Source organism: Furipterus horrens, unplaced genomic scaffold, assembly GCF_987537825.1.
Source record: "Furipterus horrens unplaced genomic scaffold, mFurHor1.1.pri manual_scaffold_10, whole genome shotgun sequence".
NCBI lineage: Eukaryota > Metazoa > Chordata > Mammalia > Chiroptera > Furipteridae > Furipterus > Furipterus horrens.
In genome coordinates, this window is record NW_028327180.1 from 26,803,457 (window position 1) to 26,875,545 (window position 72,089).

General features: G+C 37.5%; 3 protein-coding genes across 3 annotated transcripts in view; 2 read left to right on the forward strand and 1 right to left on the reverse strand.

The window, feature by feature from the left end:
* Nucleotides 1–9,190: 9,190 nt before the first annotated feature.
* Nucleotides 9,191–25,180, forward strand: CTSO (cathepsin O). The gene is made up of 8 exons (XM_090288962.1): nucleotides 9,191–9,529; nucleotides 14,205–14,313; nucleotides 14,908–15,047; nucleotides 17,245–17,412; nucleotides 18,591–18,712; nucleotides 21,944–22,107; nucleotides 22,691–22,783; nucleotides 23,186–25,180. The coding sequence occupies exons 1-8, from the start codon at nucleotides 9,392–9,394 to the stop codon at nucleotides 23,218–23,220; spliced, it is 969 nt and encodes a 322-aa protein (XP_090145088.1). The 5' UTR covers nucleotides 9,191–9,391; the 3' UTR covers nucleotides 23,221–25,180.
* Nucleotides 25,181–28,139: 2,959 nt separating this feature from the next.
* TDO2 (tryptophan 2,3-dioxygenase) lies at nucleotides 28,140–42,461 on the reverse strand. The gene is made up of 12 exons (XM_090288812.1): nucleotides 42,223–42,461; nucleotides 41,894–41,999; nucleotides 40,558–40,648; nucleotides 38,082–38,152; nucleotides 36,289–36,416; nucleotides 34,956–35,142; nucleotides 34,536–34,643; nucleotides 33,814–33,925; nucleotides 32,544–32,601; nucleotides 31,310–31,389; nucleotides 30,573–30,663; nucleotides 28,140–28,727 (listed from the first exon to the last, which is right to left on the reverse strand). Exons 1-12 carry the CDS (start codon nucleotides 42,315–42,317, stop codon nucleotides 28,574–28,576), a joined length of 1,281 nt encoding a protein of 426 aa, XP_090144938.1. The 5' UTR covers nucleotides 42,318–42,461; the 3' UTR covers nucleotides 28,140–28,573.
* Nucleotides 42,462–62,791: 20,330 nt separating this feature from the next.
* Nucleotides 62,792–72,089, forward strand: part of ASIC5 (acid sensing ion channel subunit family member 5) — a 23,352-nt gene continuing 14,054 nt past the window's right edge. Inside the window, exons 1-3 of the mRNA XM_090288841.1 lie at nucleotides 62,792–62,846; nucleotides 65,596–65,902; nucleotides 70,649–70,886. Of these exons, the coding sequence (XP_090144967.1) occupies nucleotides 62,807–62,846; nucleotides 65,596–65,902; nucleotides 70,649–70,886 (585 nt within the window). The 5' untranslated portion in view covers nucleotides 62,792–62,806. The remainder of the gene's footprint in view (nucleotides 62,847–65,595; nucleotides 65,903–70,648; nucleotides 70,887–72,089) is intronic.

Sequence of the window (72,089 nt, forward strand, 5' to 3'; positions counted from 1 at the left end):
TCACTTTGGGGAGGTCAGAGGAGATCCAGCCTGAACTGAGTCTTGAAGATAATGTTTCCCAAGGGGTGAACAAGAGGAAAGGACAAAGAAGAACTAAAGTAACACAGATCATGACAAGAAATTCAGATTGCTAGGATATGGGACATTAAGGGACACTGGCTGAAGGCTAATCTAGATGCAGAGATGGGCCAGTTCATATTTGAAACTTAGATTTTATCCTGAAAGCACTATGAATCCATTTGAGGATTTTTAGCAGACATATTGAAATATAAATTGCTTAAAAAGAAAATCTGAGGAGGCTTGGAGGATGGATTGGCAGGAACACAGAGAGATGATCCTTTGGGAAGGGAAGGTGGAGGTGAGGGTCTGAATTCAGAGCTGTCTAATGGAAAGGTGGACAGTGCCAGTGACTAAGCTAGATGACAGGGGAAAGGCTGATGGATGAATCTCGGAAAACATCCATATTTGTGATGTGCATAGCTGAGTCAGTGGGGGTACCAGTAAACAAGCTAGGATATAGGCAGAAGAGCAACTACAGCTCCTGAGTTCTCTTTGAAACATATTGGGTTCAAGTTTCCTGAGGGTCAAAGCAATTAATATATTTAGTAGATTATATATAAGGGTCTGAACTCAGGTAAATGCGTAAAAGAAGTAATGTTTCAGAGCAAAGATGACATTCAAAATATTAACAACTGATATGGACAGTCAGGCACAGACACTGACTAATCAGAACAGGTGCCTGATGGACCAGAAAGGATCCGGCAATAAACAACTAGCATGAACATATCTGCACACACCAGCCGAACACCACCTTGGTACCGACAATTACCAGAGTGGATGAGAGCCCTCAGAGAGATGAGAAGGGAAGAGGCCACAGGACAGAACACCTACAATGGCAGGTGGTGAAAAGGAAAAGAACCTGTAGAAGATGAGAAGGAACTGTCAGAGAGGTTTTGATTTCTAATTTCTAATTTTCACATATTTTAATCACACTGCAACACAGGGGACCAGAAAGCTTCAGATGGGGAGGAGTGGTAGTATGGGTAATTGCAGATGTCAATATCCTTAACCAGACTAGACTATTTGTGATGTAGATGTCTACTAAGACATGAGCAAGTTCAAGAACAGTACTCAGAGGCACCAGCAACAATGAAGTCTGAAAACTCAGGGATGAGGATGACTCCAGCACAAGTTAGGAGGCTAGGGGGAAGTACTTAAGTAAACTTACTCTTCCTAGAAGTGACCTTCCACTAACATGGTGTCTCGAGCCATGCTTCAGCTGGATGGGACTGCGCCAGGAGAAGAAGTTGGAATGGAATCAGCCCTCACTGAGGGTATTTCCCACTGTCACTGGGCAGATGTCCTGCCTGCCCATCTTCCTCCTGCCCAGATAAGACAGACAACTATCTCACTCACCTGCCTGGGATCAACACAAAGCTCTCTGGGTTCTTGAGTTTATTTCAAGCCTAAATTTTTTTCCCTGTAAGCTTTCACCATTTCAGTTTTCTCTTCTGTATCAGAGGATTAAAGCAAGTTTCCCACACCTGCCTCAAGTGTAGCAAAGATAGTATGAGAACATTTTGCAGGTTCTCTGAGATTTTGAAAGGGAAGCAGATGGAGAGTCTGAGAGTGAATGCAGAATAGCCTGAATTTTTAAAAAAGGGGGGTATAATATTGCAGAATTAACTGAGTGAGGGCAAAGATTTAATCTCTGATAAAACAGGTGAAATTTTAGTGTTCCAGTGCAACTGTAAAGAATGCTTATTAAATACTTGAAAAAATGAAAGACGACTTTAGGTTTCCTGGAAGAAAACCAGACTGAAAAGTTCTTTGAGTTAAAATGTGTTGTTATTCGAGATGCCACAAAAAGTGAGGTTAAAATATGATTTCTAATTTCAATCTTTTAGGGAAAAATCATGCCAATTCACTTGTAAACCGAATCCCACGCACCCACCCACCCCCAACACGGGTCTTAGCAAGGGGACCTGTCCAGGGGTCCAGGCTATCATCTTGCCCCTCTAGAGTCCCTGCCTCCACCGGCTCCTGACCTTCCATGTCGTGATGAGTGAAGGCAGCTACAACCACCTTGGGCAACCTGATGCAGCCACGTGCGGCACCCTGGCACCACCCAGAGCATGCTCAGTCAGGTCCTGACCCACTTCTGCCGGTCCGAACTCGGGGCAGGGGGTCGGGGCCGCTATTTTGTCTTTTTTTGTCAGGGGTTGAGAGAAGAAGAGAGAAACTGGGAGCTGCTTAAAGCCTCCCCTCTAGGTGACAGCAGCCCCTGACCTGGTGGCGGAACAGGACCAGTCTGGCTGCAGAAGTCACAAGCGTCCGTGTGGACACTCCACCTTCCCGGGTTTTGGTAGCAGCCGTAGGAGAGGGCGGTACTGGAGCAAAAGGACCGCTGGGGGCGTGGCCAAGGGGCGGGCCTAGAAGAGCCCAGGAAGACTAGCTCGGTCCTGGGTTCTGAAATTAACGGCCCCCGCCAAGTCTGAAATGGAGTGGTTGCGGGGAGCAGGGGTCGGGGTTGGCGCTTACAATGCATGATGTTGCTGCCAGACTTCTGCCGGCATTTCAGTCTAACCCATATCTATTATTTAAAAAGCACCATGTTGTGCATTAGAAAGAGAACTTAATACTATAAATAAACAATTAGAAAATGTAAAATTCCTGGAACCACACCAGTGAACATCCTGCGTGTTCTCTTCCAGCCTCTTATGTGTGGGATTTAGAATTGACAGCAGAGTCACCCGGGAAGGCCTGTGAAGCTTTTGATCGCAAGGTGGCTTGACAGATGGCCTTGGAGACAGGGTCGGTTCATGGGTTGCGTGGTTGGTTCTCCCCTGTCCCTAGATGGGATTCTAAGAAAACTATTCCTGAACGGCAGTGAGCGCGACGACCAGAAAAGTTGCGGTGGAAGCCCTGGTTGTGAACTGCTTCTCAGTCATCAGTCCCGCCGCCCCACCGTTCCGTAAGTGCCCGCCTTTCCGGCAGCAACTCCGGCTTGCTGCAGCGGCACCCGGGGGCCACCAAGCCCCGCCCCAGAGGCTACTTGGACCGAATTAGGAGCTCCCTGACCTGCTCACCCCGCCGCCCTCCTTTGCTGGAGGATCCACGGCGCCCACGTGCTCCTGCCGCACTGTCCCTCGCCCGTGGCTGCTGCGAAAACCCGGCGGAGAGACCGCGCCGGGTCCCGCGCCCCCGCACCGCCGGGCGAGCCGCACTGGGCATGCTCAGCGCCGGCCCGCTCCGGCTCCGGGAGGTGGGAAGCGCTGCGCTCCCGGCCGCCTGCCCGCCCGCGGCGCGCTGACTCCGCTGCAGGGGCTGGCGGAGGCGGCTCGTCCGCAGTCGGTGCTGCCGGGAGTCGGAGCCGAGCGCGGTGCAGCGGCAGCTCTCGGGCTGACCATGGCGAGGAACGCACGGCGGCCGCCTGAGTGGCGCGGAGGCGTCAGGTTAGCTGGGGCGCCCGGCGAGCCGGGGCTGCGGGGTGCGGGTAGCAGGGAGCCCCGCACGGGGAGGGCGCTTGCGTCGGGGCTGCGGCTATCTCCTCGGAACTTTATCGGGAGCGTAGGCTGGTGGAGCCCGCGATGCAGCCTGCACGCTTGGGAGGCGGCGAGATCCCGGCAGCGGGTTCCTGGGGGTCGCTGGATGCTTCACGATCAGTGTGGGGCGGGACGCGGTGGGAGTGGATGGACTGGGGACTGCAGCCTCTCGGGCGTATGTCATAAGCCGCCTACGGCGTGGAACGCGGAGCCTCCACCCCCACCCCTGTCTCCCGGGGGAAGGGGACGTCAAGGGTTGGCAGGGGCTTTCGCCAGACTCCAGGTCGCTTAGGTCACCGTGCCTCAGTTTCCCCGAACAAAAGGTAGGGCTTACTGTCCTGTCCCGGAAGGCCCTGAGTTCGGGTTCCGGGTCCGAATCCGGGAGAGCACCCTGTCTTGATGCTGCAGGAGTGCGGGGAGCTGTGAGTGCTTCGAGCCGCCGCCTCGCGACTGGAGCACTCAGAGTTTGTCTCATTTGACTCCACAGCAAGTTGACATCGAATTGCTTCATGGCTTGGAAAGGGAAACGTGCTTCCTTGGCTTAAAAAAAAACCAAAGTAATTGCAGAGCTGATTTATTTTATGCTCGCGACCACTAACGTGCCTTCCTCTGCAAAAAACTGGAGCATACAAGTTGCAAGATTTATAAAGCAAGCTAGCAAAAAAAAAAAAAAGAAAGAAAGAAAGAAAGAAAAGGAATGTTTGCAGGTCTATTATCTGCTCACACTGTAGAAAATAACCTATTGTGGTTGGGTTGCCATTGTTTTTAAGGATACTTGTTACAGAAAAGTTTGGTTACAGTAGCAATATTTATTATGTGTTATCTTGGCTTTAGTTGGAAGCCTATCATTGCAGAAGCTCAATGTTTTTTGTAAAGTTTTCTCACTTCTGTTTCTAGATGAAACACATTTTTTTTCAGTTGCCTCTATGCTGAACATAAAAATTGTTCAAGATGAAATGCAAGATGAAAGAACATTTATTTTCAGAAGAGTAAGTTAGAACAATCTAGTTATACTGGCATTTTACTCTTACTGGGAGAAAAAAAAGGCAATTTGTAGATCCCACTGCAGTTTCTACTTTAGGTTCTTCCTAAAATACTTAGTACCATTACCATTAGGACTATTGGATCTAGTAAGAACAAGGTTAACAATCCTTGTTTTAGTAGGAGCTAGTTCTATCTCTAACTAAAGCTATATTCTCAAGCCTATTTTATAAGTATCTCTGGTCAATTGTCTTATTTATTAAGCTTATTACAAAATTTCTTGTTTGCTTTCTTGATAGACCTTAATAGATTTTCAAGGTGCATTGACTTTTGATTGGGTTGTGACTAGCCTTTAATGTTCGTTCTTGCCTGCTATGGCTGCAGCTGTAATTCCAGCTACCCTGGATGGTTTCCCCAAGTGGTCTCTATGCTGTGCCTATACATAACTGAGATTTAATAAAAGGAAAGGCTCGAAATGTCCAGACAACAATAGCAACAAATGATTTCTATTTCTACAAGTTAGGCCTGTAATCCTCCATTTTAGCCAAATAATTTGGTGTTCATTGCTCCTAAACGCATTTCTAAGTACATTTATAGAAAAATTTAGACCTTTGAAAAACCCAATACAAATATAGGGAAATTTTACTTCCCCTTTCTATAAAAATGCATCAGGTTAAAATCTACCATAAAGTAATGCATGTATTTACAGCTTATCCTGTACAGCAGGTCTAGTATTCTCAGGCTGCAAAGTTAGTACCATCTCCTCTCACCCTTGGATTTTTCCTGACCTAGAGGAAGCAACTAAACCTTTCGCTTTGTGAATGTGAGGTTTAATATGGATCAACAGGCCCTTTCTAGGTCTAAAAATCATATATATATATATATATGGAAAGACAATGAAACAATGCCGTTTAACAAAGACATATTTAAACACCACTCTTGGCTTCAAGAACTCCACATTCTCCTAACTTAAAACTAACAAAACCAACAGGATTTAGATTGAAGTGGGATTTTATTATTGCTAATGAAGAAAAAAATAGCAAAATAGATTTTGTATTCAAATTAGGAAACAAGTAATAATTTCTTTTGTACCTGTTGGGTTCTTGCATCTCAACTGCCAAGAGCATAATTTTTTATTTTATTTCAATGCCTTTAGATTTCTATACAGTATAGTGTTATTAGTGACATTATAGGTATTCACAGCGAACTATTGCCTTTAAAAATAGATCTTTCCCCATTCACGTGACCTTAATTTATTCAGCTCCTTGTTTGGCTTGCAGTTTAAACATTTGAAGCTATTTCAGCTTTGCTTAATTTGAACTTTCTGTTGCACTTTTTTTAATGCAAGAAATTAACTCCATAGCAAAGCCATTTAAAATGAAGTAGAGTGAGTCAAAACTGAAGAAAATCTGGAAGACTCATGACAGGGTAGAAAGAAAAACAAGTATTTTTTTTTAATATTATAGAGGCTGAGAAGCATTTGCAAAAGTGGACAAAGTGATTGATTATTTTCATACAAAAATAAGTGACCATGTTTGTTAATGGGCAGCTCCAGTCAAAGATGTGTCTGCGGTAGCTGGCTTCCCAGAGGGCCCCCAAGAAGCCCTACTTCCTGGTATGCATACCCTGGGTAATTCCCACCTCCCACCATGACCCAGGCTTGCCCTGTGCATCCAAGAGCAGAAGGGATGATACGTCACTTTCAAGATCAGGCTGTAGAAGACACTGCTCCTTCCACCTACTCATCCCCTTGTCCATTCTCTCAACCTGTCTAATCTCTCACTCTGGGGCAAGACAACTGTCATGCCACAGCAGGTCTCTGGGGAACCCAGGTGGCTGAGGCCTTTGTCTAAAAGCCTGAGAAGGACTGAGGACACATGAGCTTGAAATCAAACCCGGTGACACCTTCAGATGCCTGCAGCTGCTTTAACAGCTTGCCTGCAACCTCAGGACAGAGCCTGGGCCAGAACCAACCAGCTCGATTGTTCCCAACATGCTCTACCAAAACTGTGTGAGATAATGTTAGTATTCTGAAGCTACTAACTTTGGGGGTTATTTATTATGCAGCAATGGATAATTAATACAGAATTAATACAGGAGTGTGGTACTTTGCAAATTTAATTTAAAAAGTTACACCTCCCATATAGATGTAATTTATAGTGTTTATTCTAAAAATTAACAGATACTTGTGACCTTCACTTTCAAGATGAAAACCTTTTCAAACTTTAAAAAACTATTTAATAAATAAATTTTGACCCCCCCATTAACCTACAAAGACCTATATAATCTGTGTGCTTCTTATTTATCTCATCTTCCACCCTCCCCTTCTTTCTCTCCACTTTATCCACACGGACTACTTTTATATTTCTGGAGCATGTCAGGCACACTTTCATCTCAAAGCCTTTCCTCTATTTCTTCCATCTTAGTTTTTCTTCCCCAAATATCAGAATATCTCGCTCTCATCTCCTTCAAGTCTTTGCTCCAATGTCTCCTTTGCAGGGAGATCTATCCTAAACACCTTACATAAAATTGCAACCCCAGCCCTTCACACACCTGAGTCTCCTTATACCATGTTATTGCCCCATAACACTTACCCTCAATTTTCTGCATGCCATTGCTCACTGCATGCCAGTTCTGTGAGGGTGGAAATCTTGTCTCTTTAGTCATTTATGCACTGATGGATCCTCATTACATTGAACAATACCTGGCACTTAATAAGGGCTCAATAAATAGTTGCTGATGTAAGCATAGGAAGCAGATTTACTTTAATGGCTTTTTACACCACCGCTTATGCTTGGGTAAGGACGACTGCCTATGATTAAATTTTCTGACTGAGTGGGTTGTCAATAAATGGTAGCTGTGATCTGAATGAAAATCTGTGTTTTTTGTTTGTTTGTTTGTATTTTTAAGTATTAGCTTGGGTGATTTACAAGTATGGGATTAGAGCAGAAGTACTACTGAAGTTGACATCAACATTGATCTCTGAACTCACTGTCTAAATGAAATCTTTATCACCATGTATTCCAAGAACAATATATCTCATCAAATATGCATGTAAAAAAGCTTCCAAGTCTTTCTTCTTAATGCTCAGAGCAGACAGATTTAATTTTTATTACTGATTTTGCATCAAAGAATAGCATGATTTTAGGTACCTAGGTAAAAACTAAAGACATAAGTCAGATGGTGTCCTAAAAAGTTTATGAGGGTCATGGCATCAATTTTGAAGACTTCTGGAAGCATCGTATGGAAGAGGTTATAATAAAAAGACCCGGTAGAGCTGCCTTCATGGGTATACAGCCTGTGCAGTCACACAGGACCCTGTGCTTAGAAAGATCCATCACCTGGTTTAAGTCCCTACTGTTTCTGTCTTGAAATTATTAATAATGCATGGAGACACGGTCTCCATTGTCATTTTACACTGGGTATGCAAATTATGTAGCTGGTACTGAGGCCCAGTACTATTGAGTAGTGACAACTCTCTTTGCAAGGAAATAAGCAGAGATGGAATGACCAGAAAGGTGTACAGAATTTTCTTGGATGTAGTTGCTCCAACTCTCTTCCCAGTTTCCCCCGCGTGAGGAAAACTGGAGAAACAGTAGCAGTGGCGTACTGCTTGCTGCTCCCAGTGTGGCCTGCGCTACCAGAGGCAGCAGCAGCCTCGCAGTGTGTTAGAAAAGCAGAATTAGGAGTCACTCCAGAACCACTGGATCAGAATTTGCATTTCCTGTGCACTTTATATATATATATATATAATATTTTAATTACAGTTGGCACTCAATATTATTTTATAATAGATTTAGGTGTTCTGTGCACTTTAAATTTGAGAAACAGCTGAACTGTTCTAAGAGTCACTCAGATCCTGTGACAGTGGATGTTTGGAGCCACCCAGTTTCCCCTTCCACCAGAAAATCCTTAACTTAAGATGTTGCCATATTGGGATGTTAACTGATTTGAACATTACTTTTGTCCCTTCTGTGGTCCATTCTCTAGGACTCGGTTACTATGAAATGAAAATGTTTAGAAAAAAATAGAAACATAAAGAAAGCATGAAAATGGAATATTGTGTACTAAACTGAGGGGGTGGAAAGCAGTGTAACAATAATAAAATGGGGAGAGGAGGGGAGGTACCTTAAAAATAAAATAAATAGCGAACACGGAGCATTTAAAATGTGCCAGGCATCATACAAAGTGTTTTATGTGGATTACTTTATTTAAAATTTACCATAAATTGAAGAAAGAAGTGCTCTCTCTATCTTCCTGTGCAACTGGAGAAACCGACTTCGAGAGTTTCTAAATGGCCATAATATAATAAATCAAGAAATCCTGCACTATTTCCACAACAGTAATGTTTTTTAACATATTGCTAAACAAATGCCTGCTGAATTAATATCTCCGTCTAAATTCACAAATATTCTTTCAGAGTTAGTTTCTGAATGTGAGGGACCATTGCAGAAGCAACAACACGATGAAGGTCAAGTTAAATTCAACTACTGCCTGAATCTTTCCATTTGACATAAAAGGAAGAGCAATAAAAGACTTAATTCTGGAAGTTCCGGCTACTCAATAGTTTATATGTTCGTGTTGCTGTATAAGAAAGCTTTTCTCTAATAGATGGGAAACGAAACCGGAAAGCACGTGGTCATGTATGTGCCTGCTGCTTCCCGCCCCCAAAGCAGGGAGAATCTCAACAGCTTGCAGCTAAGCGGATTCCCTGGCCCAGAGCAACGGGGACTAAGGCAGTGACAGTCTATAGGCCCGCACACCCCGCTCCGCTGCTCCTGATCCCCAAACCTCGGGAAGAGGAGGAGCCGAAGAACCAAAAGGAAAGACCCGCGGGCGGTGTCTGCGGCCTCAGCAGCGCGGGCATGGAGCTGCGGGCGCTCGGGAGGCTCTGGCTGCTGTGCTGCTGCTGGTGCTGCGGCGGTGGCCGTGGAGCGCCTCCCGGTGCCACCTTCACCCCGACTGGACAGCGGAGCCGCGAGCGACAGGAGGCCGCCTTCCGGGTACCGAGCGCGCGCCTCCTTGTTTGTTACCTTCTCGCCCTTTCCTGTCCCCAGTCTGGGCTGGGGGAGAGGGGTCACCGAGCCCCGCGACTCCTGGGGATCCCCTTGCCCACAGCTCTGTGATGGGCTAGGGTTTCTGAGCTGAGGTTACACCCCCGAACTTCTCCCTGCGTCCCCCACGTGCCTGGGTCTCGCTCTCTCCTCTGCCTTCGCTAATTCAGATATTTGATTTTCCATTAAAGTTTTGCCGCTCTGGACTTATACGATGCTCCCCAAGTAATCAATGGATATGTGCAAAGTGTTCTCGAATAGAAGAAGCTCCCCCTTTTAGCAGAACCCCATGGAGATTGATTCACACTGCTTCCAAAGCTGTCCCACTTCACAGTTACAGGAACCGGGACTAAGCGGAAGAAACCTGAATTTTTCTTCCACAGGAGGGCGCTGGTCAGTTCCCTCTGGGATCAGAATTTTGTAAAGAGCCTGCATGATTGAGCAAGCTGGTGGTAGAACCTTGCCAGTTGATTTTCCTGTTGTGGGGCTCCTTAGACTCGTGCATGGCCTTAAAAGTTCACCAAGTCAATGACTTGGTGGAGACTGGTTTAGAGAAAGGAAAGGGTTTGATTTCTTTTTCAGTTTATTCTGAAAAGGCTTCATAATTATGTTTAGATTTTACCCCAGCGTTAAAACTCTGGAACAGACCCGTTGGCTAAGTATAAATTAGGTTGGTTAGAGAGCTTTAGTATGAAATATTAATGACAAAACGGCATGTTTTTCCTAGTTTTATAATCGTAAGATAATTTCAGATTCTTTCGCCCTAGATTCCCCCTTCCAGACAGGAATCTGCTAGGTCTTATTTAATTTGTTCAATTAAACACATTCAGTTAAAACAAAAATATGTAAAGGTAATTATTTTTCACCAAATCTGTTTAAAGGGTGTTTTGATTTTATCAGCTCCCGTTTTTCAAATGATTCACTTGTTTTTCAAACTTTTGCACCTTTCAAAATTGCTAATATGTTTCCTGTGTATTCCTCAGGACTTTAGATCTTTTTTTAACTAAATTTTTATTTTTAATTACAGTTGAAAGTCAATGTTATATTAGTTTTAGGTGTACAACATCATGATTAGACGTTTATATAATTTAGAAAATGATCCTCCTGATAAGTCTTGCACCCCTCTGACAGCATACATAGTTATTACAATATTGACTATATTACCTATGCTGTACTTTACTTCCTCATGACTTTTGTAGCTGCAGATGTATGCTTCTTAATCCCTTCTCCTTTTCACCCAGCTTCCCAATCTCCCTTCCATCTCACAACCCACTGTGAAAAAAATTAAAAGCACGTAAGAACTGTGCTGATCTTAGCAGTAGTAAAACCTTTACATCTTTTCTTTCATAAATGATATTAAGGTTCAAGTCCTTCATTTAAACATTTTATATGGCTTTAGGGGTCTTTACTATATAGTTGATCACTGTTACGCTCTATTTCTTATGTTAAGAATATATGCTATTGTAATTGATCCTTTCCTATGTCGATTCTATGACAAGTTGTTAATATGATGAGGAGTCAGAGCTCAATATATAGACTCAGTTTGTGATGATTCTATGAAATCTGCTTTAACAGCAAGAATTGAAGTAGACCAGAAAAGTGACTTGAAAGAATAGTTCACTCCATAAATGAAATACATGATGTTTTAAAATTTAAATGTCAGGTGGACATTTATAATGGTATATTCTACCATTATAACAAATAGGAAATAAATATTTTTGGATATATTGATACCATTATTTTACTATGAAAACAATCTGTAACTTCACTTTCTTCCCTCCACCCCCCTTATTACAGGATCAATGATTGTGAGAACAAATGGGTAGAGGGTCAAGGAGAGCTGTCTGACCTCAGTGAAGCTTTTACCCTAAGTGAAGGAGAGAGTAAAGGAAGGTTGGGGGACATGCCCTAGACTGATGTGTTTTGCTTATGGGTTTAAGACAGAGACACACAGTAGACAGATACATGCATAAACTAATATAGAAGAGATAGAGTTGGAAATGTACCAAATGGTGGTGGTCCCTTGAATATTTTATTTATACTGCACAATTTGATAGTATGAGGAAATTGAGGCATGTTCACACAAAAGACAAGCCTAAGATAAATTACCACAAAAGCTGAGGAATCTGTAAATAATGGTCATATTTTCCCACCAGATAGACCAGCCTCTCTTCCTGAATCATTTCCAGGATTCCATCTCTCACAAAGTGATGTTCATTAAATGAAATAGAGATTATATAAAGCTCAGATAGAATCGGATTTATTTATTCATTACTTACTCATTTCCTTTCTCATGCTTCATTACTTAATGTTGGGAAACACAAAGATGAAGAAGACACACTTTCCAAATTCATAATTGTTTAACTGCATGAGTGTGTATTGGTGACAATTTCCACTTGTATCTAGTGCTTAGTGCTTATTTGCAATTTATTTTTTCACTGTGTTAAACAAACATTTATCTAGTGCTCTCAATGTGCTTAGTGAAGATGAGTTACAAATGGATTAGACATACCTTCCCCAGACTCAAAAATATACCTGAAATCAGATAGTAATTCTAATATAAAACATTTATAAATATGGTCTCATTTTCCTTTTTTTTAGTGTATTTTATTGATTATGTAGTTCCAATTTTTCCCCCTTTGCTCCCCTCTGCCCAGTACACCCCTTCCCTCCAGCAATCCCATCACCCTTAGTTCATGTCCATGGGTCGTGCATATAAGTTCTTTGGCTTCACCCTTTTCTATATTATTCTTACATCCCCCTGTTTATTTGGTACCAACCAATTATGCATCTTAGTCCCTGCACCATTTCCCCGTTTCTCCCTCTCCCCACTCCCAGCTAATAACTCTCCAAATGATCCCATTACCTATGATTCTGTTCCTATTCTGGTTTACTTAGTTGAATTTTGTTTTTCTTTTTTAGATTCAGTTGTTGATAGTTGTGAGTTTGTTGTCATTTTAGTGTTCATAGTTTTGATCTTCTTTTTCTTAAGTAAGTCCCTTTGACATTTCATATAATAATGGCTTGTTGATGATGAGCTCCTTTAACTTCACCTTGTCTGGGAAGCACTTCATCTGCCCTTCCATTCCAAATGATAGCCTTGCTGGATAGAGTAATCCCGGTTGCAGGTTGCCTTTCATTACACTGAATACTGCTTGCCAGTCCCTTCCTACCTGCAAAGTGATTTCTCTGAGAAATCAGCTGATGGTCCTATAGGTACCCCCCTGTAGGCAACTCTCTGCCTCTCTCTTGCTGCCCCCAGGACTCTGTCTTTATCTTTAACCTTTGGTATCTCTATCATGATTCATCCTGGTGTGGTCCCCTCTGGGTCCAGCTCGTCTGGGACCCGCCATGCTTCCTGGACCTGTATGTCCATCTCCTTTGCAAAATTTGGGAAGTTTTCCTCATTTTTTTTCAATTCTTGCTTCCTCATTCTGCACTGGTTAACTGTTTTTCTCTTCCTTATATTCCAAATCATTGATTTGAACCTCAGTTTCCTTCCCTTCACCATTGGTTTTCTGTGGATTTTCCTTTGTTTCACTCAGCATAGCCTTCACTTCTTCTTTTATGTGTTTGCCGTACTCAAGCATATCTGTCAAGCCTGTGAGCATCTTTATCACCAATGTTTTGAATTCTGCATCTGTTAGGTTGTCTGTCTCCTTGTTTGTTAGGTTGGCTATCTCCTCGTCACTCCATTCTCCCACAGGAACCTTGATCCGTTCCCCCTTTTGGGCCATACTTCTCTGTCTCCTCATTCTGACAGGCTCCTGTATTTGCCCCTGCATTCCAGGTAGAACTGTTGCTCCTGTTATGTTGTAAGGGTCAGAGCCTTAGGGATTCATCAGTACAGAGTGACCTGTTTCACCACGTTGTGGCACTGCATGTGGGGGAGGGATCTGAGAGGGAACAATGCTGCCTTCGCAGCACTCACCCCTTTTTCAGGCACCTCTCCCACTTCCGCACCAGACTGGTGCCCCTCTAGCTGCTGCCCTGGCCATCATTCCCATAGTGGGTGGGTCTGCAGATGTTCTAGGACCACGAGGGCCCTTTAAACAAGCAGACTCTGCTGAGAGACTGGCAGTTTCTGCCTCCACCCAACCCCCTCTGGTCTGCACAGTCAGAAGCAATGAGGCTTGATTTTCCCCAGTGCTGGGACCTTGAGCTGTGAGGTCCAGTGAGGAGCTGGGAATGTTCCCCAGGTGTCCCTCCTGACTCTTTAAAACGTGTGACTGCGCTTTCCGCTGCTGCAGCTGCTGCCACCACCACACCGCATCCTCTCCACCCCGGCTCTGCCCCTTCTACCTGTCTGGATGACTATTTCTTCTTTATATCTTTGTTTGCTGGACTTCTGTGTAGTTAGATTTTCTGGAACTTTGGGTTGTTTCTAGTTTTGAGGTAGTTGTATTCCTTCCTGGTTGTGGAGGGAGATGCAGTGTGTCTGTCTATGCCTCCATCTTGGCTGGAAGTCCTGGTCTCATTTTCTTATACAAACCTTTCATTGTGATCTGCTGGAAATAAATGAAGCTCTACTTTCACACATGAAGAATTTCTCCAAATATTTATACACAAATTGCTTTGGAAAGTTAACATAGGTAATATAAATTACCTTTTTTTTTTCTTCTAGGAAAGTCTTAATAGACATCGATATTTGAATTCCTTATTTCCTAGTGAAAATTCCACTGCCATCTATGGAATAAACCAGTTTTCATATTTGTTTCCTGAAGAATTTAAAGGTATGGTGTGGTAGTGCTATTAGTTGATTGGTTTCCTGATTTTAACTTGTTTCCTTAATTTTTGAGGAATTGTTTAATTGTGAACCTAGAAAATTGAGAAATAGTTAACAATTTATTAAATACTAAGTATCAAGTATGTACTAGGTGCTGACAGAAAAATAAATTCATGGCCACTCTTCTAATTATAGCTTAAGAACTAAATATTATACATGTGAGACATTTTCATGGGGCTGTAGGGACAATGAACACCTCATTCCTTCTGTACTGTTTAATGCTGTTTCTATTCAAGTTACCCATGATTCCATGGGTTATGATAAAACAAATGATACCAATTATACTCATTTTTATTATTGACCTGGTTCTTTCAAACAAGTCATTTTATGTGGCAGTTCCAGCTCTATTGTAAGAATTCTTACCTTTTATAACTTCCAGTTGACTGCATTTCATGTTATGGGAAAAGCACAGAAAAATCACAAATGGCAGACTCTACTTGAAAGCTACTGTTTCTGTTTGACAAGTTCCTACACAAAGAACCTTAAGGGGTCCTTCCTATAATCTAATATTGTTGTCTTTTCATTTCGTGTTTCTATTTAGCTATTTATTTAAGAAGCAGAGCTTTCACATTTCCCAGATACTCAACAGAAGTGCCAGAGCCCATCTCCAACATGTCTTTGCCATTAAGATTTGACTGGAGAGACAAGCATGTTGTAACACTAGTGAGAAACCAGAAGGCCGTAAGTTTTAGGGTTTTTTGTGTTGTTTTTTTTTAAAAATCATCTTAGCATGGGAAGCCACCTGTGAGGTCAAGTTCAATCACACTTGAAATGGAACCCATTGTTTATTACCTATTGTAATAATCACACCCCAATCATTTTAAAAAATGGTAGTAAGATGAGACTCTGGTGGAATGGGAGGCAGACATCAAAGCCCAACTTTTGAGATAAACCATCCTTGATGTGTTATCTCACTAATTATCATCGCCACCAGCACACTGGCTCAGAGTGCTTCCCAGTAGCTACGCCACAGTTGCCAAAGCTTCTGTACAGTGGCAGATGGAGGGCTGGAGAAACTAAACTCCTACTAAAAGGGAAACGACATTGAAAAAAGTAACAGGATACCAGATACATTTAGTGACAGTCTAACCGGGCCTCTTGGGTTCTCAGGCCTTATCCCTTGAGCTCCAAAGGAAAACCCTACCCCCTAAAAGATCATACACTTTCCATCTGTGACCCTTAGAAATGCAGTCACTTTTGCTCTCATGTGACATATACATATATTCCTAAAAATCACCACCTGTGCAAAACCGTGCAGAAAAAATGAAAGCGATTATGGGAGAAATGAGGTTTAGAGTACAACATTAAAAAATGTGTTACACTGAGTGACACACTTAAAAAAAGAATGTAGGAAAAGCTTCAGCACAGGGAATGTCAGCTGACCAGGGAAAGTCAATTCCCTAACCATGTGGCTATAGTCTCAATTTATCTGCAGTGGAAATGGTAACAGGTCATTCAACCTCCCCTTTTTAAAATTTTTTTATTACAGTTGGCATACAATATTCTATTGCCTTCAGGTGTACAACATACTGATTAGACATTTGTATAACTTACAAAGTGATGACCCTGATAAATATAGTACCCATCTGAGAGTCTGGCAAATATTCTAGTCCTTGCAGTTTCTCAGTCACCACTGATTTAGGGTGCTCCTTTTTCTTTCCCAGTCCTATATTTATTTTTGTGAATTAAATTTTTATCACTAAATCATGTGCTTTGTTATTGGATTCATAATCAGTGTGAAATAGTCTGACCTCTAACCCTCGAAGGAGTGTCTACATTCTATTAAAGGGGAACTTTTAATTAGGACTCTTTAATTAAAGGAATATACTGCCCTCCTAGAGAAGCCAAAGGCAGCTTCACTAACGCTCACTGTAGATACAGCGTTCAGCAACCTCTATTCACATTTCTCACGGTGAAGGTCCTGCAGTCTATGCAGGTAAATGTTTAACCACGCAGTACGTACTGGGGATCTAGACATAAAAGTCCACTTAAGTCCATAAAGTTGCTCAAAACTTCCCTCCATGAAGGCAACTTGTTCTTTCTTTCTTTGCATAACTCTGCAGCACATGGTCCTATGATTGGGTCAGTTCTACCCAATTCCAAACCCTACTCCCGCCTCTGTCTTTTCCATGGTTCTGCCTTTCTTGTGCATGATTCCATTTGCTCCATCACCCCCCTTTCTTTCAGGACCCACCTTTTATTCTTTTGTTCTAGTTTGTCTCATAAAAACAAGTTAATTGATCCAGAATCAGGAAGATTGCCAGCCAACGTTTGAATGAGGAATGACTAATACGGTTTCCTATCATTAGGACATTTCATGTGCATTTATAGTATGCACATGCTGACATCCTGATAGCTTAAAAAGTAACTCATTCGACCCCCGTGTCTGTCAAATAATGAACAAATGTATACAACATACACCCCCACTTCACTTCCCCACATCACCTCCTTAGTGATGGAGATGGCGGATGGCACAGAAACATTGAGGCAGGAGCAATGGGGGACTGGAGAACAGGGTAGGAATTGGTTTGCTTCTCAGAAACAGACATCACCTGTCGAATGAACTGACTAGCCTTTAAAAGTAACACCAGTCTGTTTTCTCAGTCTCTAAAATTTACTTTTATCTTGCATTATCTAATTTGCAGTAGTGATATACCAATTTACCTTTCATTAATTATTGAATTTTGATACTTACAAGAGAATTTTGGTTTCCTTTTCTTTTTTCAATTTGGAAATCAAAAAGATGAGCGTTTATATTTTTGTAGGCCTCCAGACTCTGCTCACTTGATCTGGTAACTTGTGATATTGAAAAATGTTGGTAAACTTGGTCTGGACAGTGTTTGATAAAAAATGCTATTTTGTTTCTATTTTAAAACAGTGTGGAGGATGCTGGGCCTTCAGCGTGGTTGGCGCAGTGGAATCAGCGTATGCAATAAAAGGGAAGCCTTTGGAAGACCTAAGTGTGCAGCAGGTCATTGATTGTTCATATAATAATTATGGCTGCAATGGAGGGTCTACTCTCAATGCTTTGAAATGGCTTAATAAGGTGACTTTTAAACTTTGTTTCCTCTTTTGCTTATTTAATGTGTGCTCCTAATTCAAACAATTTACTCCCACTTACTTTGAAATTTAGATGACCAAAGCTTGTTCTAATCAGATTTTAAAATTAATTGCTTCTAGGCAAGTCAGCCATTAATATTAAAAGGGGAAAATCTTACCTGAGATCTGTTTTCCCAAAATTATTTATGTTTCTTTCTGAACATTTCTTAGTAGGTAATTTTTTTTTTTTTTGCAGATACATGTCAAATAGTGACCTAGAAAGAAGAAAACTTATGACTATCCATTTCCATAGAATTTCTGAATATTAAGATTGAAAGGGATATTTTAGATCATCTAATTTAGTAACTCTTTATATAGATGAAGATGTGAGATTATACTGCCAAATCAGTGGCTGAGCCAGAATTGCGCCTTAAGGCCCCTACTTCCCGTTGGACATTTTTATCCACTATACCACATTGTCCTTTAGTGTTCTTAGGATACTTTCTGACATTGCCCTAGATCCAGCATCAGTTGTGTGAAACCACCCAATGAGGGTGCTATTATGTTTTCTAAAAGGTTGTCAAACTAGAGTTCCCCAAACTCAAATATCCTTCCCTTAATCACTTGCTGTAGTTGAATCACTGAATGCCAAAAGCTGCTCTATATTATGGGCAACAATGAATTGTGTCCTGTCCCTTAACATTCAGAAAAGGAGGACTGTGTATAGATAACTATAAAATAAGTGACATATGCCTGATGAAAGGCACAGAGATTAGAGGACAGAAAAATGCTTGAATCTAACCACTGCCTGTGCCTTAACCACTGTACTGAGTGAATCTCAAAGAGTTGCTAATATAGAACCAGAAGCCCTGAAGGAAAGTGGGTTACCCTATTATAATATCCAAAGAAAATGACAAGACTTTAATTTTAGATGGATAGAGGTTCCAAGGAAGGAGGATACAGGAAAAACAAGAATAAGGGAGAAAGAAAGATAATGACTAATTGCCTAGGAGGTCCATAACAAACCCCTAAAAATTGAACTTCAGATCTTATTACCCAAAGAATACCCACATGATGAAGGTGTGGCCAAGATGAATTTTATTTTGACACATTGCAGAAAGTTCTGTTTGACTTTTCAAATAACTGCTTGACAGAGAACATTTTGGGTGATTATTTTCTTTTTAGACGCAAGTAAAACTGGTGAGAGATTCAGAATACCCATTTAAAGCACAGAATGGCCTGTGCCATTACTTTTCTGATTCACATTCTGGATTTTCAGTCAAAGGTTATTCTGCACATGACTTCAGGTAAATGTCTTATTCTACTGTGATTTCCTTCCTATTTCTTAATTTATGATCTATTGACTATTCAGAATTAATAACTTGATTGAAGGCTTCACTGCATATTTGTAATTGTTTTCAAACCTACTTTCTACTAGAGAGACTAAATGCCAATCACCATGGAGTGCTAGGGATGTTGTTTCTTAAATATGATCAATGTGTTATTATAATAAAAACATAAAGCTTAAATTAATAAATTAAATCCAGTTAAAGGTAGAATTTATATTAACCACCTTCCTCTTACCAACTCTAGGTGTCATAATTACCATTGGTATTTTTAATCCTCCTGTTGAAATCAATGGAAAATGGCCTTGTATAGAGGCTCCAGCTAATATCAAGCAGTTTACTTACCAGGAATCATTTTTTTGAACATCCTCTATGTTCCATGCGTTTCAAGCCACCAGCTATAAGAAAATCATAAATTGAAACTTCGACATTTGAAACAAGGAGGAATGTATTACTGGAGATAGATTCTGTAGCACGTCCTATATAAGCACAAAGGAAGTGAGAGATAGATAAGAAAAGGCTGAGAAAGAGAATTTGTGTCAGAACTTGAAGGGCAAGTTGAGTGAACAGGTTCAGGGGAGAACAATCATTAAAAAATGCTTTCAAATTATACAAAAAGCTCAATGCTGGTGAGAGAACCATTGTGACCATTCAATGTAGTGCGAAACACGTGATCAGAGCTGATAAAAACAGAGAAAGGCAACCCAAACCTGGCTTTATTGTTTGTTTGTTTGCTTTTTTAATATGAAGGGAGCTTTGCATAGTCTTTTGAAACAGAGAATACAGAGAAATTAAATTAACTTTGGATGGGGTGACTGACTGCCCTCTAAGTTACTGGTACTGAATATAAAAAAAATCTCTTCATCCAAATGGTGTCTACCCATGGGATATGAAGGGAATCAAGGGTGACATTGGACCCTTAAACAAAATGGAGCCTGTCTAAATAAGCATAAGTATGTCAGAGGATTGGCAGATTGTCAACACGGCTCCTGCCCACAACAAGGGCTCTCGGAGAGACTGCAGGAACTGTACACCAGAAAGCCTCAATTCCATAGATGGCAGGCTACGCTGGATCTATAACATGTGCAGTGTCACTGAGTACAGTGGTCAGCATCTCCTTTGAGGGTAAAGATAACACATTTTGTAAAATGAGAACGTATGCCTCTGTAAGCGCTCAGTTTCTTGCAAGTATAAGTGAAGTGTGTGTACAAGAAGGCACAATTTTCAAAGTATCACTAGAAAAAAATTCAGGGAATCCCTTGTCATGGGTAGTGAACTAAGAAAGGCAGGAAGAAACAAAAGACTCAGAGGCATTTGTCTGAGTTGACGAGTAAGAGAGAAAATATTCAAAGGTCACTGGCACTGGGCCCGAAACATGATTTATCCAACCCTTTGATTTAAAAGAAAGAGGTCCCTAAAAAAATCTTTATGTTTACACTGAACATTAAACTCTGATAATACAATGAATGCTAAACTAACTGTGATAGATTGTTCAGGAAGACCTTTCTTTGATTTATTCATTCATTCACTCAAATACTTACTGAACACTGTTTCAAGTTCTAGAGATTCAGCAGTGAACAAAACTGACAAAAACCCTTCCTCAGGACTATAGTTTAGTGATAGAGTCAGACAACAAACAAAGCAAATGAAAATATGTATGGTGTGTTAGATGTAATAGTTTCTAAAGAGGACAAAATGAAACAGTGGGATTATCATATTTGGATTACAGAATGGTTTTTTTTTAATTGAATACAATAAAATATATATTATACACTAAAACCTATGCTGCTCAAAATTAGTTTATTAAATAACTTTGAAATAAGGGAAGGAAACACCTAGAAGATACTGTGTTAGGCATGCTACAACATTTACACTTACAATTTTTTCCTTGTATTGATTCTGTAAGGTAGGTGGAATGATTCCAGAGTATGGCTGGAATTTGAACCAAGTACAGAGAACTTCAAGGCCTATACCCCACCATGATGCCTTTTAAGAATTATATAATTTTGCCTGTCTCAGGGTGATGTTAATGAATACCAATTATTATTACAGTAGCAAAAATTAGAAATGACTGGTCATAGATCCCCAAAAATAGATCTTCAAGTTTAAAGGTAATAAATAAATGTGTAGAGTGAATGTGTAGTTTCTATTTCAGTTATTTCCACTGTTACTCATTCAGCTTTTTTTCCTCGTCTGTGGAGAAGCTATTTTCTTGGTAAGAACTGATGTCTATCTAGTTGGGCATGATGAAGGACTATATACTCTTTCAAGCCACTAATCCACCCAAGTCTTGCTACGTCAATAAACTACCAAATACTGTCTTCATGGCCGGCCTAAAATATCAATAACTTGGTTATAGTGTCCTTCACCCCCAAAGCTGGCCTTTAGAAATGTAAATAATGGTTTACTCACATACTTCCAAGGTCAATGAAGGCCAAATGTTGTGTAACATAAGATTTATCAACAGATGTCCATATGTGAAAGCAATAACTGTGTCTTTTGCAGTCCTCACTATCTAGTAGTGTGGTATCTTAACATTTCTTCTGTCATATAATTTTAATTGCCACTTTGGGGTAACCTTTCCCTATAACTTCTGTATTTGACATTCACTAACATAAATTGATCAGTCTCTTGATTTTCTCATGGTATGGCAGAGATATTTTTATGTATCCAGTCTTTCCACTTTCCTTATTAAAAGAATCTTTATATCAGAGCTCAACACTTCACATGCCAGTTGCAAAACTTCATTCACCATCTTCCTTGAATCTAGACTTAGCCATATGACTGAGTTCTAGCCAATGAGAACCATGCAGATATATGCGAAATGGGTGTGTTACTCCCGAGAAGTCTCAACAGGAATATAGCACCTCTCCTTTCTATTTCCTGCTGGTAAAATATGTGTTAAATGGCTGGAGCCCCTGCAGCCATCTTGGACCATTAATTGACCTTGGGAATGGACACCTCAACTGGGAGAATAATTAAATTAAAGGAGCCCAGGTTCCTGATATCCTGTAGCCCCACTGCAGTCCTGAACTGCCAATATCCCAGACTTCTTTTAGCCTCCATTGTTTAGATCATCTGTAACTACAAACCAAACCCACTTGTATTCATACAAAGATTAAAGAGATTATTTTTATAAAATATACTTACCTGAAAAACTAAACTCTTTAAACATATTTTCTCCTTTGGTAGTGACCAAGAAGACCAAATGGCAAAAGCACTTCTTACCTTTGGTCCTTTGGTAGGGATAGTAGATGCAATGAGCTGGCAAGATTATCTAGGAGGGATAATACAGCATCATTGCTCCAGTGGCGAAGCAAATCATGCAGTGATCATAACTGGGTTTGATAAAACAGGTAAGTGCTGATAAGACTTGATCAATTGCTTTCTAGCCTAGGGTGATTGACAAATGATTGCCATCCTTTAAAAAGTTAAAACTTGCTCTTGTTATGTCTATGACCTCCTAAGGACATTTACAACTTTTCAAAAGACCTCCAGGTATAAATGACCCCATCATGTTTCTCCCTATCAATTTTAGTGGATAATTTGTTAAAGTTATGATAATTATTGATTTAAATAATGTGCATTTTTCATCTGTAGTGTTTAGGATAATTGTTGAGAAAATAGAAGTGCTTATTATTTTATCACATATATCTAAAAATTATTTTTTTCCCATTTTCTAATGCCTTAAAAATGTGTGTGTTTTCATTTTATGCAGGCCCTGTATTAAGTGAAATGAATTCAAATGTATTTTTCCATTAATTGGAGTGCTGACACTAAGTATAGTCCAAATGTACTTAGGTAGCATAAGTTAACTTTCCATTACAGTTTTAATTGTTTTGTCAAAGTTACTATACTGATCAAGAAATAAACTTTAAGTGAACATGTATTCACACAAATAGGGGTTTTTCACGTTTGTTACCATTTTTCATTTTGTAGGAAGCACTCCATATTGGATTGTGCGGAACTCATGGGGAAGTTCATGGGGTGTGGATGGCTATGCCTATGTCAAAATGGGGGGCAATATTTGCGGTGAGTAATGAATTTCTGTTTAAAACTTCAAGCTAAATGTGAAGGAAGATACTTTGAATATATTAAAATTATAAACCTATCTAGTCCACAGTATGCTCCCAATATACTAAATCACTTTTATAGTAATACTTTTCACTGTAACCAGTTGATTAAAAACAGTTCTATAAATTATTTTGCCTCAGTTAATGAGTCATTTTGGGTTATATTGTAGTTTCTTAAGACAAAAATATTAGTTATCTCTTCTAATGTTTGTTTTTTAGGTTGCCATGTTTATACTGTTAAATTATTTTCTTAGTAGATGCTAACTTTTTCTGAACCCATATGAAAATTGTTTTTATTTGCTATGTACAAGACATTTAAAGAGGAAATAGACTCATTCTAACAATTTTCTTTTTTTCTTAGGTATTGCAGATTCTGTTTCTGCCGTATTTGTGTGATATATTGATCGGATCAAGAGACAACCACAAAAATGAAGGTTCATGATGAAATGTAGCTGGTACTTCATTCTCAATATTATTCACCATTAGGTTTTAACACCTACCCACCAAAGGTTCTAGGGTCTAGTAACATTTCAACTAAGTTATAGAATGTTCCCTTCTTCTATGGAGAGATGAGCAACCATAGTTAGTAGGAACAACAACAGCACCATAGCCTGGAAACCAGTTTCCTACTCTGAAGTGAATCTCAGATTAGGAGAAAAGACTTGAGTTCTCTTTATTTTTAAGAGGCCATTACCTGGTTTTCTTTGATATTTTTCTTTTTTTTTTTTTATTTGTTTATTCTTAATGTCATACTTCAGGTAGGATTAAAAAGGTGCTAAGAATTTCTTTTCCTTTGTGGGATATAATCACCACCATAGCTTATGCCTATATGCAAGAATAGCCAACTGAAAATTAGGTGTGCTTCTCACAGTGATACTCTCAGGCCTTTGAGATGCAATGTTATAAGGATTTTGAAATACCAATAGCTTTACCTCAACAACTAGCGCTTACCCCTTGAACTACAGAGAGATCATGTAGTAAGAAACAAGAGGAGAAAAATCACTTTTTACAAGATAAAAATTAAATGACAATAAATTATATGGCAACTGTGTGATAGAGACAAATTATTATTTGGAAATTTTCACATCAATAGGATTCCAACGGACTTCCTATCTTTGTTCCCCCTATATTGAAGGACAATACATTTTTCCATATTTTTCCACTCCCTTTGTCTTACTCTTTACTGTGACACTCCTAAGTTTTCCTGGGTGTTTGACTTCCCTCGCTAAGTCTCTGTCTATTTTTCATTTCTTCTCTACAACTCTATATCTTGCCCCATCTAAGCCACCAATATCAGGTTCTCACCTTCTCTTTCTCCTATTTTTTGTAGGCAATGTGCCTTTCAAAGCCTCATGTCCTTAATCTGGTCTATCAGCCAGAATTGAGTTTCTCAGGCTCTCCACTTTCCCAGTTTTCTGCTTATGTTTCCCAGACTCCCATTCTAACTACGTTTTTGTGTATCTGTTTGGCTTTCGCCTGCTTCCTTGTTCTTCATGCCCATGATCTCTCTCTTGCCTAAGTCATTATGTGTGACCGTGGGACAACAATCTCAGAGCATAAGAACTGATCTTTTGATTGTATGACTGTATTAAATGTTATATAAGAAAATGTAATCAAAGACTACATATGTAAGTATTCTCTAAAATTCATGATTGCTTCTCTTTCTCCTTTTTATTGAATTTATTGGGGTGACACTGATTCACAAAATTCTGCAAGTTTCAGGTGCACAATTCCACAACACATCATCTGTGCACTGTACTGTGTGTTCACCACCATAAGTCAAGTCTCTGTGCTCCCATATCCTCCCCCACCTCTCACCACCCCCCTATTCTCACCAGCAATCACTACACATTTGTCCATCTCCATGAGTGTTCTCTCTCTCTCCCCCACTCTTCCCCCTGCTCAATCCTTCCAGGTTGCTTTCTGATGTAAAATACATTACAACAAATGAAAATTTCAATGTAGCAGCATCCACTAAGAACATTGAAAGCCATTCTATTTTTTCTTTCCCTTTTTGTTTTTATTTATGTATCCCCTTTATTAGAAAATGAACATCAAAAACAAAACACTGTACTACTTAAACTTACACCAACTAAAACCAGTCTCAAAAGAATATGTGTTGACTCGGGTTTAGAAATGTTCCAGCCAAACATTGATAGTTTAATTGATTAATGTTCTAATTATTTAAGTATGTCAAGTGGAACTATGTTTGTGATCATTTACTAATTTCTATATAATATAAATTCTTTTCTAATACTCTTTTATAAATGCTAATTTCTTAAAATTATAAAGTGCTTAATACCTCTCAAATGCTCTGAATTTTGATGATATTTGTAATAAAACAACTTTTATTTGACTTTGAGTTAAGAAGACTATTTCTAGAAGCATATGGCTTACATTTGTAAACATGGTGTTAATGTGATTTACATTCACCCAAGAGTTTGCTAAGTTCCAAATCCACGTACTTAATTTTTGGTTTTCTCCACAGACATCTTAACCTCAATGTCTCAAAACAAACAAACAAATAAACAACTGCTCTACCTCCTAGAGTCTCTATTTTGGTTAGCAGCATCAACATTATATAATCACCTAATTGGTTACATTGAGGGAAATCTTCTTAGATGTTTAATCAGGCCAACTATACGTTGGTAACCAATCACCTAGTCACCTGCCTCCTCTCCATTTTGATGCATGTTCTTTAGTATTTTATCTACGCTATTTATCAGTCTACCCAATAAACTCTGTGTTCCTTAACCCAATGGTTCTCAAAAGTATAGTTCCCAGACCAGAAAACACCTGGGAATTTGTGAAACCCTTTGTTTGAATAAGCCCTCCACGTGATTCTGGTGGATGTCATTATAATCCACCTACTCTCTGTCCCTTGGATTTACATTTCTTAAAGACAACATTATCATGTTATTCCCCTGTTTTAAACCAGGGACTCTCCAACACCTGAAAGATAACATGGCAGCTTTGGTAAACAAGTTCTCCTCAGCTCAACCTCTGCTGTTCTGTGTAGCATATACTGTGATCCAGCCTTCACAGACCTCTTGAAGTTCCCCGCTTGGGGCTAAGACAAAAGTAATGAAATCTCCCCATAATAATTAGGTTTCATAATGAAAACAATCAAGATGTTCCTGGGTGTGATTTCACAAGCATCTCAAAGTGAATCCAAAGTTAGGCAACATTACAGTGACTTTGTGATCCATTTAAGAGTTGTTATTTAAAGTGGATCGTCAGCACTAGAAGCAAGTTTGAATGATGGCAAGGGTAAAAACTGGCATTGCAAATTGTTTTGACTTGTACATTAAGAATTATTGATGTATTCTTTGAAAAAAAACTTTACAACTATAACTGTAACACCAAGAAATATAGAGAATAAATTGAATCAGATTGTTTAGTCTGCTAAAGGAGTAAACCTTGACAAAATAGGACTTATTTCAAGATTCCAAGGCATCTTGGTGACAGAATGTCTACTATCATATTTTTCATCACTTTATGAAAAAAGCACAGATTAATATGTGTCCCCATTGTAAATAGATAAGAACTGTGGCTTAAACTGGTGTTTGCACCAAAGTAGATAGTTAATAGTTAATAAATGGCAGGCCCAGAATTCGCTGATTTAGCCACCCTGCTACTCGTTTGTATTTTTCTAGCCTAACTACCACCAGGCACTATGTACATGTGCACACACACCAACACACACAGCCACAATGGCAAAAGCTATTACATGTGATTTAGAAACAAATTAGACAATATGGTCTTTATAAGATAAAACATGTAATTGAGATGAGTTCAAGTCCAACAAGAACTTGCTACTTGCTCTATATATCGTCGTCGTCGGCAGCCGTCCGTCTCGAGAGACGATGGTGTAGCTTCTTAAGAGTCTATCTGCACCGCCGAGAATGGCTGTGCAGTCCGACTCGGGAGTGACACGGTATCTGTCTCCTCCCGTGTTGAATCGACATCTTGCAATGACGCTGGAGTGTCCTCTCCAGTGAAGCTGAAGCTACAGAGCCTGGGCAGGGTGATATGGAGGGTCTGCTGTTGCCCATGCAGCAGACCCCCCCTCTCTTCGCAGCTGAAGGGTCCAAGGGAAAGACGGAGTCAATACAGCTTGGGTTCAGGTGCGCCGCAGGAGTTGCCGGTGTTGACTACAATGTCAAACCGCCTTAGGGACTCCGGCTCCGGATTTTCTGTCGGGGTTTACTCCCTTAGCCTTTCCCCTGAAGAGGTATGCCGCAAGGCAGCGGAGGTTTTTTGGAATCAGAGTTTTCCTTCTCTGATGTGCCCTGACTGGAAGATCGAACCAGCGACACTTAGCTCGCAGGCCGACGCTCAATCCACTGAGCCAAACCAGCCGATAACAATAAGTAGTTCAATAACCCTATTGGGAGGACACTGTAATCAATTCCATTTTATAGATGTAGGCTCTGGGTCTCAGAGTAGCTATGCAACCAAAAGCAGGTCCAGCTTCCTGCTGCTGTAAAAGCCAATACTCAAGAGGCCAGTGCTGATGTAAAGGAATGTGGTTTATTTTCAGGTGCCGGGAACTGGGAGATGAGGACTCACGTCTCAAAGCCCATCTCCTGGGAAGATGGGGACTCATGTCACAAAGCCCATATATATATATATATGGTAAATATATATATATATACATTTACCCTAAGTCAAAGTTGATGTATATTTTAGAGTCCTTTGATAGTATTTTGTACTCTTTTTATAGCAAAAATTTAACTAAGTATTGTCAATATCCAGGGCAAGGCAGAAAAAGAAGACTGAAAGCCCTATCCAATCTAAACTCTTAGTCTAATGGTTATTAGAAATGAACTGGGTCATGTTTAGTCTGTTTACCTCCCCTCTCTTCTGGAAAGAACATTCTTCACTTGAGGCAACTCATTCCTACCTCAATCCTACTGTATCTATATAGAGTAGACTCTACCTCCCAGACCACAAACATTGGAGCTGGGGAGAGTGCCTTTGCTCTTCTGGGAGTTCAGAGGTGCTAAAGTTGAGACCCAGCCTGAGGGAGAAGGAGCGAGTCTACATCATGGAAGACTAAAGCCAACACCTACACAGAAGAGATGAGACATACAGGATTCTCGATGTGTTCCAGGAAAAGGGGACTCTAGGAACTGGATCCACCCCTGTGGACTTAGAGCTCCCAGGCTCCTTTCAGTTCTTTCAGCTAGTAGAGTAAGTGTCCAGTAAATCTCCTTTAGGGAAGCTTCACATAGATTTCTGTCATTGATTACCAAGAGTCCTAACAAATACAAGCAATGCTTTCAAAACTATATTACAGAAAGACTAATTTATATTACTTCAAAGTCTCTTTATTGAATAAGTTCATACAGAAAGACACATTTTATTGCATAAAATATTTGAAACAGCTGAAGTTTGCAAGTTTATAAAATATGAAACAATGAGATAATGATCAAGTTAAATGGTTACATTAAGGTAAGTATCAGGGGACATTAGGTTTTTAATAGGAAAATACCCTATGTACAAGCTTAGAATGTAGCTGATTTAATTTCTTATCTTAATGTATTGTGCTATCATAAAAGTGCTTAGTCTAATCACAACAAATGAAGTAAAATTATTTCTGGTATTTAATCAGAAACACCACAGTGCTTAATTATATGTATACATATATTACATTAGGACTCTGTAGTCCTGACAATTCATATAAAAAAAAAAAAAAAAAACACCCACAGAAGTCAATGTCCTTCACAGACTTTTACAGATAATTTTAATCTGATTCTTCACTGCTGAAGTAAGAGCTGTCACAATATTCAGCCGTGTAAAGGAATTTATGAATAACTGGGTTCATCTTCGGTATCCAGTGTCGGGGAACCAGATATGTAGATAGATTAAATAAGTCTACAAATACCTTGTACCTGTCACTGGAAAAAAACATATACAGAGGTTCTTAATTTGTTGAAATGAAATACTTAAAACTTTCCATCAAAACTTTTTTTTCTCAGATAGTTTTGCCACAGATATTGAATATTCAATATGATATTGTATATTATGTGTTGTGTACATCACATATATTATATTAAGTGTTATTAGTATTAAGACTGCCCCATTTTAATTCTGTATTCAAAGTTCATGCCCATAAAACCATATTATGTGTTTCATTGATCTCGACCAGGCTGGTTCAGAGTGAAACCTAGAGCCTCATTATTGTCTTGTTTCTGACTTTCAAAGGACAGTATGAAAAATAATATATTTATAGGATCCAGAGTTTTTAGTTGTTTATTAGAGAATATTTCCCACCTGCAAAGTAACTGCCCAGTTATTGGCATAAATGGATTAACAAATAGAAATACTGTCTTAAGATTTGTAGTAAATGTCCATCAGAATGCTTATAACACTAAAAATTGCTTTTGTGTTTGCTAGTCCACTATTGTAACTGTTGCAGTTTTATAGCAGGAGAGCATTTTGCCTTTGAAGCCCAATTTGAGTTCAAATCCTGTTCCGTCATTTGCAATTCGTATGACCATGGACGAGTTGGCTAAACCTCAGTGTCTTGGTTTCTAACTCTGTAAAATAAAAATGATTCCTTCCTCTGGCCAGGACTTTGTGAAGATTTGATAATATAATGACACACTAGAAATGCTGTTAATTATTGTGTTAATTATCCCCACCACTGGTGTTTGTGTTCATTTTATATCATCATTTAATCTTACGCATTTACAGAATTTATTCCTAAGGAAAGAGAAAATATATAACAATTGTGAAAATTCATGCCAATGCATTTTTAAATTATTCAATCTAGAGTTTCTTTCTTGAGAAAGTGAAAATATAAAAATGATGTAAAATTGAAACTGTGCATTTTATAAATTAGCCAATCTGGTGGTATGAGTAGGAATAAAAACAGTAAAGAATTTTGGAGGCTAAAGGTGGCTATTTAACATACTCTTAGGCTGATTCTCTTTTCTCAAGGGGCCTTATAAGTTTCTCACTTTTCAGATGTATCTAGCTATGTATCCCTCTATCAATAATGCTGAGAATATTAAATAAAATGAGAACACACATACACTAAAAATATCTCTACCATGTTTTAAGTGCTCAATAAATGTTGACTTTTTTTCTTGTAAAAATGCAAAAAGGATACTCCCTGAGGTAGATAGAAGTAGTTTTTATACTACAAAATAGAGTCCTATCAGGAAATAAACTAAGTTTTAAATTTTTATTAAAACATGTTATTGATTGGTTTTTAGATAGAAACAGAAAGAGAGAAACATAGATTTGTTGTTATGCATTCAATGATGGATTCTTGTATATGAACCTGACTGGGGATTGAACCCACAAACTTGGCATAATGGGACAATGCTCTAACCAAATAAGCCACCCAACCAAAGCCAAAAAACTATTGTTTTAGTTGTATCACTCTTTTCACCAATAGTACATTAGTCTACTCAGTGATAATTATTTTAATCTAGTCTAAACTTGAGGCAGAATGAGTTTAAAATGTCTACCTAGATTAACTCCTTCATGTCCTCACAGACCATGCAGGCATTGGTACCATGCCCCTTTTAATCCCAATATCAAAAGAATGAACTTCCAGAACTAATGATTTTCACCATGACATCCAAAGTTTCTTAATAGGAATACCTTAATCTAATTACAAATGTGTTGTCAGCAGACAGGAGCAATTCCTAGATAATGCCACATATATATATGGAGAAACTAAGACTTGGTGACTTCCACCAAGATAAAAAGGCGAGCTTCTGCCATCTTACCTTACTGTTGAGCGCAGGTAGTGGTAGCCCGAGGACCCGCCAGTGCCAGTTTTGCTGCCCAGCATTCTGTGCACCAGGCACACGTGGTTATCTAGCAAACACACAAATTAACTCCATGGATATTTATCTGCTATTAGTTCTAGAACGTTCTAAAAACAAGGGGTCAATAATGTTTATTGCTTCTGAGAAAAAGGCTCATGCTTTATCACTTAGCCATATGGAAGGTTCACCTGTGAGAGCCAGATGAGACCAGTAGGTTGCCTGGCACCCCACTTGGTTCAGAACCCCATTTGTTTCCAAACATATTTACATCTAGTCTGCAAACACAATAGGGGAGAGCAGTACAATTTTAATGAGCTCTGGTCATTTTGCTTTATGGGTCTCTTCCTCCATTAAAAATATTAAAATTTTAAAATTGTATTGGCATAAAGATGAATGTGACTATTACATAGTAAAACATTTCTTTGGACCTAAAATTTATTTTTTTCCTTCTGATTATTAAGTAAAATATTTTATGGGCCCCCAGAGTTACTGAAGGCTCTAGGCATTGTTCCTTTGTGTATATTGGGTAAGTAGACTCTAGGGAAGAATAATTGTCAAGCTGATTTTTTAAAACAACTCACACTCAAATTTTGGAAGAAAAGAGACAGCAATAAGGAGGGCAGTTGGGGAAAAGAGGTAAAAGTACAAGATTGAGGGAGAAGATGTATGGGGGTAGGGGTGAGGGGAGGACTTACATCTCCATTTGGTCATGAGAGTGTCTATGTCCATAAGAGAAGTCAGCAACTGAAAAGGGACCTGGAATCTGGGTTCCTCCCTAAAGGAGAAGTAAGAAGAAGGTATCTATTCAAGCCAATCTAGTGTGTGGGAAGAGTATGACTTATAATCTGTTGGCCCTGTAAACAAATGTCAACTTTGCTCTTAGGATCTGTGGCATCTCTAAATTACACAATCAGTCTTAGTTTCTTCATCTCAGAAATGGCGATACTACCCTCACCTTACGGCATCTGTGTGAAGAGTCTAGACTAGTTCATGTAGTGTACATTAAGTAACCAACCAGTCATACCTAACATTGATCCTCATTAATAGGCAATTATACCCATTATCTCAGATTTTCCAGCTAGTATAGTCAGAAACTTTTTTCCGAACAGATATTAAAACTCAAAAACAAAGACTGCTATTTATTCCCTCTAAAATATATAAGTATGCAATACATATCTAATCCTTCAATGGTCTTGGTACATTTTCTGCTTAGAATACATAAGCTTGAGTGGAATAGATTAGTGAGAGTTTAGGAAGAGAGTAAAAATAATTTGCTTATGTTGTCATTCTGAAAAAATATTTGAGAGGATTACTAATTAAATACAGGTTAGTAAGATATCCAGTAAACATGGGTATTCTTGCTAGTGTGCTATCCGCTGTCCTGGTTCATTTAACTCATGAAACATGAAGATGAGACCTTTGTACATGTGAAGGAGTACATGGACATTTAACGAACACCTCAAATGCATTAAACAGTGAAGATAATTTTACTTGAAATTGCTGAATAAGTAGAACAACAGTTTATTTTCACTTTATCCATTCTTTTTTATTTTTCCTTTATAAAACAGGAATAACTCCACAACATTGTTTAAAGACAAAACACATTTCATGACCATTTCTGAGGCAGATAGTGCTGTGGTCTTTTGGGACACAATATCACATAACAATAGAATTTTTAGTAAAAAGGATATCTGATTAATTTATGTGGGTTTTTAAAGACCAGCTACAGAGGTAAAGTGGTAAAGTTATACTCTATTTACAAGAGAGAAAACCTCATGAAACCTCATACTTAATTATTTTCTAAGTTTTCCTCCAAAACTAAATAATGTATTTGAACTGTGATTGCAATTTATAAGCTTTATACTTGATACATTATTTATATCCCATCCTCAATTTAAAGTTTTGCTACTTTTCTAATTTGCTTTTTACCTGTAAAAATATATCATCAAGGCCCCCTGAAGTGCTCTGTATGACAGTCGTCTTTCACCTGCAAGATACACAGCAAGTTTTAATTTAATAGGTTATTTAGGGTAGTCATATTAATTTGGCACCATCCCCTTAAATAATTGTATTTTATGTTTTTAGACAACAATGTAGGTTTTAGTTTAAATTTTTATCCCTTTGATTGAAATTGGAAGACTGTCATATAAAACATTGTTTTCATATTAGATTTTAAAAGGCATATGTATATGTACATATATAATCTCCTAATATATATAATCCTAATTTTATATATATATATAATCTCCTAATATCTCAAAACCTTTAAATATGTTAGGAAGGCCTGATACAGAAAATACTTAAATCCCATGATGGAATTTATTTTTCAAGTAAAATAGTATGATGTTAAACAAGACTCATTCTAAGTTTCATTTGAAGGTAGTTTTTACTGATTCACTTAAAATTACGTGAATTACTTAAAATCACTTGGCTTCAAGGAGCACAATCATTATATAAAATTTCATATGCATTGCTCTATCTGCAGAAAAACAAGATTTTGCTATTCTCTACTGAGGTTCTATAGAAAACCAAAGCTAACCACCTTTAAGCTTATAGAATTTCATACTAATTTCATATATTGCTATGCTTTGTATTGTATTATAAAAATTAATTTTTACTTCTGCCTATTTCCAAAAGGTTTATAGATACTTTATAATAAAAGTTCCAAATAAAAAAAGAACACAAGAGTTTCAAACAAATCAAAGAAAGGAATTAAATAATAAAAGTATTTTTATTATACTTGTCAATTAATTTCAAAAACTAATAGCTCAATATTAATTATGCCAGAAGTCTAAATGTGTTTATCCTGGTCAGCCTGAGAAACTTATTTCATCAGCCAAGCCACCCTCACCCTTATAAAGGAGTAATTCCTTCCCTCTCCTACTGCTACTGCAGTATTTACAATCAACAATTGTCTTCATTCCTGTCCCTATTAGGTTATGAAATACTTGAAAAAACATTTTCAATATATCTGGGCATCCCTCATGTCTGACATATCATGGAAGTTTCTACCAATATCTTTGCAATACACTGGGCATTTAAACCTGTTAATATAATGTTATCATAGATAACATTAACCGATTCTTGTTTCTATAAGTGGAATATCAATTTTCATTTTACTTCTTCCCAGCAGGGTTTGATCTTTTGATGTCACAGCAGTAAAGGGCTAGGAAACAATCCTTAAGGATAAAATATCTACCTATATGAAGGAGATGCTCATGACGTTTCTCATCAAATAAGGAGAGTAACACCTCTTTTTGTTTCTGAAATTCAGCCATTCGTTCTTCTTTTTCCTCTGACTCTTTTGTAGCCTTTGGGGAAAATACTGCATTAATACTTCACAAGAGAAAATAGATTCTTATTTTAGAAAATATTGCTTGAGAGAAGTAGACTTGCCAGATGCAAAAAGGTTGTACTTAGAATATTTACCATTTCATCTAATATTAGAACTTGGTAATTACAGCTTATGAGAAGGAATCTTCTTCATAATCACTATTTCAGTTTAAGTGATCTGATAATCTCAAATAGTCTTTTCATAAAAATCATGAGACATGGAACCCAGGAAGTAAATAAGAATCAAGGGATAATTCTATGACTAAGTATAGTTGTCTGACTGGTTGTGAGCCTACTTCTGTCTAGAATTGGTCAAAATATGAATTTTTCAATAGAAGTGAAAAAGGTCTATTAATCGCATGCATTTATCAAAGATAAATTTTGCCTACAATAAACTTCTTAATCTAATTTTTATTGTACAAGCTAAAATTAAATTAACCATGCAATATATTCCAACTAGATGTATTTGTGAAAGAAAAAGAACACAAGAAAAGTGAAAGTTTAAGGGAAAAGTGGAGAGTTAATTTTTAAAATTCCCAGTGCTTCTGTAGTAAATTTATACTTATTTACATATGACATCATAAATACCTGAATCATTGCTAATTCTTCTTCCAGACCGTCAATAATGTTTTTTTCCAACTTTCCCCAGAAGTTAAATCCTTGTGGCTCTAAACCTGGTGTTCTTTCCAGCCATGCCTTAAGTAAACATTATTTTTAAGTGAATATATTATACAATTTTAAATATGTAAGACATATTGTAACTAACATTTATGAACTTGAAACAAAGTGTTCATGGTTTTGAGAAACATATAATAAGGTTTTTTGCATGTATTTTCTTTCCCTTCAATTTGTTCATTAAAAAAATAGAAATCTATTATATTTCATCTCTCATCTTTAAGGAAATCATATCATAATTTAATAGCATAATTAAATTAAATATAACTTTAAAAAACAAAAGAAAGAAAGATGTATTAAATTAGATCTTAGAAACTGCATTTGCGTATGTACCTCCACTAGTTGCAGAAGTGTCTTCTCCTGCTCCGACTGAAGTAACAGTCCATTATCTTCTCCTTTGAAGTTATCACGATAATGTCTTCTGTTGTAAGGTACCCTTGAACTCTGAAGAACACCTATCTTGTTTTCTAATAGTCGGAATTGCAAACTCTGAAAGCCAGATGCTGGAGATAAGTACTCTCTTTGAGAATAAATGGGGGAAGAGAAGAAAAAGAAAAAAATGTGTTGACATCATAAATCACTGTACGTAATGATCTGTCTATTGTGAGAGGCCGTCAGTTTTACTTCCCTAGACATCATCAAGAACACAGACACACAAATGCCTACAGTTGGACCTACGGTTTGGATATTATTAAAATAAAGTAAATGAGCTACTTAAACATTATTGTTGATATCTGTCAATCAATTTAAAGTTAAAGTGTTTGTATAGTTTGTAAAATGTCATATATGTGTACTAAGTTTTTTTTTTTCTTAAAGACAGGTGGACATTAAACAATATTTTTCCATAGTGCTGAAAGATTCTTTATAACTTATAAATATTATTCAAACTCTCTTAAAAATTATATTTTAGTCACTTCCTACGCTATTATGATCACCAAAGAGATACTACAAGTAAAATAAGAGGATGTTCTAGAGGACAAAATAGGCAATGAAAATGTTATCACCCCTGCCCTATACAGCCACCCACACTCTTACATCTTTGTAAGCATTCTGCATCTAATTCATAATAAGGCTTTAATTTTTTAAATCACCACAAAGAAATTCTGCTACATTACCTTGATTTTCAAACATGCTGGACTGCATATTACATATCAACTCTACCTAACATTCTAGGAAAATCTATCTTCAAAATTAGTATTTTAAAAAAGCTTTTTCTGATACATATATGGCTTTGGCTGCCCAAAAGTCTAGAGCTAAACTCTATAATTCAATCTATAACTTATTCTGACACTTTTGCTGAAATCTTTCTTTATATATTACTCCAGTTTCTCTTCTAGTTTTAGTTTTTAATATTTTAGAAATGTAGTTATATGTGTTATATAAACCATTTTAGCCATTTTGATAAGTGGCCTAAAATTCTTCTTGGATAAAATCAGGCATAACAATGAATTGAAATTAATTGATCATATGTTTTTCTGTGAAAGTGAAAGATGAAATGTCTTAATAACTTCTCAAATGCTTTGTGATTAAGATTCCCAGGTGCTCATAGTGACAAAATGTCAGCAGGACAGACTCCTCTTGTCACACAATACACAGGTTCTCCTTTGATCCCACCACAGTGAAAAAGCAAGCCCCACTGCATTAGCCCAAAGTCCCAGGTGCACACCTGAAGTCATTAAAATCCAAGGCGGTCATGGTCTCCAGAACAGAGAACTGCTGTACCAGGAGTTTAAGGATCACTGCCACTCGGTGCATTCGTGTAACAACCTTAAGCATATTCCTTTCATCCCTGACCTGATGGTTAAAAAATAAAACATTGAAAAGTCAATTCTGGTTTTTAGAAGATAAAAAATAGTCTACAAACAATAGTATATTTCTATTAACTTTAAATTTATTTCAAAAAGGAACATTATAAATAAAATTTGTCATAAGTATGAGGGAGACCCTCCCAAAACAGGAATTAGCCTCTGGAGGGTGGACCCCTTATGGTACAGGCTTCTCCAGCTATGTTAGTGTTCTAGAAACCCATCTGTATCTGTGTACCAGTTTGTGGTATTGTGAGAGGCTGTGTTTGACTTCAGTGAATTTTTTTTTGAAGACTCTCCCAATGGGTTTGTCCCTTTCAGGATGGGTGACTTACGAGTGTACCTAATCACACTGTGTTCAGTGTTCAGCAGTTTTTGACCAAAAATGACATGACCCCCATGTCCCACCCTCCCTATTCATCTGATCTCACCTGAGAAACTTAATTTATGTTCCCCCAGATGAAAAAAGTCCTTAAAAGGAAACATTTTGCCAGTCTGGAAGAGGTGAAATAAAACTGCAGAAGTACAAAAAGGTATCAAAATATATGAAAAATTGTTCTGAGCAGTGGTAGAAAAAGTCCCAATAGGTGTATTGCATCAAACAGAATGTACTTTGAAGGTGACTAAAGTTTAAACATGTAAGAATAAATACATAATTTTTTATAAATAAATTCCAGTGTTTGTTTGTTTTTTGGTCCTCCCTCATATGTATATGTTGAACTAATGGTAACTGAATTGTGTGCAAGGAATGTCCGTAAAATTAGAATAATCTTTCTTCCTTTAAAAATAAGAAATTGCCTGGAAGCAAGTTCAGAGTACATTCTGGAACATAACACCCGCTAATTTTAAACCAATTTTTCTGCAGTTTTTCTTTGACGAATGAAGAATAAGGGGACATGGAAAATTCCAGGTGAGGATTAAGCAACACCTGGGAAAATGCTCTTTCCAGAGGGACCAGTAGCCATTGACATAAAAGGGAATTGTATTCACATACAAAGAGGTGCATTGTGTGTGTACGACCACTCTCTCTTTCCCAAACCCTTCTGAGCAGGAGCTCCTGGTAGAATACCCAAGGTTACACCCTGTGTCTGGGAGCTGGGGGGCAGCAGGGAACAGGGTGGGAGGTGGGCAAGCGTAGTTCAGACTTCTGCCATCACCCGAAACTCTGTTGTTCTCCCGCTCTGTTCTCCTTGTTCTTCCCTCCTCCTTGACTCTTTACTTTTTTTCTTCCTCCTGTTACTCTTTTCCTACATCCTCCTTCTCTTCCTGTTTAGTTTCCTCATTATTGTTCCTACCTCCTGTCAACAAATACTCATTAGAAATACAGTTCTGGTACTTATTAATTAAAGGCTCTATATTAGCTATTGTGGCAATCTACCATCATATAAAACAACTATTCTTAAGGGGGAAAGAAAAGGTGGGGGGATTGTTCTAAACAAGGGACTTGAAACTAAAATTTGAAAGGAACTTGAATGCAATGTGGAGCTCTAGCATAGCGGTGGCACTGGGAGAATATGAGTAAGCTCTTGTCCACTGAAGAACTTTTTTTCATTAAGTAATACTTTCACCACTTGGTATTATATTTTTCTCATTAAGAATGTTTTCTACATTCTCCAAAAAGGAGTATGAAACCAATATTGTAACAATAACTCACTTGGCCATTCTGAAAGATATCACGAACAGAATCTAATTCCCAGAGGATTTGCTTAAACCAGAGTTCATAAGCTGCAATGAGAAAATCATTGTGAGTCGGAAAGTTCTTGGAGCCTCTTTGACCACAATTATGTAAAAGACATGCTTAATACATTGAAAGAAATAAAAATGTAATTTAAAAATGAAGGAATACCAGTATAGCCTTATTTTCTTCTATAACCAAATATTAGTAATACACTTATAATAGCCCCTTTTTATTGAATATTTTACTATGCCATGTGTATTATTTATATGCTTTGTAGTTGTTATTCTTACACTGATTTCTCTCAACAAATATATTGTTTAAGTCTTTTGGATATAGCACGCGATCTAAATCTACCTTTCCACTGGAAGATGGAGGTATGTGGAGAAGCAGAAGTGATAACTTCATATATAAACTGAAATTTCGATATTTATTAACTCAATGACTATGACAAAGTTTGGGTCCTAGGAACTTAGAATATTATGCGAGGACAAAGTTATGAATCATCTAAATCTAAAACTGTCTTATTCATCTATTTCCCTTATACTTAGCACAGTGTTGGGATTAGGGTAAATCTTAATATTTTGGGGTTACAGACCTCTTTAAAATACATATTAACAAAATTTTGCATACAATTTCAAAGAGTCCGGGAACTTTCTAAACTCCCAACATCATGGACTTTTACATTAACAAACACCGACCATGTGAGCACCACTACTGCCACCAACTTGGAACAGCCACAGGTTATTTCTTCGCAAGGTGACCTTATGGGGGACCTTTTAAACCTTGACCTTAGTGCCCCAATCAATGTGCCACACATATCCTCCATGTACATGGGAGCAGCGGATCTCTTGGGTGGAAGGCTATATAGTCTGCTTGGCAATGACCTTGGCAGGGGCATTGGGGGAAGTGTGTCAGTGGGACAATCCTTCATCACATCATCAGTGCCTACAACCTTTGCTCCTTTACCTCCTCCTGTTGTGGTCAGCAATGGTCTGGATGATCTATTTGAACTTTCTACAGGGGTCAGCATGGCATTTGATGGAAATGTGGCTCCTAAGACTGGCTGGCTGTTTGTAGTTAAGGCTAAAGGCTAAAGACTTGGGAATTTCTGAAACATTTACTCATCACCAAGGGCACATCTATATGGAAATGAACGTCACCAACAAAGCTCTGCAGCACATGAGACTTTGCTGTCTCCCTGCCTCTCGAACCCTTGGGCCCAGTCATGGAGATGGAACCTCTGAATAACCTACAGGTGGCTGTAAAAAACAACATTGATGTCTCCTATGTCCCACTCAACATGCTTTTTGTAGATGGTGGCAAAATGGAGAGCCAGGTCTTCCTTGCAAAATGGAAAAGATATTCCCAATAAGAATGAACTTCAGTTTCAGTTTAAGGAATGTCATTTAAATGCTGACCCTATTTCCAGCAAGTCATAAAACAACAACAATTGCCAAGAGGATTTTGGAAGGATAGAGCATGCTGTACCAATCCCTGGAGCTCACTAATGGCATTTGGACCTTGGCTAAGCTACATATCCCACCAGGAAATCCCAAGTGGAGGCTGTTGCTGAAGTGTAGAGCTGCTGATGTCTCTCAGTACATCTATCAGGTCTACAACAGCATTTTGAAAAACTAATTGATGGTACACTGCCTCCCTATGATCGGTTCAAATCCAGAACTCTTAACTAAAAGAAGTTGTAGAATCTGAACCCATGTATACTGAGGCCACCCAACAAGGTAGAGACTAACCCAACCTGTGCTAACATTAGGGCACAACCTGTTGGATAGTTTTAGCTTCTTGTGAACATTTATAACCACTGCTCAGTCACTTCCCACCTCTTACCACCTGCTGCTGCTGTCTGCCCTTACTTGTGGGCTTCTCCATACTGTGCCAGTGGCTGGCATTTTTTAGTGCAGTTTGATATATTGTATTTGAGAGCTCATTTCAAAGCAGAAAAAGGTAAAAAATATTAAAGCAAGGAAAAATGTCACTGAAACATAAAAATAAAAAGAAATTTAAAAACTGCCCAGCAGTCTTAAGTCTCACATTTTGGACAAAATTTATATTTCTATTAAATACCAGATTTCTATGGGAGCATGTAAGGTCACAATAAATTTGATGTATTTCTTGAAAGCAGTTTTTTAAAGTTCCAAGTTGAAAAATAGTAACTTCTTAGCTTGAAAATTCTTTGTCATTTCCAAGATAAATGTCTTCTTAGACTTAGGACAAGGCTTAAAAGTTCAACCTGATCCAATTAGCACTGAAGTAACATAAACAAACCCCAGAAGAAGTTCCCATAAGAACTTATCTTTCAGCAAAATATCTTGGGCATTTCTAACAAAGCAGATAACTTGATTTCTCACCATTTTATAGTTAAACAAATTGTAGCTTTCCTCATTATTGATGGGAAATGCCTGTGGAACATTGTCCAAACTTTTGAGCAACTTACCTTGATGAGTTATGATGAAAAGGTGTTCATCATGGATTTTATTTCCTTTGATTTCACTTTGAAGCTCCTGGGCCTTCAAAATTTTTTCCAACTTTAAACAAAACAAAACAAACAAACAAAATATATATATATAAACTCATTTTTTACAAACTTCCAATTATAAGAAAAATAAGTTATGGGGATCCAATTTACAACACAGTGATCATAGTTAAGAACAATAAATTATATACTTAAAAGTGGCTGAATTAGTAGATCTTAAATGTCCTCACTACACACAAAAAATGATAATAATATGACATGATAGACATGGAAGCTAAATGCTGTACTGATAATCATATTGAAATATATAAGATATCAACTCAACAAGTTGTACACTCTAAAGTTGCACAATGTTATATATCAATTACATCACAATAAAACTAAAAAAATTTAAATGACTGATTTTGAAAAGCAAAACTTGGTTTTTATCAACTTTAATATGGCATAGAATACAATACTAAAAAAAAAAAAAAAAAATACCAACATTCTCAAATTCCCAGAATTCATTCTATTTTCTTTTAAACAATTAATGAGTCTCATCATAAACAGTGAGTTGAATTCATGGCTTTTATTTTTTCTCACAGAATTTTATATTTGGTAGGATTCTATTACAAATGCTATTACACTCATTAAGAAGCCATAGTTCTTTCATCTCTTGAAATAGGTATGACAAAAGCTTGATAGCTTGCTTAACTGACTGTGAAACTTCCATTTCTCTATTCCCCTAAAGAGCCTAATCTAAGAAGATATTAACATTCTTTATCAGCTCATCCTTAGAAACATATCACTGAAGGCAGCAAGAGCTCTACTCATTTCGCTTCTTAAACAACATGGAAGACAAACAGGCTAAAACTTACTCCAGAATAATCTCCAATACCTCATTTGTATCAACCCTTTTATTTATTAATGATATCAAGAAAATATTTGCCTTAAACATTTCTATTTTATAAAAGATATTTAAGAGAGAAATTTTTCTGGAATCATTTGGGATTTCATGACCTTGTCTTATTTATACAAGTTATGCAATGCTTTCCAGTTATCTGCAAAATTTGATCATTTATATTCTTCCACCCAGATTCTGCATTCTTTGCTTTTACTGTACCTCTGTTGAAGAGATGAATTTTCATATGAGTCTCTTGAATTGTTCTAACAAAAGTTGAAAACTATAAATTTCTACGAAAAAGGCTATTTTTGGGTCCAGAAAGCTACTTGATGATTGAGAAAAAGGTTTTTTTTTTAAAGACAACAAAATGCCCAATAATCGAAGCTAAATACTGTAAGATACTCAGCCACTTACATGCAGATAATTCCCATAGACAAGTCCTCCTTTGCTGGCTTTATTTACACCACTTTGTGACTTGTCTTCCTCATTGCCATCTAAAGATAGATTTTGAAAAGCACTCCTGCAGAGTAAAAAGAGTGATAGAAAAAATAGATCTTGAGAAGGCACAGTAACTAGTAATATAAGTGATTAAAATTCTCTTATTGCTAATTAAAAAAAAAGAGATTATTAAACAAGGGAATAAGGGTGACAGTTTTCAATGCTCTTGGAACTTAAAATCTAAAGTGTTCACACTTAGCATTTCTAAGAGCCTGACCATCTTTAGAACAGAGGTAAACACTTACCGGAAGTCATTTCCTAAAAACGGGCAGCCACTCATGGTGAAAACACACTGAGAAGCACTGAGGGTTGGCTCCAGATGGACAAAATCATTGGCCATCCCAAATGTTCTACTGCTGCCTTTTATTTATCCTGCTCATCCTGAACCTGCCAATCAGCTGTCTCCATGTACTTGCAGCTAGTCTCTCATTTCAGCTGGTTCAGAAGTTGAACCTCTCTGTCAACTTCAGAATGGACTTAGATGAGGGACAGTTTGTTTGCCGGAATAATAATCACTCTGCCAAACCGAATCATTTGACTTGACTAGCTTTGTTTTTGTATCCAAAATAACAAACATTAAATAAATCAATAGAGGCCAAGTTAAAAAAAAAAAAAAAGATAACTTAACTATTTTAATCCCAGGACACATTTGGCATAGTGTTAAGACGTGTAAGATGATGGGGTTGGAAAAAACAACAACAACAAAAAAAAAAAAAAAAACACATATTTATTCACTTAGTCTCAGATTTGAATATTCTCCCAAGTCCTAAGCCAAAAACTAAACTTGAATGTCTCTGGGGAAAGTAAATCATAGAACAGAGACAGGGTACATGCTCAAACCCCATTTCCATCCCACCTTCACAGTTCTGGCCTAAATCTCATTTCATCATTAGCAGCAGGCTACTGTATTGTATGGAATCTTAAATGGACATGACTAGTTTATAGTTTATCTGTGGCGTCCCAGTTCCAGAGTACTGGGAGTCATCACACTGGGCTGCTTGGTCTCTAGATAACTTAAAAGCAATAATGTGTCCACAATTTCAAACAATATCAGTAATAAAATATTCTTCCTGGAAAACATTATTTATTGGTCTAAGTTCTACTGAGAAGCATTGAGCCAGGGTAGAAGCTCCATCACACTGTCCTTGTACATCATTGCTAAGAAATAAGAGACAGCATTTCTCATTCTTTGACCCTCTAAAATGGTTGATTCATGTCTAATTTACCAAAGTAAGTAAAAGTCAGAAACTTTATTCCTAGTCTTGGCTCTACCACTAATGGTGTGATCTTAAAAAAAAAAAAAAAAAGATATAACTTCTATTCATATCAACCTCCTCACCAAAAGAAAGAAAGAAAGAAAGAAAGAAAGAAAGAAAGAAAGAAACTTAAAATTTACTGTAATATCAAAGGTCCTAATCTACCCTAACATCCTGATTTTATGACTCAGAAATAAATTATAATGTTTAATGCAGTTTTACAGAAGAGTAAATGACATGAAAGTGCTATGTTCTAAGATAACTGGGAAATCAGCAAAACCACGTATGTCCTTTGGGTTTTTACAGAACACACTGGCAATTGCTTACGGTGGGGGAACTCATGTTAGAGATGCAATACGGCTCTAGCAGCAAAAATTTATGGGAGATGTTGAATTATATGTGACCGTTGAACTCCTCGGGACTGTTTAACTCTCTGTTACCTCACACTTGGCTGACTACTCAGAAAACCCGGGCTGCTGCCCAAAGTTGACCGCCATGCCTCAAGGAAGGATGTTAATGAATGTATAGTGTCATAACTTCCTGATGTTTTTTAACTTTTCTTTTAATTTAGTGATACATTGTTTTCGCCAGAGGTCTACAAAACTGCCCACCATTTGGTATGGCTATTAATCCCTGCTATGAATCCTTTAAAAAAAACAAAACAAAACAAAAAAAAACTGTGCTGGGAAAGGTTGGATCCTTTCTGACCCACCACCACTGGGAGGGGCTGCTTTACCCGTGTATGTAAGTTTCTCTTGTTAAAGCTCTTATGAAGTTGAATAAGGCTATCTGTCAGTTCTTCAAAATCAATCCTGAATTTAGACTTTTGAGACTTTCCCCCAACAATTAGTGCTGTGAGCAGGATTCTGAAGAACCCACAAAAGCCATGGACGAAATGGAAGAAAAACAGGCTCCGATGGGGGAAAGAAATCCCAGAATGGCCAAGCACTCATACATTGGAAGCTCAACGACCCATGTGTGAGTATAAGGGTGCCCCCAAAACACCCACCAGAGGAGCAGTTATGGAAGAAACTGAAGGTAAAAAACAAAACAAAACAAAACAGATGTAAAGGCTACAGTGGCTGCTGAGGTCTGGCCTCTCCTGTGCTTGGAGGTTCTCTTGGGAAGAGGCACTAACACTGGCCGCTAGGAATCACCATTCGGAAGGTGATCTCCAGTTGGAAACCTTACCTGGGACAGGCAGCTACTACTGAAGGCTCTTTCAGTGTCTGCATGTAGTATCCGTAATACAGTATCGCTTATGTGGGGGCATGCATAGATCACCAACACAGTTAAAGAGCTATACAGAGTGGGAAAATTTGTCCCATCCATAGCTCTTTTAACAGCCTTGTCTGGCCAGTCCATAGCCGAATGGGTCATGGAGAATGACAGTGGACTGCCAAGAGCTTAATAACGTAGTTTCCCCAATCCATGCTGCAGTTCCTAGTCTTGCCCAATTATTGAACAAAGTAAGTAAATCCCTAGCAACCTATCATTTTGTATTAGACCTTGCTAATGCCTTCTTCAGTATTCCTAGAGACCCACAAAATCAAAATCAGTTCACTTTCAGCTGGAATGAAAAATACTTGATGTTTCAGGTGTTATCACAAGGCTACCTGCATAGCCCCACCATCTGCCATGGCTTAGTAGCAAAAGATACATATTTATGGAAAGGTGGAGAAGAGGTGAGATTACATCATTATACTATCATACTAACTGATAATTATCTTGCTATTTTACATAAGGTATTACATAGAAGGATGGGATGGGCCATAAATCACAACAAGGTGCAAGGGCCTGAGTGATCTGTCAAATTCTTGGGTGTCGCCTGGTCAAGAAAGACAAAAGTTATCCCAGCTGCTGTGTTGGATAAGATTCAAAATTATCTTATGCCAGGAACAGTAAAACAATTGCAAATGTTCTTAGAATTGCTTGGATATTGAAGGCCCTTTATTCCCCAACTAGCACAGATGTTATGATCCTTACAGATTAGTTAAGAAAAGAACAGTTTGGGGCCTTTACCAGTGCAAAGGTGGCAATAAAACAAACACAAATATGACAGATGGTGGATGCAATCAACCCTTATAAATTAAATGTTTAGGTCTATCCAGAGGGCTTTGGGTGGGGCTTATGGCAAAAACAAGATGGGAGGAAGCTGCCGCTAGGTTTTAGGTCTTCATTATAGAAGGAACTGAACAAAGGTAGAGGCCCATGGAAAAACAACTCTTAGCAGTGCACCCAACTCTACAGCATGTAAAGAGTATCATGAAAGCAATGCCAGGGAAGGTAAAGACACGATGCCCCATGGCTAGATGAATCCAGGAATTTTCCAAGCCCCAGTCAGAAGCGTCCCAGTCTACTATCTTGCACAAGTAGTATGCATATTTACAGCAACAATGTACTCTTTGGACCAGTCTGCTTAGTGCTGAGCTGCATGCCATCCTAGGCCCAGTCACATATATTAGTGAAATGCCTGAAAACACTGACACGGGCCTATGGACACACTCACTGTTAGAGTCGTATATTAAGGAAGGTCAACTACCAATCCCCATGACTGCACGGTACACTGATGGGCCCACTAAGGGGAACCACCCCATTGGACCACAGTAACAATACAGCCAAATACAAACACTATGGCTGGATGGAGAAAGTGAATGGGCAGAGCTGTGATTGCCTTGGATGGTGCTGATATGAACCAAGCCCTGTCACTTTGGTAACTGACAGTTGGACTGTCTACACGGGCCTCACTTTGTGGATGGGAAAATGGAAAAATAACCACTAAGAAGTTCGACACCACCCCTTTTGGAAAATGAAAATGTGGAATGAGGTCTAGGAAAAATATAAAAGGCTGAAGGTCATAGTATACCAGCCTACAGTGTTACATTCTCTCAAGGGACTCAGAAGGCAAATCAGTTGGCCCAGGCTTGACAGAGAGAGGCAATCAGTAACCTTAAAGGGCTGGCTATTGGTTACATAAGAAGATTGGGCACAAGGAGTACATAGTCTCTGGGAAATCACTAAACTGAGGGGCATGAACCCTTTGGGAAATCACTAAACTACGGGGCATGAACCTCACCCATGCCCATATTAAAGAAACATGCCAGGAGTGTACTTCTTGTTCTCTCAAAAACCAAAAAGTTAGCATGGCATTTAAAACAAATAGCAAGGGCAAAAGCACTGGCCATGAGCTGGCAGGTGGATTATATTGGGCTCTTGCCAATGTCTCAGAACTGCAAATTTTTTTTTTGTTCCCTCTCAGACCCCTCCCCCACACCTCAGAACTGCAAATTTGCTTTGACATGTGTCAACACTGTCACTGGCTTGCTGCAAGTATACCCTGGCAAGAAAGAAACTCAGAAAGCTGCCATACAGGGACTTCAACTATTGTGTGCTCTGTAAGAATGGTCCAGAGACATCAACAGTGACGTCACTGACGAACTGTCATGGAAGGTATATACTTACTGGTGTCCAAGGAGGAGCTCATGCCCTCATACATACTATTGTATATATATTCCTGATGGTCCCTATAATATATCCCGTACTTTGACCCAAATTACTAATGAAATCTCAACTATTTAGCAGTTAGAAATTAATTCTCTGCCATGTGGTTTCAGTGTTTATCACTGCTTTGTAAAGGAGTTCTACTGGGTTTTATTATCATCTGTTTGTTCATTATATTAGGCACCTGTGGAGTATACTATCACTGTGCTCTCAGACTCCAAACTATTATGGCACAAAGGGTCCAAAAAGTTCACAAAATATTACCGCACACAATGGAAGGACCTGTATATCTGGGGTAGGGTGTAGGGAAACTCACTTCAGGGGCACAATATGGCTCCAGTAGTAAAGGCGTGTGGGAGATGTTGAACTCTTTGGGACTGTTTAACTCTCTGTAACCTCAGACTTGATTGACTAACCCAAAAACTGGAACACTGTCCCACAGCAAGTGTTATGACCCTAGGAAGAAGTTAATAAATACATAAAATGTAATGACTTCCTGATGTTATTTTTTTAACTCTTCTTTTAACCTAATGAAGATCTACAGAACTACCTGCCATTTGATACTGTTATTAGCCACCTGCTATGAATCCTTTTAAAAAGAAACTCTGCCCTGGAAGGGACATGGATTCTTGCTGCCCGGTTACCACTAGGAGCAGCTGCTTTATGCATGTATATAAGTTTCTTCTATTAAAGCTCCTAGGAATTTAAATAAGGCTATAGTCAGTTCTTAAAGTCAATCTTACATTTAGATTTTGGGGGATTTCTCTAACATTACATTGGATAGGGATTTATCTGCAAGAGAGGTAGAATTGTTTTTGCTAATGCCATGGTCTGGGGTACTTGGAAGCAGAGAATGTTCAGTAGTCCTTCTTTCTCCACTAAGCTAATGTTTACAAAGAACATAGCTAAATAATTTATTCTAATCTCTTTAAACCTTTTGGGCTAAGAAATGCTTTTCATTTATTGATCAACATACTAGGGAAAGAATTGAGAAAATGAGAAGTGAGCCTGTAAGCCAAAGTGAACACATAAATTAGAAGCATTTGATGTAAGTTAAAAAAAAAAAAACATTCTACATGAATCCTCAAGGTAATGTTAATTCAGTAGTTTGCTTTAGCAAAACAGGAAATGATTATTCAAACATTTGAATTTAGTGCATCAGAGAAATAGTAAGTTAATCTAGCAAAACTTGTTTCCTTCAGCCGGGAGAGTAGCTTAAGTGGTAAACCCTCCAACACATAGAATCCCCATTAATTTTTGCAATAGAAATTATTATGAAATTTATGACTGGTTATATTCTGGTTGGCATCTTGCCAATACTTAAAATTTGCCACTTGGAAACTAATTTGTCAACCTGATGTTTGCCTCAGATTGAGAGCATTTTCTTCGCAATCAGCTTTAAAACTTCTATACCTGATTTAATATTTATTGCTCCAAATATATTTTATGTACTTGATATTTTACACAGACCATTTAGAAATAAACCTTAACCCAAAGAATCATATCTAATGGTAAGGACCTCAAACATTATAAAAAGAAGAGAATGTACAGGTACAGGCAATGATTTACGATAAGCTTTTAAACTCATTATATGTTCATATGCACAGAACTGTACACATGCATTACAGAAGGGTCATGCTGAAGGCAAGATTGGCTAATGAACATGCTTAAAAGACATGAATCATGACCAATTTGGAGCCTAAAAGAAATCCTATGAACCATCTAAAATACTTTAGAAGTAAAACTGGTCTTTGAGAGACAAAAATAATATTTTATTTCCCAAGTTTGTCATAACAGAATAGCAAGAATAAGTTAAGATTATTAAAACCAAAACCTACGTCTCTAGTTATGTCCTAGTGATTTCAAAGATTAGGGAATAGAGAAGACATGAGCCCGAAATATAGATTCAAGGGTAGAATTAGCAGCAACTTGTGTTGCGATAAATTTGGACAATGAATAGGAATTCACTTTATCCTTCAGCCATCACAATATTGGTTCCCAACAAAAGGAAATGTGTAATCAGTTATGGAATGTTACATTATCTTCTTTCAGCTAAGCCTCAATGCTTAGAACCACTGCAACCCCATTATTCACATGTTTCTAACTCAACAGTTAAAACTGGTGGCAGACACAGAAACTCCAAACCAAGAGGGGACTTCTCATGCATAAACACTTCAACATTCTATTTTTTCAGAAGATAATTCTGAAGGCACTTTGCATTCTTCAAATATGATTAGGAATCCTCAGCTGTTCACAACGTTGACTACAATGAATCCTTAATTCAGTGTTTCCTCCTTCCCTCCTGTCTCACACGCCCTACTCCCTCATTACTTTCTGGGAACGCCCCCCAAATAAGTTCTCGCTGCTCAAGTCCTGTTGCAGGCTTTGCTTTGGAGAAAGCCAAACTAATACATAGATGTCTTATTCACCAGGAGATCTAATACATTTGTGACTGGGTAGTTATTTTTCTGTTTTTCAAAATCTTTTCTTTTTCTTTCCAAGCAAAGAAAATTCTGTAAACATAACATCCATTCAATAAGCCGTTCATTTAGATGATATGATATATGACCATTTGCTATATTAAGTAGTCCTTTGTTGTTTTTGTTTGGCTATTGATGTTTTGTTTTATTCTTATGGATAGGAGTTTAAAGAGGATAAAAAGCTCCTCAGCTGGGGTTTAAATTTAGCCATACAAGTAGGACCTTTATAAAGTGCCTTTGATAAAACCCAAGAACATCCATCAACCAATAATGTTTGCTCAGTTGTAATTATTATGGCAGACCCCCCCCAAAAAAGGAGAAAGGAAACTATTAGGATGCCAGTTTCAAGGGAAGGGATACCCACATTACTAATTATGGGTCAACTAAGGGACTATTTCTTTCTCCTGTGTGGATATTGTATGACTAGTTTTCAAGGGAAAAAAAATTCTTAGAAAATGTTTTTATGTAAGATCGTGCTGAGTCACCTTGCAGGTAAGAAATCTCTCCTGCCTCACACAGCAAAAATATTATCAAGGAGACAGAAACTGGGGAATTCTTTTTTTACCCTGGGCTGTTAGTATTTTAAATGCAAGTTGTAGTAATTTCAAGCATAAGACCATAAAAACTGCTTTTGTCCACAACTGATGGTGTAATGTGTTGGAAAACTGCTAATCCACATTTTAATGTTCAATCTTTCCCCAGGTCAAACATGATATATTGCCATTTAAAATGAGTCAAAAATTATGCTTTTTATTGATTAATTTAATAGGTTTTTAGATTACTGTACTATTTGTAAATGATAAATGATTAAAATTGTCTATATAGCGTACATTGTATCAAAACAAACATATGATGTAAACTTTGTGTATTATATAATTTTAAAAAGTCCTAAGAATGTATAAGTGGCCACATTAAAATCAATAAAATGATGAAAATGTTTAGGAATCAAAGTCAACACTCTGAATCTTATGAAATTGTTGCTTTTTGAAAAGCTTTTTTTTTTTAATTAAATGTTTTACTTTGAGTTAATTGCAGACTCACAGTTATAAGAGATAATTCATAGACATTCCATATACCCCTCAATCAGTTTCTCCTCACCGGGCACAAAACTATAGTACAGTAGCACAAGGAGGAAATGAACATTAATGCAATCCTCTCATGGGATTCAGATGTCATCAGTTTTCATGTACGTGTGCATGCCTGTGTGTATATTTAGTGTTTTGAAATTTTATCAACTCTGTAAGCTTGTGCATCCACCACCTAAGTCAAGATAAAAAAGTTCTAGCCCTACCAGGATCCCTCCTTCTAGCTTTTCATAACCATGCCCACCTCCTTCCCCTACCCACTGCTTCTGCCACACCCTCACTCAGTCGCTAACCTCTGGCAACCTGGCAACTTTTGGCAATTTGTTCTAATATTCTACTTCTGTCATTTCAAAATGTTATGTGAGTTGAATTATATTATGTCATACATAATACTTTTTTAATTGACTTTTTAAAATTGGCATAATCCACTTGAGATGCATCCAGATTGCTGCATATATCAATAGCTGTTCTTTTCTATTGCTGAGTAGTATTTCATGGTGTGGAGGTACCACAGTTGTATAACCATTTGCTCATTGAAGGATATCTGGGCTGCTTCTAGTCATTGGTAATCAAGAATAAAGCTGCTATGAACACTTCTGTTCAGGTTTTTGTGTGAATTTAAGTTTCCATTTCTCTGGAATAAATGTCCAATACTGCAGTTAATTGCTGGTTTGTTTGGTATTTGCATGTTTAGTTTCATGAGAAACAACCAAATGTTTCCTGAATGGCTGTACAATTTACTATTCTGACCAGCAATGTATGAATAATTTTCATCCTTGCCAACATTTGATGGTGTCACTTTTAAAAATTTTAGCCCGATAGGTGTATGAATTGCTTTTTAAATTTCTCACTACAGTCTTCCAGCTTTAAGTCTTCTGACTTTAAATCCACTTGTAAGTAATAATAACACTTCGACTTTACTGAGCCCATACAACATGCCAGGCACTGTAGCAGGTATTTTATGTATATTGTCTTGTTTAATTTACTTTACCCCTCAGCACAAACCAGTGAGGTAGGGCAACGCTATGCATCACAAGCTCAATCATTTCTGAAATGGTCGGTGGTCTTTAATCATCTGCCTCTCTGTGTAGTTGGTTTTCTGTCTCCCTTTTCCTCTCAAAGCTTTCTCTTCAGTCCTCACCCAAGGGAGAAAAAAAATCTGACCGTTGCCTTTAAGATAGATGCCAGGTGGCTGGGGACTGGGTTGGGGAGCCCAGGGGCCAGAGAAGGCTGTGGTGCCTCTTACTTCCTGGCATGGCTACAGGCTGACCAGCCAAGCCCAAGGGCATGGAGGAGAGAGAGAACAGAGTATTATATCCTTGTTGCCACCTACCTTATCAAGCCCCAAGGCTCCACAGTACCTGAAGTTTCATGGTTTTAAAACAAAATTCTTTGTCTTTCTTCATGGGGTATTCAGGTTCATTTCTTTCCATGTTTCTAAATATTATCATTTTATAAAGTTCCTTTAATAATATCATAGATATTTTTGGCATTATTACTTTAATAGTAATAATATGGGCCATTTGCAATTACTGATATTCAACTATTCTGACTTTTAAAAAAGCAGTAATTTCAAAGTAAAGGGTTTTTCATTTGCCAGAGGAAGGCTGTGGGCAGGAGACTAGGACCCTACTCGCCCCTCCCCCCCACCCACCCATGAAGGGCATTCTTGCCTCTCCCATGTGTTTTGTTGGGAGCTCTTGGTGGCCTCTGCATCCTGTTGCTCTGGGGCAGAGTACCTGTCTGTGGGGTCAGTTTTGCCCCTCCCAGCAATGATTGCCTGGTGGAAATGCAAGTGGCCACAGGCTTGCCAACCTCTCATCTGCTGGATTTGCAGGTTAATTTGCTGCCCACTCTTTTACCTGGTCTCACCAGATTCCCAGGTAGGATAATAAATTCTACATTGATTGCAATAACAGTGATCATTGATCCTAAGAAAAAAAAGAGCGAATTGCTTGGTGTAGGGAAAAACCTCTACACACTTGATAACTAGAAGTGAAGTGTTCTGTGTAAAAATAAGTGACAACATAGGTGGAAAACTGAGGTTTTTTGTTTATACATACTTTTACTGATTCTCCTCTTTATCAAGGATTAAGGTCCAGGTTTTGTATTGCTGTAAATCCAGGATTACCTTTAATTACCTTATGCAATAAAGAAATTTATTTTTATAATAACGGTTTCTTAATTTGACTTTGAATGTAACTTCTCTTTTATTACTGACAAAATTACAGTATCCAGAATCTGACCCATATGGTGAGTTTACTAGTGTCTCCAGGAAGTAAAGCATTTGTGGAAGACTGGAAAGCCCCCAATTCCCTTAAAGCCTTGGGTATGTTTAAATAGACAAATGAGAAGAAATGTATTCAAAGTTAATAGAACAAAGAATCAAGAGGAGCCCCAAAACTCATATCTCTGGTACAAAAGCAAGTGCTTAACATTTTCTACATAGTATTTTTTATTTCATACTACCCTACATTTTTTAAACCCAGCCTAGGTTTTAGAAGTTAAAAATCACTGAGTTACACCATCACCTTATAATAAAGAATCCTTTAAAACAGTGTACAAAAATATCAACAATCTTAAGTGTGAATTAAAATTTTATTTATCATAAGCCTATCTAAATTTGTACAAACAACATTCACTCACTGAGAATATCGAGCACAATGGCTATGTTGCAAACAATATTCTAGGGCCTAGGGTTAAAATGATGAGTGGGATAGAAAACATCCCTTCTTTTATAATACTAATACCCATGAGAGGGAATAATTTTTATGTCAAAGAAGCATATTTTGAAATGACATATTCTGGTTTCCTTCATTAATGACCTCCTTGTCATTTTGGTTGTCCTTTGTAATTATTATGCAACTAGGTATTGAAAACAAATGCAACATTCTTACTCAGCCACTGGTGTGAAAACCTCATGTTTTCTTTAGTAGAGAGGTTATATCAAATTAAAAGACCCCAAGAAAAGAATTTGATATAAACTTTTCTTTATTCAAATAAAAATACACATATTATAACAAAATATCAATACAAAAACTCAGAAATGTAAGTTAGCAGAGTTCTATCTCCCAGAAATATTTTACCACTAAATTGAGTCATATACTCCCACAATTTTTCAATGTCTAGAAAAATAGTTGTTTTAAATATTATAATTTTAGGCAAAGCTTTCTTTACTTAAGTTGAATAGTGTAAATATGTATATATTTGACCATTCTTATTACGTAACTCTTCGATCTCAGTACAAACATTTATATCTGAAGAGCTGTAAGCAAATCAGTATGTCTTGATTAATCAGTTATTATTTCTCTACTGAAAACTTCCTTTAAATATACTGATTTTTAAAGAAGACCTCTCCAGTGATGGCTGTCTTTCTTCCCTTGATCATTGTACCATGAGGAGGGTTAGAAACTACTCACTTCTCTTAAAAGAGGACATAGAGATAGCCAATATACATGTGAAAAGATGCTCAGCATCACCAATCATCAGAGAAATGCAAGTTAAAACCAAAATGAGATATCACCTCACACCTGTCAGAATGGCCATCATCATTAAATCAAGAAACAAAAGGTGCTGGTGAGGATGTGGAGAAAAGGAAACCTTTATGCACTGGCTGGTGGGAATCCAGATTGATGCAACCACTGTGGGAAGCAGTATGAAGTTACCTAAAAAATTAAAAAGGGATCTGACTTATGACCCAGTGATCCCACTTCTGGGAATATCCAAAAAACCCCAAAACACTAATTCGAGAGAATATATGCACCCCTGTGTTCATTGCAGCATTATTTACAATAGCTAATATTTAGAAGCACATAGAGTGCCCATCAGTAGGTGAATGGATAAAAAGGCTGTGGTATATTTAGACAATGGAATACTACTCAGCTTTAAAAAAGAAGAAAATCTTATCTTTTGTGACAGCATGCGTGGACCTGCAGAGCATTATGCTAAGTGAAATAAGCCAGTCAGAGAAAGATAAATTCCATACAACTTCACTCATATGTGAAATCTAGTGAACAAAATAAACTCACTAACAAAATAAAAAATAGACTCATATAGGACAGACTAACAGCTGTCAGAGGGGAGGGGGTTATGGGACTGGGTGGAAAAGGTGAAGAGATTAAACAAAAGAAAAAGAAGAAGAAATCATAGACGCAGTTTGGTGATTACCAGACGGAAGGGGTGTGGGGGGAGGTAGAAGAGAGGATAGGAGCACAAGTGGGGCTGAAGGGAGATTGACTTGGAGTGGTGAGCACATAACACAATATACAGATGATGTATTACAGAACCGTACACCTGAAACCTGTATAATTTTATTAACCAGTGTCACCTCAATCAATTAAATAAAAAATAAATCCTATCTACTTCTTAATTTTGTTTTTAGTTGTGTTTTAGACTATTTTTTCTTTGTCTCTAAAAACATTACTCCTCATTGTTGCTATTTTCTGCTGACTCTTACATCCTCCTCCTATATTTGCTAATGATTTTACCTACTTGCTTGCTTGCTTGCTGTCATTCTCTTCAAAACTTTTCTTTTGTTAGTCCTTAGGACTTTATATATATTTATATGTGTGTGTGTGTATGCAATTCAAGTAACAACTTGGTTATTCAGTTTCTTGAACTCTTCTTCTCTTCCTCCTCCTTTGAGAATTTTGAACTCCACTCTTTCTCAGCAATGTTTGATTACTTTTCCTCTATAATTAACTTTTTTCATTTAGAGTCAAGAATATCTCACTCTCTTGATTTTCTCTTATCTCATTTTTACTGATAACTTTATATGGTCTTTTCTTTTTCCATAGCTTTTAAAGTTGGAGATTCAGGGATCAATCTTTAGCCATCTTTTCTAGCAATACTCCCTGTCATGTCAACTCATTCAAACCGTCATAAACACAATCCATTTTCCATTATTCCCCAAATACCCATCTATAGCTCAGACCTCCTTCCAGAACTCCAGACTCATATCTTCAGATTTCTACTCAACAGACTCTACCTGGATGACTTAAAAAAAAAAATAGCAAACTCAACAGGTGTAGAATTGAGCTAATCTTTTGCCATCCACAAAATCTACAGAAAGCCATCTTTATCTCATTTGAGAGCTATTCCATCCACCTTGTTGCTCAGGTCAAAAATCTGAGTCATCTTTGACTGCTTTTTTTTTCTCACAACACATGTAATCCACCAGGAAATCTACCTATAAAATGTAAGAAAAATCCAACAACGTCTTTAAATCTTTTCCACCATCCACTCACCAGCCCCTCCCAAGTACACTCACACTCACACTTATCAATATTTTCAACAAAAGTAAACTGAGTCATGTCACCTCCTCTTTAAGCTAACATGCAAAGATTGTCCATTTTATTAACATAAAAGACAAAACATTTACAATGCTCTACAAGCTCAGTATTGTATGTACTCCCATTGTCCTGAGCATCTCTATTTTCAGCTGCTACAGACCAGCTACACTGGATTCTTTGTTCATCCTCCAAAGCAAGTGGCTTCTACTCAGGACCTTGGCTCTAGCTAGGCAGAGTGCCTTGGATGTTCTCCTACTTTTGAGTAATTCCTTTACTGCTTTCAAGAATTTGCTCAAATTCCCTGTTCTCAAGTATGCCTACACTGATTGCCCCATTGATTTCCATAATCTACACCATTTCCTCAAGATGAGGACTATTGATCTCTCCTGCCATCTTTCACTTCTTTTTATCCCCTAGTACATTTTATCTTCTAATGTATTAAATAACTTACTGATTAGGTTTACTGCCCTCTCTTACTAAACTAGAAGCTCCATAAAAATAAGAATATTTGTTTTGCTCACTGATGCACTGAAACATCTGGAAGCAGCATTTGGAGTGCATTAGGTATTTTATCTTTATTGAAGAAAATAATTATTCCTGGGAATTTAATGCTAAACCCAAATATAGTGTAAAAATATTTATTACTGTTCTTAATTTACTAAAAAAAAATTACAAGAATTTTGACCTTGAGCTGTAACATAGATATTGATAAATTATTTCTTGACATTGTAATAATGTTTATTTAAAATCTTCTACATATAATCTAGCATTCATCTGGATTGCCATTTGTTCTTTTTGTAGAGTTGAAAAAGAGTTTCACCTTCCATATAACCTCAGTGGTCACCTTTGAAAGACAAAAACTAGGCTGTAACATCAGGCTTAAAGTTCTTGTAGTTGTCAAGGAATCTCATAACTTTTTATGACTTCTTGGTTAAAATTCATCTGATTTCTTTTCAGTGTGTGTGCCCATTTCCTGGGACTGCTGACAAATTACCCCAAATGTGTTGGCTTAAAACTACAGAAATTTATTCTCTCAGAGTTCTTCAGAAGCCCTAAGTCAAGGTGCTACCAAGACAATATTCCCATTAAAAATTCTATGGAAGAATTCTTCCTTGCTTCTGCCAGCTTCTGATGGTTCTTGGAGCTTCTTGATTTGTAGCGTCTTGGTTTGTAGAACTTCCTCTGTGAATATTTCTGTGTCCAAATCTCTTTCTCTTTTCTCTATTAAGACAACAGTCATTGGACTTAGGGCCCACCCTAAATCCAGAATGATTTCATTTTCTGTCCTTAACTAATTACTGTATTTTTTGCTCCATAAAACACACCTGTTTCCCCCGCCCCCCAAAGTGGGGGTAAATGCCTATGCATCTTATGGAGCAAATATTGCATCACAGACAATGATGTGTATTACTTGACCTGTCAGCAGTGGCAACAGCTGCTAGAAGAGGAAGCGGTGGGTTCACATGACACCCCTGGGGATGTTTAAATGTCCCACTTTACTGCTGAACCTCAGGACGTCTGGTCAGTTGCCATCCACAGCTGTCTCATCTACCTCCATGCTGTTTCCAGTGCACACCAGATTTCTGTGTGAGGAGGCCAGCAGTAACTGGGTGAGAAGCCATAAATGCTGAAGTTTGCAATATATAAAGGGAGTTATGGTGGGGTCACTATTCTAGTAGTAACACAGGCACTGAGGGGACTAAGGGGTATCACTAGCCGTAACAGGCACTGAGGGTAGTCCGCCAGGACCTGTAACTAGGACGGTGATACTCTCAGTGACTGTTACAACTAGTGATACCTCTTAACTCCCTCAATGCCTGTTATTAAAGGCCCCCATAAATTCTGACACTAGTGATGATGAGTTCTTGGGGTTCCCAGAAAACTAGAATAGTTTTTGAACCTTAAAGTCTCTCCTCATTTGTTAATGACAGCGATGATGGTTCTTAATACCGCTGTTGACTGCTGTTCTCTTTACATAGGTTGAAATATTATTCTGTTATATTTCATTAAATATTTTCATACATCATTTGGCTCAGATTTTTTTTTTCTTGTTTTCCTCCTCTAAACCTAGGTGCGTCTTACAGTGAGAAAAAGTATGGTATTTTTAAATAAGGTCACATTTAGGTTCTGAGTGGACATAAATTTTGGAGACAACATTTTATCTCATTGTAGTGTCTAAAGTCCACATGGCCACATTTAAAAAATTCATTTATATTATATTATCCTTCATGATTTGTGTCTCTTGAATGTTCAGTTTTGAAATTTTGTGATCTTTGAATCGTTTGCTTGCCTGTTTTGCTTTTTTTATCGTAAGTTCACTAAGCATGCAACTTATAAAACCATCCTAATAAAATAGTCCCCAAAGGTATGAAAATTATGGCAAATCAATATTTTTGTTCTAAGTAATAGGAAAGCACGTGAATTTTTCACAAATGATCATTGCACAAAGAGATAAGAGAACCTAGTTGAGAAAACAGACACAGTCATAAAATTGCAGGTACAATGTTTGGATAATTTGACCTTGTCTAGGTAACCTTTACTCAAGATGTCATTTACTATGTGAGCACATAATTTTGAAATTTCCAGGGCCTACAAGTTAAGCATTTGTGGAGCCCTGCCCCCCACTTTTACGCAATGCCAAGGACATTTTCAATACCGTGTTTTGCTAATGATGTGTCTGGAGCTGAGTGACAAACAGAAACCTCCCACAGATTGAACCAGTCACAGACCACAGCAGAGAAGTGGAGTAAAAAACTCATTAACAGATTCTTTGAAGCATACCAGCCAGGGATGGATTTTGTGAATATACAAATAATTAGGATATATCTATGGTATAATGAATATATATTTGTAAATGATGATGTCACAGATGTGTAACATTCCTCTGTAGGGGTTCAGAACAGGCCTCCCCAAAATGTACTGCTTTGACATGTAAATTATTTTGAGCCGAAGGCAGTCCAAACTCTATGTTTAATGAGAAACTTTAACCTCTCCCTTAAAGAATTTAAATTAGGGGACTTACCTATAATAAGAGTCATCACTAACATTTTATGACTATAGAGCAGGGAAAACTTCTAATTACTGAACATCTGCTCTTCTTATCATCCTGAAATAACCTTCTTCCCCTCTGTAGCCCCAAGCTATCTTACCTCATTCTTAACTCAGAATGTCATCAAAACCTCATTTTCCTTTTCTGTCTCTGAACTTCTCATGTATGCGAGGTCCCCATATATACACCTGAAATTAAACATGTTTCCTTTCTCTTGTTAATTCGTTCCATGTCTATTTGACTGTGAGACCAGCTGAGAGAATCTTGAGGGTAAAGGAAATTTTTCTCCTCCCTTGTAGCTGGTGCTGCTAGCAGGATATTTTACCAGCTGGGAACTGCTGCTCTAGTGGAAAGGCCCTGGGGCCTCTAGCATGAGCTGGCAAAAGCAAGAATTCTAGTCAAGTCAGAATCCAGATCTCTACCTGCAGAATTCAATGGAAGCAGAGTGATGAGAGTCTCCCCACACTCTTTTCTTAATTTAGATTAGAAGGAGGAAATATTTATAAAGCTAGTTTCTTGGGCTTAGTGACTTTTGGTTATTTGCTGCAGTATTCCCTCACTTATCGCAGGTATTATGTTTTAGACCCGCGCCCCGCCCCCCGTGAAGTAGGAACCTTACATTTATTCTACACCCTTAAACCTACATAACTTTAACAACATACATATACAGTATCGCAAAATCCCATGATATAGCAAAAAGTCTGCAATAAATAATTAAATATAATATATTTTTTTAATCCCATGATACAATGAGGCTGCGATAAGTGAACTGCAATATAGAGAGGGACTACTGTACTCATGGGTTTTGTTAATTCTGTTCTTCCCTCTCCATCTGGTGTCTTCTTTCATCTTGCTCTATGTTCTGAGTGTTTGGCCTTAGGGTCAGTGAGAATATTTTCTCTCTTGCCTTCATTGTCTGGAGGGTGCACTTACCAGAGTGACCTTGTTCTCTGTCTGCCTGTGCCAAGCTCTCAAGGAAGTTTGTTTCCATTTCTTCCAGAGATGATGAAAACAGGACCACACATTCTTGTTTCCCACCTATCAGAGGATGCGTATGCACCTGGCAGGCATCCTAGTAGGCTACAGATCTAAGCTTAGAGAATCTAAACAGCCCATTCAAATCATGGGAAAACATGTGCTTACCCTGTGTTTTGCAATGGTTGTTTCTAACTCTGGGAGTGAACTTTACCTCAGGAGGGTTGCTCCTTTTAGCATTCTCTTTCAGGGATGCCTCTGGTTTTCATAGTTAAGTCATAACAAGGCTTATTGTTTGAGTCCCTATTAAGATTCTACTCATTAAGTCTAGATGATGCATCCTTTGAACTGGGAAAACTTCTAAATTGAAAATAAAGAAAAGAGAAAGAAAGAAAGAAAGAAAGAAAGAAAGAAAGAAAGAAAGAAAGAAAGAAAGAAAGAAAGGAAGGAAGGAAGGAAGGAAGAGGAGAAGGAGGGAGGGTGGGAGGAAGAGAGGACTCTCATATTGTTATAATGGCTAGTCATTAAGATTCCCTTAATAAAATGGAAGGACAGATATTGAAGAAAAATCAAAGTCCACTCAGACTCCTTCCTATTTTCCTTCAAACATTTGAAGATATTGTAAAAGATCAAGACATCGGAAGTATAATTGTCTTGCACATGAGGAGAAAAAGGGGAAAAGAAAAAAAGGAATGATGAACTCTTATAAAAGACAACCTGAAAGTTTTTATGTCCTAAGAAGTGAGCTCGGTAACTGTAAGGTTCAAAGTTCCAAAACATGGCCAGACAGAAGTATGAGCTAATTCCATTCACAGCTAGTGTCCTACTAAAGTGTTGCAGCCCTCAAGGAAACTATGACGGCTGTTACAAGCAATGTTCCAGTTAGAGTACATCAGATTGCTAAAAGTTCACTCAAAAAAGCAAGGGCTTCTAAGTCAAATATAATGGAATGAGATACCTTGTTTTAACTATTGATAAAGTGAGGCAAAAAGAAAACAGTCACAGTACTCATCCCAGCAGGGTGAAAATATTTAGATGGTTGTTTTAAAAACAGGGACAGGATGGATAAATAAAAGGGACATTGATGTGGTTAAAACAGCATTTTAACAGCACTACCAAAGGCTGTATGGGCCAAAATGACCCTCTATTGGTCCCCCAAAATAAAGGGCCCCTACTCTACTCTACTTACTCTGGCTTGGAGAAATTTAAAAATCTTGAAGGCAGAGGTTACAATGAGAAAGCTGACCAGCAAGCTCTTAGGTCAGTGCTTAAGCCAGTCTATTAAATTAAAGATTGACAAGAGGCTGGGGTCCCTTGGCTTGAACCCTGGCTGGATACCCAAAGCCAGTTTTTTTAACAGATAAATGGGTAACATGGTCAGACAATAAGAAAGAGAAATGTCCAGAACTTGATATGGGAGTTCCATGAACTGGGCTATGAAAACCCATTGGTGAAGAACTGACTCAAGCTACAATTAGATTTAAATACGTATTTTAAAAGTGAGGATTGATAAAATTATAAAAATTGAAATGTTTAAAGAAGCTTTTTGTAAAGATGTTGTGTTACATTTTCCTAATATTTAATGGGAATGGATATTAAGTCTGGCTGAGAACAATTTTTCTACCCAGAATTGTAAAACCAAAACCTGTTGATAAAATGGAGGCTCTTGATAGGAATGTAAGAGTGGATGGAATTAAGGTAAAAGTTGATGGGCAAATTAGTATATTTGGAACAGGCTTTATATGAAGCGACTGTGTCTCTTTTACCTGGTTGTATTGTGGAAATAGACATGTGTCTCACTGGGGAACATTCTCTACCTAATACTGTAAAACAGAAGGCATAAAATCCACCCCTTATGCACTATTAATTGGATATGCTGAATACAATAACGTTTTTATAGTTTTATCGAAAGATTTGTTGCAAAAAGCTAAGGAAGAATTAAGGAAATAAGAACTACCTAAATAAAACCATGTACCCAGAGGGGAAAAAGCAAACTAAGGCTGAATGTAGCTGGACAGATAGGTCAGGGTATGACATCATTTGAGAAATTCAGAGTACTTGTGTTTATCTTTCAAATCTTTGCAAAACCAGAAATGCAGCTCTAGGAAGACATTCTAAGCCTATCTTTACCATCCTCAATTCCTAAGACTGAAGGAAAAAAGGAGAATGCAGAAGTTTTTTTAAAAAATACAGACAACTATGGAAACACCTTTACCCAAATCTTTCCACATCTTCCATAATACTATCTGCTCCATAAATATTAAGAAAAAGCTTTAGCCATCTAAGCAGGTAAACTTAACTTACTCTATCTTCCAGAAACACAGCTTGGATCCTGCTGTTCTTTCATTTAAATCCTTGAAGTTTATTAGTTTGCCTCCATACAAGCTTAGTTTCAACTTATCACACTGAATTACCTGAAAAACATAGTAAAATACATGTATGAATGGTTAGTGGTTATATACTTATAAAATACCATTCTGGCAACTCTAAGAAGCTGAACTAGAAACACATGCATTTCCTGATTTTGGTCAGAAGATGGTGTTGTTAATACACAATCATGCATATTCTTCAGTTTATAATTTAATATAAAAAAATTCTCGTAATTTCTTGAAAGTGTTAAAATAAATGCATATGTGATCTTTGTGCTTTACTGAATTTATATGCTCTTAGCAATTATTTCTTCTTATGGAGCTATTTTCTGGTGCTTTATTTTGTCACTTTTATTGATTGCTATTTCTGTTTTGAAACTGCTTCACCTGTTACTAAAAAACTTCCACTAGGAAAAGACATCTTTACCCCCAAGATTTCATTCCAATTGCATTTGGATTCAGACTTGTACACAGAGAGAGGTGGAAGTAAAGGCTAAGGAGACTCTGCTGGGTGGGCCCATTAACACCTGTTAGCCAGGTCAGGGATACTTGAAACCACAAATATTTGTAACAACTGTCTCTAATTTCTTTTTGGGGGGGTTTCAGTTCATGATAGCTTTTCATCAGTCCATAAATGCATGTAGCTGGTTCTGCGAGTATTCTTGGTTTGCAAATTACATGCTTTCTGAGGCAGAACATAGCAACACAAACATTTAAATTGCCCCCACGTTTTTACAACCTCAAATATAAAGCTCACAAAAGGAACATCATTATTGATGAAAACTGGATATACCGCACGGACTCCCACTTACTGAAATTACAAATGGAGCAGACTGAGAAATCAAAAGTCTATGCTGAGAAAGGTGGGTAAAGAGTAAAATCCTTAGAACAGTTACAATGTTCATTTCCAAAGGCTAGAAATTAGCAAAGGGAAAGGGGGATTGCTTTTCAATACTTACTTGAATATAACACAAGTAATAGGTTTTGGTTATTTAGGAATAATTTATATGATGAAGTGAAAAATAGTTTTTAAATATTACTCTATAGTAGAATATTTTTGTTGTTTTATTTTGGTGGTGGTTGTATTTTTTGAAGGAGGTTTCTATTTATCAAGTACCTACCACTTTTATTTTTTTAATATAGAAAAATGTATTTGATGTTCTGCAAAGTGTTTCTGTAAAGATCAGTATTCAATGCAAGGGCCATTTGCCATAATTCCATAGTGTATACTTCAGTCAGGAAAATAAGATGTTTTGTGCTTTGTAGGCTGATGGGCTGTTTACTAGACCAATCCTAATCTTCCTCCCAATAATACATCACCTTGTTTCTTCACTACTTAATGCAAATAGTATTTATAAAGGTTCTTTTAAAACCCTAGCAAATAACTGAGAATACTCCAGTACAGCCAAAGCAATTGTCAAGATGTAGATCTATATTAAATGAATGAATATTTGACAGCTGAAGTTGAAACATATGTATTTTTCAGAGTAACGTGTGCAACCAGTTGTGGCCCAATTGCTGGTTTCCACATTACTCTCCCCTTTCTAACAACTTCGGTCCCTGTAGCAGGAGATTGAGTTATCCTTCTTTCAGAGTCAGTTCTTTGTATGTGTTTGTAACACTGCACAAGAGACCATTATTCAACGTGTTTTGCTAGTAAATAATAACAATATTTTTCTCATTTTTCTGATTTTGCCTTGAAACTGTGCCAATTACACTGTATATGTGATAATTCGATATAAAAAATAGTAAGTGGGGCTACTCTAAATTTTAGTCAAAATTCAAGCTGCTCAGAATCCCTTAAAAAATATTTATATATGTATTATCATATATCCATGACTTAAACTTAGGTCATTGATTGGAGACTTATGAAGTATTAATAGATTTAAAATGAGTAACACTTGAAAGGTGCTATATGCTCTTAGCAATCATTTCTTCTTATGGAGCTATATTACTGCTGATCAGTTGATAAAAATAATACTCACTGAATTAAAACAAAAGATATAAAAGTTAATTCAACCTAACTATAAGCATTTGTGAGACCACTAAGAACTCATTTCTTAAATGAAAATATTAGTGTTTCAAAATCCCTGAATATTTTATCATTTACCACATCACAACTAAATTTACAGGGTAACTAAAATAGCTAGTATTATGGGCTTATCATGGTCCAGGAAATGTGCTAAGTCATTCCCAGGCATTATCTTTTTTTTTTTTTTTCTTTTTGGTTTTTCAATTACAGTTGTCCCATTTTCCCCCATTTCTCTCCCCCACCCAACCCACCCCTTCTGCCGCAATCATATTCCTCCCTGTTATCCATGTCCATGAGTCATTCATATAGGTTCTTTGACTAAATCCTTCCCTTACTTAACCCCCTTTTCTCCCTCTCCCCTCCCCCAGGCATTATCTTATTTAATATGCACAACAAACTCCTTTGGCAGGGACTATAGCTCAGCTCCCATGGGACAGCCAGGAACAAAGTACAATATTCCCTCATTTATCACAGGTATTACATTCTAGACCCCCCCCCCACGAAGTAGGAATCTTACATTTATTCTACACTCTTAAACCTACATAACTTTAACAACATACGTATACAGTACCACAAAATCCTGTGATATAGCAAAAAAATCCGCGATAAATAATTAAATATAATATTTTTTAAAATCCCACAATACAGTGAGGCCATGATAAGTCAACTGCGATATAGAGAGGAACTACTGTATTAGGAAGATTAAGAAATTTGGCTAAAGTCATGCAGATTATGAGGGGTGAAGCCTGGATCAGAAACCAGATCTTCCCAATTCTAAAGCCATCTCATGTTCTGAACTGTATTGAAGCTTTCACTCAGCGAAAGAATTCTGTACATCTTCTACAGAAAAATAAAATCAAATTAAACCAAAAGAAAATTTTCAATATATGTTGCCATAAAAATTTTAGGACCACTTTTATTGGGTTCTTATCAATCAATACCAATAAGCATGATTTGATTGATTATTGATAGTTCTGAAAGAATGAATTCACTTTCCAAAGACATAGAAAATAGATTATTTAACTAATAATGCAACTTTAAACATTCTAACCAAATAACCCATGGAAGTAAAACAGTTGTGTGTCAAAGAATGTGAACGTATGGACGCTTCCTTCAACCATACAATACAACGCCATAGGACCAGATTGCTTTTCAGCTCCACTATGACTTTCAGAAGAATCAGCCTGATTTTATTTATGGCTTCTAAGGGACTTGGTGATTCCTCAGAGAGAAAGAGTATTTAAAAAACTAGAGCTACTCTGTTAAAGATTATGTGTCGCAAGCAACCTATTGAAGGTGGGTTGATTTAGAAATTGGGAGGCACAAAATGTAAATCCTATGATGGCACTTGTACATTTACATTAACAAGAAACATTCTAGGGGTAGCTTTAGCATCTTCCCTTAGACCAGTGCAGTCAACACTGCTACTTCTTGCTTCCTGAATAGACCATGTAACTCAATAAGAAATTTATGTGTTACACATAAAAGGAGTCACCTGTTTAAATTTATGTGAATTGTGTTTCTTACAGAGAGCATTAAGGTTTCCTAACTCATCACTTTTTAAATTTAATTATTTTAAGGGCTCTTGGAAAGGATAAAGCTCTACCTTTCAAAGAAACCACTGCCATCTCCCACTGACCGAAAGAAGTTTGACCATGACTTTGCCATCTCCACTTCCTTTCATGGGGTCCATAATATTGTCCGAAACCGGAGCAAAATTCGCAAGGTGATCTGGTTGGTGGTGGTCTTGGGCTCAGTCTCAGTGGTGGTATGGCAGATCTACAGTCGCTTGGTCAACTACTTCACATGGCCGACCACCACGTCTGTAGAGGTTCAGTATGTGGAAAAGATAGAGTTCCCGGCCGTGACGTTTTGTAATTTGAACAGGTAAAAATTACTCTTTTAATAATAATAAGTCTCTATAACTTTGGTAGTATGACCTTTCTTGGATGACTGACATCGAGTTTTATTATGCATTATTTAACACGTGAAATAATCTCAGTTTGTACGTTGTACTTAAACACTTAAATTTAGGGAGAGAAAAAGCTTATTGAGTCTTTTCTTTCATTTTTTTTTTCTTTTCTTTCTTCCTTTCTACCTTCCATATTTATGTTAGGCATTGCAACAAACTCTGTCGTTAAATAATCTTGATCTTTGCACTTTAAAAGTTTAATTAGTGAAAAAGAGAGAAGCAAGCAATCACAATGCAATATGTATGGTAATTGTACAATCCACTAAAGGTGGTGCCAGAACTCTGAGAGCACTGCAGGTGACAGTCTGCCTATTAAAGGATGAGCGGGCACTTTCTAGGTAAAGATGAGGAACGACTTGAAGAGAGAGCTACTGTGCAAAAGTGTGGGCACATGAAATGCTCTGATGTGCATATGATAATCTATTTCATAAATAGAGGCAGAGCTATCTTCATGGATGTGTGATCTGTGCAGTCACACAAGGCCCTGACACTTGGCTTAATACTCATTGTCTTAAGTCCTTGACCACAACTTCTTCCAGAAAACTGCAATTTCCTGACCATGTACCAAGTCTGCTGTGGAAAAGGCATCTCCCCAGAAGGCCCTTCCAGAAGCTCCCTGCAATTGGCCATGGTCAAGCCTGAAAGATCACACATAAGATTTTCACCTGGCAGGGGGTGTGGAGGTCCAGTAAAGGTGGGGATATTTGACCATGGATAAATCACTGAACCTTCTTAGCTTCAGTTTTTGTATGTATAAAATGGTATAATATAAAATTATCTTCTTCACATGTAGTAGATAATGTGCGTGTGTATATATATATATATATATATATAAAATTTGGTCTCATTTTCTGAAGCATTCTTTGGACAGGTACTCAATATATAGTAGATATTATAGCATGTTTTACAAGAATTCAAGAAATGTATCAGGGTCCCAATAAGTAAAGACAAATCAACCCCCTCCAAAAGATTTTCAATACTATTGCCTCATAATGTTTTAAGTTGTATATATTCTAACAAAAGCAAAGATTGGTGCAGGTATCTAAGAATTAACCAAGGTTTCCCTGTGTCAAGCTACAATTTAATTATACTTCTGTTAAGAGTCCTGAGGTTGTTACATACCAGTATGCATTATACACTAAGATTTGTGATGGGCGAAGGGTAAATCTCTCTCATTAATGGTAGAACAAATGCTGTGAATGCAGGTTCTTTATTGAGTAGAAGATCTAGGCATGTATTCCCTTAAAATTCTTTGTTCATGAGTACCCTCAGGCACATGTCCATCCCAGTTTGAAGATCATTGTTCAATTCACAGAGAAAAGTAAGGTTTAATTAACATTGCAATTTATTTAAAGTTACCATCTAGGGATTTGAAAGACTGTTCACAGATGTCTATTAGTACACTTCTTGGGCTGATATACCTTGACAGCAGGAATAGATCGCGAGATGAGAAAACTTTGCCAAGAGACTTCTGATTATTAGGAAGGGTTTACTTTTTGCCATGGTACCGGGGGCCTATCCAGTGTACACGAAACTCAGAACGGATCATTTTTTAATAGTCCCCTATTCTATATGGTAAAATTATTTACAGCAACAACCATTAAAATAAATGAATGATAATGACCTATATGCATTAATTACAAAGAAAATGGTAAAAATTAATAAATATAAAACAAAAATACCAATACAAAATAAAATAGAAAGAAAAAAGTTTAGAACTTGGAGTGATTTTCAAATGCCTGTGTCAAGACTTTCCACTAAAATACCATTACCATAAAATTTATCATACATTTCCATGATATTTGCTAAAAACAACTCCTGAAATTTGTTTTCTTCTACTAATATTTGAGAAAATCACTAGATGTAGTGACTACTGGTTTTATTTTATCATGATTTGAAAACAAGTGACTCAAATTCTGTTTTTTCATCTTTATAATAATCAATGTACTTCTTCGTTAATTCCAAATCTACATTTAAGTGCAAAAAATGTGTTATAAGATTTTAAATAAAAGATGAAATCATGACTCTCATATAAATATAAAATGAACATCTGTCAGTTTTTGTTAATTAATGAGAGAACTATAAGTTGTAAAAATTAGTTCATAGGAGAGTACAAAAAGCAGACATTCTTTCACATTTTTCCTCTCTATAAAGTTATCTATAAAATATAACTTTCTTATGAATACATAGTAGACTTAGATTTGTTTTAGTGGGGCTTAATGAAGGACTGAGTTAGACATCAACTAACTGTGAGATAAAACAGTCATTTGGGTCATATGACTTGGGGAAGTGTAGGTAGAGACATTACATATTTAAGAAGGACTGTTTTAGTAATTGGTAATTGGCTATTAAATTGTTCAAATAAATCAGTGTACTTTTATTATCTTTTTATGACTAGCCTCTTACCAGTATGTCAAGTAAAAGCATAAGGCAAACTCTAACTAAGCAAGATTTCTAAGAGAATATTCTTAGAAAAATTTTGAAGTTTGAACTGAAGTTGAAAATAGAAGCAACACACTTTGATTTTATTCTGAACAATATACCTTATAAAAATTTTCACTTTCTTTGTCCCAAATATTGTTAGATTTTATTCATTAAGTTTAAATCATCTACTTACATTACCCTCATGGTCTCAACTATTATCAGTGTAAAAAAAAGCATTTTTAAGATATTTTTAAATGCAACCCCCTTTAACCTTTTTATCTATTGTATTCCTACCTCTTACACCTGTGGTAATTCCCTCATTTCTCAGCGTGATCATCTTGAAAAGAATCTAGCGAATGTTGCATGAGGCAGTATTGACTCAGCCTGTATGGGACCCCAGAGTCACAAAGCTTTGGAGCAGATCCTGTGAGTCAGGGAGAGTGAGAAAGCTGAAATGAGTTAAAGGCCCATTGCTCAATTTAGGGCTAACACTGTTCTTCACACCACACTGTTGTTAATGTAGGCTGTTAACACCTAAAAAAATCACTAGAAACACTTTTGAAAAGAAAAGCAAGGGTGTTAGATATACTGTAGTTAGGTAGACTACCCCCATGATGGAGGCTGGAGAGTCTCTCTGAAGAAAGGCAAAGTCAGAGAAGGATATTTATAAGGTTCTAGAATCTGGGCTGGTGGTTTTAAGACAGGCCTTGCAAAACCCAGAGCTGGGTAACTATTAGAGACTGCTCATAAAAAGCAGGGTTTTTTTGTTTTTGTTTTTTTAAATCTCTACAAGACTATATGATGTTTGTTTGGGATTTGCTTTTCCATTTTTGGTTTGATTTTTTGTATGCCCTATCTTAATTGAGAAAGAGTTTAATGTGACCTGTCTGAGAAAAATGAAATTACACAAAAGATAACATGAAAGGGAGTGAAAATAAGATATAAAATCTGGGACAGGAATGAGGCACACACAAAGCCACATGGCCCCATACACTTATCAAGAGTGAGTCACACATTTCATTCCATGCCCTCTAGCAGTCAATCTGAGGAAAGCTGGTTCACTTTCCAGATTTATAGTACCAACACACTAATCACATTTTGAAAGGAATAGAAGACATGCAGATAAAGAACCATTCATAATGCAAGTTAGAAATTACTCAGCAAAATAAGAGAATTAAAAATTACTTATAGTAGTTTGAGCAAATAGATTACTTCTGCTCTGATTGCCAGGAACACATTTTGCAATAACGAAGCATGTATTTAATGAATATTTACCTAACATGCACTACATTCCAGGTACTCTTCTCAATGGTGTAGGAAAGATAATTTACTCACTAAAATAATATTCTGAGCTAGGTGATATTAAACACATACCAGCTTTAGAAAAGTCACAGTGAAATGACATTTACTTAGTCACATTGTTAACTGGCTGTAACAATCATATCTCCATCACAGAAACAGACCCAGTATAGGTGACATAAAATAAGTGATATATTATAGGGATTAAGGCCCACTGAATCATAGGGGCTGGGCCTGTAGTCAGCAAGGTCAGCAGCCAGAAAGAAAGATAAATACGAAGGACACAAATACAAGCTGGAAATGTGTGTCTCTTTTACTGCCACTCACCTTGATGGTGACCTACAGGATAAGTTGGCACATTCTCCAGGATGCACTCTCATTGACCCAGGATTTGAAGAAGCCAAAGGAGGAAATTGTACGGGAGCTGGAGGAAATGTCATCCTGAATGTTGTCCCATATCGCAAGTTGAGTGAGGCAATTAACCCCAGTGAGTGTGCATAACCATAGCTTCTGGCCTACGATGAGTTTCAGATACATACAAGGAAGGGAATGCTGGAAAATATAGCTCCAGCAGAGCCATGCAAACACAGTACAAAGCCATCACAATAGCAAAGGAAATCTGGCTCCAGAGTCTATATTCCTAACAACTACACATTTCTACCTCACTCTTTATGTTGGGTCTTGAAGATCCATCAAGGTGTATCCATATCAAGGTCTGGAAAGTACTCAAGGTAAATGAAACTCTATGAACATACAAGGTAAGTTGCAGGATGTGTCAAAGACCTTTTAGGACTCTGATTTTGTTTATTGTATTATGAAAGAGGAAAAGTATAAAAGAGAAGCTGGAGAAGCTGATAGGGTCCAGATGTTTTGTCTCTGTCCTCTAGATAATAAGAAGTTTTTATTATTCTAAATATTGCCTTTATTACTATTGATAGGTTCCAAACTGATGCTGTGGCCAAATTTGGTTTTATTTTTTTCTTGTGGAATATTGTATCCAAAGTCCTCCATCTCCAGGAAATCAGTATGAATTCCACTGTTGTTAAAGAGGCTATTGATTTTCTTGAAAGTCAACAAAACTTCAGCATTACAGAGTTTGTCAAGAAAAATGGTTTTTATCTTAACAATAGCACTTTGTTGAAATGTGACTTTTTTGGAAAGCCATGTGGCTCACAGGTAATGATTTGTTTCTCCAAATATCATCAATATAACAAGCTAATTTATCAACTGTTTCACATTGAGATAAAGTTTATTCTCATGGGCAATCTAAAGTTTCTTAAAAATGATGTTTCATTAGATCAGCCTTATGATTTCAGGAGGTGTGAAATCCAGTGAGATATAGTTTCTTTTTCAAATAATTAGATAAGGAAAGATAGAAACAGAAATCTTTGGTTATTTTTCTTGAAGGATAGTCTTTTCAAAAGAAAAACAAATTTAACATGAGAAAATATTTTAATTTTACCCATTTATCAGTAAACAATATATTCCAAGATAGCATTTTTATTATCATTAAGCAACCAGCATTCTGTTTTCATGCTTGTGTATTGTATTAGAGGTTATAGAAAATGAGAAGGCTCCAGCATTTGACTATAAAAATTATGTGTGTTTCTCTAATCACTCACAACGTCTTGCTTTTTTTATATAACTAATCTACATTTAAGATTAAATGATCGACATATCTGGAATCCTTTAGCAAAAGGAGATTCAGGCAATTCTACCCCTTATTCCCTGTATCAGCAATTCTGTATCATGCGTTGTTAGGTGAGTCACAAATTCATGGTTCTGGGACACGATTCCTTACCATTTTAATAGCCTTCCTTAGCCCACAGTAAACAGAGAAGAAGTGCCCGAGAGACTTTTGACAGAGAAGGAGCCCTGCTCTAAACTTAATTTAGAGAAGAAGCTCTTCTGTGTTGCTTTTTATTTACAAATATATTTAAACTTATGAAGGAATTTTGTATTAGACATCTTTTTCAGTTACAAATTACAGAAACCCAACTCTGCTAAGTTAAGAAGCAAAAGGAATGAATCAAGTTAATTAAGTAGGAGCTCTAAGAGTCAAACTGGTTTCCAAAAGGCTCAGTGAGGGACTCTGAGACTATCATTAACATTCTGTTTTGGTTTCCATCTCCTGGCTCCAGTTGGCTTCTTTCTGCATGGATCCTCCTCACACAGAGCCAGCATGGCTGCAGACAGCTCTAGCCTCTAATTGTCATAGTTGCCTATGTCATCCGGTCCTGTATCTACTAACTAATCCCATGAAAGTCCCTAAGTATCTCTACTTCGGACATATATTAATTCCTGAACCAATCTCTGACACGAGGCAGTGGGGTGTTAAGGTTGGCCCAGCTGCCCGGGCTGGTGTGGCTCAGTTGGTTG

What these genes read in the sequence shown, in the direction of transcription:
- CTSO (XM_090288962.1), top strand. Translation starts at nt 9,392, where the DNA reads ATGGAGCTGCGGGCGCTCGGGAGGCTCTGGCTGCTGTGCTGCTGCTGG. An exon ending in CTTTGAAATGGCTTAATAAG is followed by an intron (nt 17,413 to 18,590) that starts GTGACTTTTAAA and finishes TTTTCTTTTTAG; the next exon opens with ACGCAAGTAAAACTGGTGAG. An exon ending in AATGGGGGGCAATATTTGCG is followed by an intron (nt 22,784 to 23,185) that starts GTGAGTAATGAA and finishes TTTTTTTCTTAG; the next exon opens with GTATTGCAGATTCTGTTTCT.
- TDO2 (XM_090288812.1), bottom strand. Translation starts at nt 42,317, where the DNA reads ATGGCCAATGATTTTGTCCATCTGGAGCCAACCCTCAGTGCTTCTCAG. An exon ending in TCTATGGGAATTATCTGCAT is followed by an intron (nt 40,649 to 41,893) that starts GTAAGTGGCTGA and finishes TTTTGTTTAAAG; the next exon opens with TTGGAAAAAATTTTGAAGGC. An exon ending in CACTTCTGCAACTAGTGGAG is followed by an intron (nt 34,644 to 34,955) that starts GTACATACGCAA and finishes TGTTTACTTAAG; the next exon opens with GCATGGCTGGAAAGAACACC.